Below are 70,497 nucleotides of genomic sequence, written 5' to 3'. Positions count from 1 at the left end.
TAAAGATGTGTTTTTTAAAGCCTGAAAAGATAAGTACATTGTGCTTTCTGATGTTTTTTTGTAATAAAATATATATAAACTAGAATTACCACCTCGCTGTTGGATGCCTCTGCACACCAGTACAGTTGCACTTACAGTTTACATCCATGTCTGAGAAAACATGGACGCTTCACACACATAAGATCTATACAATCAGCACAGTTTCAAGGTGGACACCAAAAATCAGTCACCGATTCAGTATCTGACCAAAGTCTCCCCTTCTGTTCCTGAGATATGAAGCTGAATAATGGCCAGAAAAGTGTTTTTGCAGAACATTATGATATCACAGTGAAGTTGACCTTTGACCTTTTGGATATAAAATGTCGTCACTTCATCATTTTATACTATTTCACATTTGTGTGTGAGATTTTGTCATAATTAGCACGTGTTTTGTGAGGTTACGGTGACCTTTGCCCATCAAATTCTTATTAGTTTGAGTACAAGTGGACGTTTGTGCCAAATTTGAGGAAATTCCATGCCATAGTGACCTTGGCCCTTGACCTACGACCACCAAATTCTCAGTTCATCCTGGAGTCCAAGTGGATGTTTGTGCCAAACTTTTAAAACGAACTCCCTCAAGGTGTATTTGAAGTATTGCATTCATGACAATGTAATGGATGGATATGCTGAAAACATAATGCCACAGATATCGCCGGTGCAGAGGCGTTTAAAAAACCAAGAAACCATAGACAAAAAGAGGCTGTAGAACGTGCATTAGAATCACCGTGTTTTAAGTTTCCTTCAGTATCACAGTAATCCAGTGATAGTTGTCTGTACATCCATGGGTTCACTGCAAACAGGAGCTGCTCACACATCATTCAGCTCACTGTGACATGAAATCTGATGTAGGATAAAGAAAACAGGCCGCAGGTCACAGCTTAATGACTCCATGGTAACACTACACTTCTGCTTACATGACCCAAAGTATTATGGGGCATCAGTTTCTTCTTCTGCAGATTAAAGATGATCTGATCTGTTTATAACAATCCTTTTAATGTCTGACTGACTCTATGTTACACCTGTGAGTTAAACCTTCACCTGCCCCTCCGACCCTCCCGTCCAATCAGACAGCGTCTCCTCCTCCTCCTCTCCCAGTAAACCGGTGACACAGAGGGTTGTAAGAAAAGTGTCCGTAAAGTTTTATTCAGTCTCAGTATGACCAGGGTGGATTACAGACCTGCTGAACTTGAAACAACTAAAATGTTGTGAGTTTCATAAATCATCTGTTTTTATTCTTCTCTTCTTTTTATTTCTCTTTTTTTTCATCACGTCTTCGTCTTGAATCAGAAATGGAAGCTTTGGTCACATAAGAGTGAAAAAACATTCGTATACAGTGCACTTTAAAAAAGAAACAACAAATCAAACGGAGCGACTGGTCGACGTTAAGGCAAACAGACTGAAGCTCCACGGCAACAAACAGCTGATTCAGAGAAAAATAAACAAAGCTACTGTTAGTGATGATGATGATGATGATGTTGATGATGATTAGCGTTCATTAGTTAACTAATACAAACATATACAAGGCTTTTTTTTTATTTAGTGACATTACACTTTAATAAGAACGGGAACCGAGAGCTGGACTCAAAACGCCGTCACACAGCAGCAGCACAGGAAGTTCACCGACACATTAAAAGCACCCCCGGACGTACACACACACACCGCCAAAATAAGACGACAAAAGAAGATGAAGACAGAGTGACACGCTGATGAGACAGACTGAACCATCTGCACTGTGAAACACCTCCATGTTTTTGTCTTTATGAGTCATGAAAGTCTTTTTTTCGTCTAATGAGTGAAAGATGATCAAATTAAAAGGTAAACTACACAGAACTGTCTCTACTGCCTGTGACAGGAGCAGCAGGGGAAGTGACAGCCGACACCAGATTCACTCTCATTCACTACATTGTACATGTGTTTTTCTGCACAGTGTCTGATTGTTGGAGCTTCCTCCTGGATACGTGCTTCTGGTCTCCGCCTCTTTATAAAGTCCTGACCTGACAATAAACTCTGTTCAGAGGGCGGAGTCTCTGCAGATAAACACAACACCACACTGAGGGCGGGTCATAAGTGATGACAGAGAGGGATTACTGCTGTATGAATTTAGTGTTTTTAGAAAAAATCCTGCAGAGTTTATCTTTAACTCCTGTGAGAATAATGTAACAGCTACTTAAGGAAAAGACGAGATCATTTTCTTCATCTTTCACTCATTTTCTACACATCAACACAAAATATCAACTTCTACTGAAGATCGCTGGATTCACCAAAGAAACAGGCGAGACGCCAAAACTCTTAATCACTAGAAAAAAAAATCAGTCATCATCAAAATTATGAGATATTAAGGGATAAATGAGTTGAAATTATGAGATAGTAACTCATAAGAGACCCATATGAGATACTAAGTCATAATTATGAGAAATTAGCTCTTAACTATTAGATAAATCAGTTATGAGATATTACGTTGTGATTTTGAGATATTAACTGATAACTATGAGATACTAACGCATACTTCTGAGATATCAACTCATAACTATGATATATTAACTCATAATTCTGAGATATTAACTCATAATTCCGAGATATTAACTCATAATTTTTGAGATATTAACTCATAATTCCGAGATATTAACTCATAATTTTTGAGATATTAACTCATAACAATGGGATGTTAATTCATAGCTATGAGATATTAACTCCTGACTATGAGATATTAACTCATAGCTATGAGATATTAACACGTCATCTCGACGAGACGAACTCATAACTATGAGATATTAACTCGTAATTATGAGATATTAACTTGTAATTATGAGATATTAACTCATAATTATGAGACATTAACTTGCAATTATGAGATATTAACTCATAGCTATGATATTAACTATCATAGTTATGAGATATTAACACATGAGATATTAACTCATAACTATGAGATTAACTCATGATTATGAGATATGAAATCACAATTATGAGACATTAAATCATAATTTTGAGATATTAACTCATAATCATAAGATATTAAGTCAGAATTATGAGATGAGAGCACAGATTTGTTTCTTAAGTGAATCCAGTGAGTTTCTGTAGATTTATATGAAACAGGTCCATATGTTCACACTTCTCTTTTTAGAAAAAAAAAAAAGACTTCTGTGACTCAACAAAAGACAAACAGTTTGTGAGATGGAGGCTGTTGCAGGGTGGAGACCAGCAGAGACAAACTGGAACCAGTTCCTGACTGGGATCAGCACCGTCTCCTCTGAGTGACCTTCATATGTTCCTGTTGTGCTTCAGAGGTCTGTGGATCAGACTGAGGGGGGTCAGGGGTTCAGGTCTCATCTGAGACCAACAGTCAGTGTGAGTCATGTGTTAGCTTTTGGCTAGCTGTAAATCTATTGATTGATTTTTATCTGTTTGTGTTCGTTGGAGAGAAACCGTTTGTTTAATCTGGAAAAGGAACACAGGACATTTTCTTTCCTCTGTTCGGTGATAATAAAGTTTTGTACGAGTGTCACTCAGGAGAGACAGAGGCTGACCACACTGGTTCTGCTGGACCAGTAGAACCAGTGCAGGTGCTTCAGGTCTGATACTGGACCAGTAGAACCGTTAGAACCAGTACAAGTGCTGCTGGAGAGAGAGAGGGAGAGGGAGTGGGTAAGGACAGGAGGAGGATGAAGAAGATGAAGAGGACGGTGTCTGGTTAGTGATGAAGACGACAGACTTCCTGTCACTCTCTCTCTCTCACTCTCTCTCTCTCTCTCTCTGGTCCAGAGTTCTCAGTGTCGTTCGTCCATCGGGGCTCCGCCCACAGCAGGCGTGTCCAGTTGGATGTGGGCGGGGTTGCACAGTTAAGTATTTCCTTTCAGGACGCCCAGACAGCTCTGCAGCAGCTGGAGGTTCCCCTGCAGGTGAGAGGAGCGGGGTCAGAGACACAGGTGACACTCTGGACATTAACATCATTAATTTACTTAACTTAAACTTTTCTGATCCAGTGAGTTTCAAAATGATAACCTCTCAGTTTGAATGTCTGAACATTAAATTGAGAAGGTAAGTAATGACATACAGTGTATCTGACACAACAGAAATAATGAAATGAAGCCTCATGAACCATCTTTATGTTCTGGGCCACCTGGATGGCACTCTCTGTTCAACAAAGGGTTAACAGCACACTGAGCTGTCATTGCTGAAGCCTTTTCTTTTAAAAACAGCACCATCCAGTGGGGTCAGGAAACAAAGAAATGATTCTCGAGGGTTCATTTGGCCATCACCACTGTTCAGACTGTAATATCTGTTACTAACTTCACCGGGTGATGCAGTGATCTGTTACCTTGGCGTGTTTAAGCTCCAGCTCTGCCAGCTCCACCAGGTTCTTCCTGAAAGCTGCCACTCGTCTCGTCTTGAAGTCTATGAGCTCTGTGTTCAGAACAGAATCCACTGTTAGACACTGCAGCACTCAGACTGTGTCACCTCCCTGAGGTGTGTTTTGTTGTATCTGGAGACATGAAACTAGTCTCACAGGTAAATAAGGACTCGGCTGACCTTGCTTGGCGGACTCAGAGATCTTTTCAAACTTGTGGCAGCAGAGCTGCTGGCTGGTCTCAGCCTGCAGGACGTCTCTGTTTTTGGCTCGAGCTTTATCCAGAGCCTTGTTGGCGTTCTCGTAGTCGACCAGAGCGCGGCTCCTCCGGTACAGCAAGTCCTGCAGACAGTCACACCACCACAACGTTTACTCACATTCATGTTCCTTTATCACAATGAACACACAGAAAACTATCAAATAAATGCTTTGTCTATTTTTGATGGAGCTGTGGCGCGCTGCACAGAACAGATTGATTTATCCTGCTGACAGGCACTGGATGTGAGATATAGACACAATATAATTATGAGGATCATGAGCAACAGGTGTGGCGCACAGGAAGTATACAGGAGAAAAGCGGACACACGGGAGAGCAAGACAACACAGCGACCATGAGAGCAAGCCCTCGACACTGCTATGCAGCGGAACCCACAGCCCAAACAACGGAGCAGGAACCGCCAAGGAAAACCGTGAGTATTTTTTAACCGTGTTTGCGGCGGGTACTGGAGGGGCCGGCTTTGGGGCCAGGCAGGGGGTGTAAATTGGGGCTGGTATGCCTCTGCGGTACTGGTTCTCATTTGTTCAGAGCAAGGGAGGGATGAGGAAGGCCGGGAGCTGCCACGGACAAGGGAAGAGTAGGCTATTCAGGACGCTACAGCCACTGGCGTTTCATGTGGGCGAGTGGCTCGACTGGAAAGAGGAACAGCAAAGGACTGGCAGAGGACCTCAGGATTTAATGGACGTTTTAGGCATCATCTGTTTGGTTTTTTTAAAAAATTATCCTGGTTTTACTGTAATAAATCTGTTAACATTTACGCTTTGTCTTGTTTTTTACTGTGCTCGCCCTGATTTTTAAATTACTTCTTAAACACTTTAAACTACTTTTAAATTGCTCTTAATTTATATTTACTTTTCTTTTTTTGGTATTCTAAAAGGGGTAATCTGTGGACTGTAAAGTGGCACCAGGCCACATTTCTGGCATTTTTAGTAACTGGAACACAGCCAGAAATCTTTGATCATGTCGTTCATAACTGGACTTTTAACAGATCACCTTTGTCTACTGAATAAAACGAGGTTGCAGCTGCACCCAGTGGAATTCTCTCTCCCGGCTCCCTTTCAGTCAAGATGGCAGAGAAGATAACAAAAGATGGGGATTTATTGATCTGGTATTGCTCTAACTTCAGCGGATCATAACATATCAGGTATGGAATTAATCTGCAGATGCTCTGGATCAAAATGAGACAAGCTTTTCTACGGATGTCAGTTTTTGAGCCATGACGAAGGCCAAAATGTGGCCAGTAACAGACTGTAAGAATTGTTCTTTTTAGTTGAGATGATTTCCTGAAAACTCACAGCCCTTACTGGCTGGTTAAGAGGAGTTACTTTTCTAAACTATAATTAATCACTGCAACCTTGAGAGGTCCTTGAGCATATAGTCATTCATGTACTAACAAAATATGAGGCTGACTGGTCCAGTAGTTTGAGAGATTAACTGCTGAAATACAGATACAAACACTCACACACACACACAACCAAACCCATGATAATAAGATGTAACAGTCAGACCTTTGCAGCCTGGGACTCTCTCAGGTAATATTTTAACAGGTCAGCCAGCTTCAGGTCTTCATCTGCCGCAACTCGAGCTTCAATTTTCTGAAACACAACAAAAGAAACCTTCACACGTCTGATCATGGTCAAAACAATCCATCATGGGCTTTCTTTATACACAATATGGCCAAAAGTTTGTGGACAGTCCTGTTCATGTGACCTGACAACAAACGTACCCTCGTTTTCTCGAAGAGCTCTGACACTTTCAGGAAAAACCTGAAACAGGTAAACAGGAAGAAGTGATGTCAGCATGTTGAGTGTGAGAAATAGACAAAAACAAACTGCTGTGCTGAATAAGTTTGTTTGTTCGTACTTGCAGAGGTCTGTGGAGTCCTGCGTTCCTAATGTGTAGAGAGACGAGGCGATTCTGTTGATGTCGTCTGCAGCGTCTGAACACAAACATCTGACTGTTAGTCCAAAAACACTGGCTCCTATATTTCCCATAATGCACCTGGATAGAGTCTTCCATTAGAGACTCCTGCTTTCAGTTACAAAATAAACTTGTTTCTTACTTTTGTGCGAGCGGATCATTCTGTCAGATTTGGCCGAAGCATCTTTCACTCTGTTGTGATATTCTAACAGAAACGTCTTCTCGTGTTCGAAGAAGTCGTCCACGTCCTGAAAAACAAACAATTAATATCTGACAGACATGAAACCATGAAACTCTGTAGGAGCTCTGAATACTGTCTGTCACCTTGACTCCGGCCACCAGGACGCCGTCAGCAGACTTCACCACATTCTTAAAGAAGTCCTCCAGCTTCTCCTTCTTGTTCTTCCCTCGCACACTCAGCTGTCAGAGAGAAGAGGTCAAAGGTCACACAACAACAACAACAACAACAACAACAACAACAACATGGAGCAGGAGCATTTCTATCTTCAGCTTCTGTTAAAATGGATCATCTCTCCTGTGGAGGACCACAAGGCTCCATCTTAGATCCTCTTTGGTTTGAAATGTAAGAGGATATGACATCATGTGCTGCTTTAACTTCCTGTCATATGGCTGATTATATTTGTCATCTCGTTTTTATTTCTAAATAAGCTCTCCAAACTGTCTTCACTTTGTCTGCCACCATAAAACTACTGTTCCACATGTTTACATGTACATATAATATGCACATATATTAAGTGCACTCACACAGGAGAGCAAATAAAAAAAAGTGTGCACACAATGTGTTGAACTACAAAAACATCCAACTCAACTGCTTTTAATTATAGTTTATGAAAGATAAGATGAGTTCTATTCAGGTGATAAAAGTGAGAGAGAGTCTGAACAGCGGTTTGTGTCTCCAGATTCACAAACATAACCGTGTGAATTTTACACTTAGACTCAGAAAACAGGAGCAGAGTGAGACCTCTCAGCTTTACAGAGCAGAGTCAGATCTTCATATTTTAAAGATGAATCATTTTTTATTACAGTTTACCTGCTCAGACTGCAGGGGTGTGACGTGTTCTATCAGATGACTGAGGCTACATCCACACTAATATGTTTTAAAACACATAACAATTACTACCTTTACACCTAGTGTCCACACTACTCGTTTTACATAGGACTGCCCCCTGATAGTCGACCAAACGTTAGTCGACCAGAAAGGTCATTAGTCAGCAAGATTTCATTGGTCGCAAAGTCGCAGAAAAAAACAAAAAACAAATATGAAATTCTATTAGGAGCTGAGCCTTGTCAAAATAAATCCAAACCTATATGACTGTACCATGTGGGAATTTAATTTGAAAGCAGTCAGACAGGAGTCAGGTTAATCTCCAGGGCTGGTACCTGCGGTTATTCCACAGGCTAGTTAATAACATGTCGGGCAGAAAATCCAAAGTGTGGGATCATTTTGAGAAGGTGAAGGACGAACCCAAGGTGATATGTAAACTCATCTTCATTGGTCGACTACAAACATGACGTATCATCTGAAACATGGAAGTAGCTACATGCCCATTAGCCCACAGCGTCATTAACAGGCGGCTCGCTCAGTGTGTGACGTGCACTTGTAGATAAAATATAGGCCTATATTAATGAAGGTTCATTAGTATGGTTTTGTATTTCTCTGTAATGTAGCACAGTGTTAATAATGTTACTGATACTATTCTTTCTCACACCTTCAACTCAAACCACCAAAATATATCATTTAATCATTACATTCATATCAGAAACATGCAGGAGACTAGTCCACTAATGGAACTAAATGATGACTACTAGTCGACTAGGAAAATTCTTAGCTGGGGGCAGCCCTGGGGACCTGCTGACCTTGTTTTAGTTTGAATATAATATTACAGGCTGTGAGCTGAGTGCGGCAACATGAAGGAGATCAAGTGTGGATGTGGCCTGAAGGTGTGTGAAGTGTCAGCAGTGACTCACGTCCTGGTTGTATTCCAGGAAGACATGGAAGTTGAGGTCTTTCCTGAGGACCGGATGAGCCGCCACACGACACAGGAAGACCTCATGCATGGCGACGGTCTTCTTAAAGATGGCCAGGTACTCTCTGAAAACACACAGCGGTCAGTGTGGTGAACAGTCAGTGTTAGTGAGTGAGTGAGTTAATTAGTGAGTTGGTTAGTGACTCACGCTTCCAGCTCCTGCTTCATCTTAGTGAACTCCTCCTTGGTCATGGATCCTTCTCCCTCCCCCAGCTTCTGCAGCTTCTCTCTGGACGCATCAAAGTCTGGTCTGGGAGGGGCTGGGGGGATCTAAACAACAACAAAAACAAGATCAACAATAAACAACAATCAGATGGTTACATAATTGTTGCATGAGTGTGTGTGTGTGTGTGGCTCTTACGATGTATCCTGCATACTCTTCATTCTCGACAAACGAGTCGTGCAGCCAGATGAACTCTTCGTGCTGTCGTACCACTGAGAACTCATTCTGCTTAAAGTTAGGGAGCGTGCTCTGTGGAAACAGGAAGTCCATCATCAAACATTCAAAAACCAATATGAGTATCGATCTGCTGTCTCAATCATTACGTCATGACCGTCGAGCTAAAGAAGAAAGAACTAAAGAAGAAATTTATTGTTTGTCCTTCTACACTTGTGAGGACCCTCACTGACTTAAAGCATTACCTGAGCTGAACCTTAAAGGACGAGTTCACCGTTTTTCATGTGTTGAAACAACAATGACTTTCATGAACACTGAAAGTGCAAAAATATATTCTAAAGTTCAAATGAAGCTTTTATGAGAAGTTAAACACATCACAGTCCTCATGGTGCAGAAATGTCCTCGCAAAGACAGGAACACACACGCTGTCTCACCTTGGTGTGGACGGTGAACTTGACCTTGTCTCTCTCACTCAGAGCGTCAGAGATGTCGACCTGCAGCGTGGCGTCCGTCTGCAGATCCACGTTCACTGCCCGCGGCTGCAAGACAGAGACCACATATCCCATAATGCACCACATCCACTGATCAGCAGACACAGCACCTTTGTCTAACACAGTCATTATAAATGTTTCTGTCCTGAACTTCATCATAATCCATACATTAATAATAAATAGATGCTTTTTGTGGGTGAATTGATCATTTAAATGTTTTAATAAACAGTTAAAGTTAACACATAAAACTACATTTTAAACACACCAAAGAGGAACGTATCACAACTTGTTCTGGTCTCATCAATCCATATTTATTCCAGCACCCTTTCTACTATACTGTCTCACTGTTTTCTAATCTCATTTTGTAGTGTTATACATACATAGACACGTTTTACACATATTTATTTCTGTACATAGTAGATAAGTGTTTGTTTCCCTTTCTCAGCTTGTTGTGCTGTTGTCAAAAATACAGATTTGAAACCGTTTCAATTGTCATTTTCCACCGTATCGATACACCAGTACCAGCTACTGTCCTCGCTCTTCCTTATTGTTTCTTGGAGTCATTCAGCTGTTCTCTGCTACTAACCAAGTAAAGTCACCATGTTATAGCCTTGTTATATCTATTTTAACATAAGCATTTTCAATTCTACGCCCTCAATGTCAATTATTCTCTATTTATATTTTCCAAGGTCTTGTATCAAAGCTAGAAATTCTATTGTCATGACAGCACTGGCTCTTTGACCTTGGTTTTAGCTTTATGTGTTACTTTAAGAGTACATTGAGGCGTTTGCTTGTCTGCGTTCACATATCTAAAGCTCCAGTGTGTAGGATTTAGGAGGATATTCCGGCAGAAATGGAATATAATAAGTATGTTTCCTTTAGTGTTTTATTACCTGAACAAGAGAATCATTGTGTTTTCGTTACCTCAGAATGAGCTGTTATCTACATAGGGAGCGGGTCCTTGTCTACGGAAATCGCCATGTTGGACTTTCATGATTTTACAGAAGCTCAGAAAAGACAAATCAAATACTGGCTCTAGAAAGGGACATTCACGTTTTTGCATCAGCCTCCACAGTTAGAAGCCCCTATGCGACAAGCAGCATCGAAAAAAACACTGATTTTATTTAGCATGAAACTGCTTTATTCAGTGTTTTAATAACCTGTTTGTTTTGGAGATGTGGAGACCTCTGTGGATAATTTGACTCCTGGTAAAAACCCACTGAACAATGAATACTGAAGGAATTCTAACCAGGAGAAGTTTCAGCTGGTTAAAATCTAGAATCATCACTGCTAGATGCCACTAAATCCCCCTTCATCTAACACACGTGACCTTTAAATAAAGCTGATTATGATTTTCCTCCCTGCTAACTACTGCTGTCTGTTGATAGATAGATAGATAGATAGATAGTTAGATAGATAGATAGACAGATAGTGTTTAATGTGTAATGACTGAATATTTGGTGACATGATTCAATGGGGACATTTCAGCAGAAGGTTAGTAGTTAGTAGAAGGTTTATAGTGTTACACTGCTCTAATCACAAAAGTAGATCAGGTTGATGAACAGCTGTCATTCATTTTCTTCTTCATGTGATAGAAAACTTCATATTTCAGTGTTCTAAACTGAAGGACATTCTCACTGCATTCTGACCAAACTGTCCTCACATGATCAATAATGACACTAATCTGTCCACAGAGCAGACTCCACACATCAAACTGGGACACAGCTGACCAGTCAAACCAGTGACAGACGGGTTTCACACAGAAGAGATGCCTCACTCTGTTCTGTTTCCCTCTGAACTCAACACATCTGACTTTAACTGATCTGGAGCGGATTATCCAATTAGCGTGTGTGTGTGTGTGTGTGTGTGTGTCATGTGACAGTCTGATGGTTAACCAGCACAGCAGCAGCAGAACAGATCATTAACAACATGTACATTACGTTAATGGTCTGAAACCGCCTGTTATCTGTTAGCCTGTGCTACACCTGTTAGCTCATTAGCTGCTGAAGCTAAGGGCCTACAGCTGTTTGGACTCTCAGCTGGTTGAACCAGTTTGACTCCAGCTGACACACAGCCCCGAGTCCATTAGCATCCAGCTTAACTACAACTGACAACACAGCCCGGAGCCCGTTAGCATCGAGCTAACGTTAGCCACCACGGCTAACCTACGCTAACCTGGCTAGTACACCGGAGCTAAGGCTAAGTAGCTACTTTAGCTGAACACAGAGCTGAGCCAGGACACACAGACAGGTGGACAGGGACATAAACAGACAGACAGACGGACAGACAGGTATACAGACAGGTACTCACTCCCCGGTCCTCCTCGGAGAGGAAGTCGGGTCCGTCGTCCAGCCCTTCCTGCTGCAGAGACACAGAGCACACAGCCGTTAGTTTACACCGACCGTGACACAACAACAACAACACCGACACAACCACCGGAGCACCGGCAGCTCACCGGAGCACCGGTGGCTCACCGGGACTCGTTAACGGGCTGATAAATGAGAGAATGAGGAGGGAGAGGAGAGAAGAGAGATAAACCCACCATCATGGCTGCAAACGGGTGGAGACAGGAAGTGGCGTGACGTCACGACGGCCAGGCTGATGTCATGAATCAAAATCACAACATGAAGGAGGACTGGATATTGATTTATTTTATTTTAATGTTTCTTTATTCTTTTATTTTACTTCATTTGCTTTATTTTATTTTGCTTTACTTGATTCTATATTATTTTACTTTATTTGCTTTATTTTATTTTATTGTATTTTACTTTATTCTGTTTTATTTTATTTTGCTTTACTTTATTCTATATTATTTGACTTTGTTTTACTTTATTCTATTTTATTTTACTTTACTTTGTTTTTATTGTATTCTTTTTTATTTTACTTTGTTTTTATGTACTTTATTTTATTTCAATTTATTTCACTCTATTTTTAGATTTATTTATTTTTTTAATATATTTTCATTTACTTTTTTTGGAACATATAAAACAGCTGCACGAGTACATAAAAATGAAACAATGCAGAAAAATGAACACATATGCAGACATATCAACATACAGACAATTGCACAAAGTAAAGACAAGCTATAAAGACAGAAAAAGATACACTATAATGAATAAATGTGAGTTGCACTCAGGAAGGTGGTGGGATAAAGCGTCGCTGTAATTTAATCTATAAATGGTTACCAAATTCTTTATCAGATTTATCAGAGGAGCTTTGTATGGTGAATCTGAATTTCCATTTCTCCAGTCTGAGATGTTGCAGAGTCCAGCTCAGTGGATGAGTTGTCCCCCAGTAAAGAAGGATGTTTTCCTCCACTGCTCCACCCTCAAAGACAGATGTTACATTTGTGTGTTAAATTTGAGAGAAATATATTCATTGAGTGCATAAAAGTGTCAGATCTTTAACTTAAACCTGTGAAAAAATGGGAGCAAAAACAAAATTGTTGCATTTAAACATGCTGTAATGCAGCCTCTTATAAAAAAGAAAAATATACCCTACAGTTTCTCCACCCTCAGGCCTGTGTCTCATCCACCTTTTCTGTCTGAAGTGAGTCTTTATTCAGTTAAAACATTTTGAGATGGCACCATGGTTTTTATGAAACGTGTCAGTGTAGTTTTAAACCACACCATGACACTGAAATAGCTCTTTGAAGAGTTTTTAATGATCTCCTGCTGTTCCCATGCTTTTAGACCTGACAGCTGCCTTTGACACTGTGGATCACACAATCCTGTTTCATGACTTAAACACTGTGTGGGTGTTAAAAGGTTATTCCCTAAAATGATCCAGTCATACCACACAGATCGGAGCTCCTTGGTTTACCAAGATCAATGCTCAGCTGCAGTGCTGCTTAGCTGTGAGGTGCCTCAAGGGTCTGACTGGTTATTAAAAAAGGTCAAGATTCATAGCAGCCAAAATCCAACCCACATGTAGTTCTATCAGTGACCAACAGGAGGAGACATAACTCTGTGATCAGCTGACTCACCTCAGGGACTCTGAGTCTCTGCAGTCTCATGAAGCATCCGATGTTTCTCTCTTTGTCTCCTCATGACTCATTAAATATGCTGAGATATGTTCTGCTTTGTTCACTTCGATTGAAAAAGGAAAAGTTAATAAAAAAGTATATGAAACATAATGAAACACAATGAAACATAATGAAACATAATGAAACACAATGAAACATACTGAAACACAAGGAAACACAATGAAACACAATGAAACATAATGAAACACAATGAAACACAGTGAAACATACTGAAACACAATGAAACAATGAAACATAGTGAAACGCAATGAAACATAATGAAACACAATGAAACATAATGAAACACAATGAAACACAATGAAACATACTGAAACACAATGAAACATAATGAAACATAATGAAACACAATGAAACATAATGAAACAATGAAACATAATGAAACACAATGAAACACAATGAAACATAATGAAACATACTGAAACACAATGAAACATAATGAAACATAATGAAACACAATGAAACATAATGAAACATAATGAAACATAATGAAACAATGAAACACAATGAAACATAATGAAACACAATGAAACATAATGAAACACAATGAAACATACTGAAACACAATGAAACATAATGAAACACAATGAAACATAATGAAACATGATGAAACATAATGAAACATAATGAAACATGATGAAACATGATGAAACATAATGAAACACAATGAAACATAATAAAACATGATGAAACATAATGAAACATGATGAAACATAATGACGACGTTTTGTTATGAAAGATCACAAAATGATATTTTATCAAAGACTGTGTTGCTGATGTGTAACTCTTTAGTTGTGCAGCTGGTCTGTAGTAGTTGGGTACTTATTGTTGTGTAGTGGTTGTGTAGTAATTATTATGTTGTTGTAGTAGTAGTGTAGTAATTGTTGTGTAGTAGGTGTGTAGTTGTTGTGCAGTGGTTGTGTTAAAATTGTTGTGTCATATTTGTGTAGTTATTGTTGTGTAGTAGCTGTGTAGTAATTGTTGTGTACTAGCTGTGTGGTAATTGTTGTGTAGAAGCTGTGTAGTAATTGTTGTGTAGTAGCTGTGTGGTAATTGTTGTGTAGTAGTTGTGTAGTAATTGTTGTGTAGTAGGTGTAGGTGTGTAGTAGGTGTATAGTAATAGTAGGTGTATAGTAATTGTTGCATGTAGTTGTTGTGCAGTGGTTGTGTTGAAATTGTTGTGTCATATTTGTGTAGTTATTGTTGTGTAGTAGCTGTGTAGTAGCTGTGTGGTAATTGTTGTGTAGTAGTTATGTAGTAATTGTTGTGTAGTAGGAGTGTAATTGTTGTGCAGTGGTTGTGTAGAAATTGTTGTGTAGTATTTGTGTAGTTATTGTTGTGTAGTAACTGTGTAGTGGCTGTGCAGTGGTTGTGTAGTAATTGTTGTGTAGTTATTGTTGTGTAGTAATTGTACAGTGGTAGTGTAGTAATTGTTGTGTAGCAGTTGTGTAGTTATTGTTGTGTAGTAGTTGTGCGGTGGTTGTGTAGTAATTGTTGTGTAGCAGTTGTGTGGTGGTTGTGTTGTTATTGTTGTGTAGTGGTTTTGTAGTTATTGTTGTGTAGCAGTTGTGCGGGGGTTGTGTAGTAATTTATGTGTAGCGGTTGTGTTGTTATTGTGGTGTAGCAGTTGTGTAGTTATTGTTGTGTGGTAGTTGTGCAGTGGTTGTGTAGTTATTGTTGTGTAGTGGTTTTGTAGTAATTGTTGTGTAGCAGTTGCGTAGTTATTCTTGTGTGGTAGGTGTGTAGTTATTCTTGTGTAATAGTTGTGCAGCTGGTCTGTAATAATTGTGTAATGGTAGTTGTGCAGTATTTGTGTAGTAGTCGTGTAGTTATTGTTGTGCAGTGGTTGTGTAGTTATTGTTGTGCAATGGTTGTGTAGTAATTGTTGTGTAGTATCAGTGTAGCAATTGTTGTGTAGTATCTGTGCAGCTGGTGTGTAGTGTCTATCAGTGTCTGTCAGTGTGTCCTTGTGTGGACGTGGTGACGTGGACTCACAAACATGTGGGTCCATTAATAGCAGCAGCAGCAGGATCAGATTCTGCAGCTGATCTCAGGCACTGAGTCTGTTTCTCTTTATTCTGCTGCAGGTCTGAACTTCACAAAGCTGCTGCTGCTCCCTGCTGCATCACTCTGAGACTCACTGAGGACGCTGCACACTCCAGGACCTTTTAAGGTCAGGAATTTACACCAGGCAGGAATCAGACAGGAAGTCAGGACTCAGACAGGAAGTCAGGACTCTGACAGGAAGTCAGGATTCAAACTCCTGGTTTAGTCATCTGTGTAGAAAGACTGCTGAACAAACCTGAGCTCATGTTGGGTCTGAAGGTGAATAACCTGAACCTGACCCACCTGAGAGCTTAAAACCTGTTTCCATGGAAACCACCAATGCTGCTGACAGTCTTTTGTTCACTTGTAAGATTAAACCTTTAACTATTGTATCCCCTTCATTACATATCATGCTCATATAAACATGATATACAGTGTACCATGTTTCATGTTGTGCTCAATGAAGCTTCCTGATGTTTCAAACATTCACGTCTGTTGCTTCATTTTACAAACAGTTACCTCAAAGTCTCGTTCAGGATGTTTGGAGACTTCATGTCTTCTGTTCAGAGTTTAAAGCTCAGTTCTGTTTATACAAAGAACAGTTTGATTTGTTCTGATGTATTTATAGACAGAACATCAGCTGATGGATTAACATCACAATGTTCTGACAAACAGACCTCTGTCCACATTTTGTTGCTTTAAACATTCTCCTGTGTGTGACAGCACACAGAACCTCACCTGGATGATGTGATTGTACGCTTTGTTTCTGACTTTAAATACAACAATACCCATGAGCCTCAGCTGCTGTCAGAGGTGTGAGTAAAGATACTCTGTAACAATTCATACTGATGGGTTAATCTTTAATGGGTTCTACTCAGGTTATATACATTCTAATAAGGCCATACTGGTTATAATGGGGTTTCACAAATGCAGTATTTGTTGACAAAGTTCTACTAATGTCAGAATGGTTCTACTGCCATTCCATGGGAGTCTTGCCGGTACTAATAGTACACTAAGGTCACATGGGTTCTAATGGGGTTTCACAAAAATGCTAGTTCTAACAAAGTTCTTCTGATGTCAAATGGTTCTAATGCCATTCCACTGCAGTTTTACTGATTTTAATGTGTTCTGTTCAAGGTACGTGGGTTCTGATGGGGTTCCACAAATATAGTATTTGTTGACAAAGCTCTACTGAAGTCAAAATGGTTCTAATGCCATTCCACTTAAGTCCTGCTGGTTCTACTCATGTTACAAGGGTTCTAATGGGGTTCCACAAAAATGCTAGTTCTACTAATGTTAATGTTAAAATGATTGCTAATGCCATTCCACTAGTCTTCCTAGGTCTAATGAGTTCTACTTGTTATGTGGGTTCCAATGGGGTTCCACAAATTTTGTTCATTAAGGTCTACTGATCTCTAAATGGTTCTAATGCCACTTCACTGGAGTCTTGCTAGTTCTAATGTGTACACTAGTTACATGGGTTCTAATGGGGTTCCACAAAATTACTAGTTCTAACAAAGTTCTACAGATGTTAAAGTGATGCGAACACCATTCCATGGGAGTCTTGCTGGTTCTAATGGGCTCTACCCAATTTATGTGGGTTCTAATGGGGTTCCACAAAATTACAACATATTTTGACAAAGTTCTACTGATGTCAAAATGGTTCAAATGCCATCCCACTGCATTTTGACTAAGTTCTACGGATGTCAGAGTCGTTCTAATTCCATTCCACTCAACTCTGAGTCTAATGAGTTCTACAGGAGTTATGTGGACTTTAATGGGGTTTCATAAATATTATTTTTGTTGACAAAGGTCGCCTGATGTGAAATGGTTCTAATGCCATTCCACTGAATCCTGCTGGCTCTAATGAGTACATTAAATTTATGTGGGTTCTAATGGAGTTCCACAAAAATATTAGTTCTGACAAAGTTCTACTGATGTCAAAATGGTTCTAATTCCATTACACTTGAGTCTTGCTGGTTCTGAGTTCTACCCATGTTACGTGAGTACTGATGGGGTTCCACAAAAATACTTGTTTTAACTGAGTTCTACTCATGACAAAATGGTTCTAATGCTATTCCACTGGTTTTAATGGTTTCTACTCATGTTATGTGAGTTTCATAAAAATACTAGTTCTACCCAAGTTCTACTTGTGTTGAAATGGTTCTACTGCCTATCCACTGGAGTTGTGTTGGTTCTAATAAATACACTGAAGATATACAGGTTCAAATTTGGTTCCACAAAAATACTTGATCTACCAAATCAAAATGGATCTAACTGGGTTCTACAGGAGTTGTGCTGGTTCTTATAGGCTTCTACTGAGTTCATACTGGTACTAGAGGGTTCATTCAGGTTTTAAAGGGATGCTGTTTGTAATGGTTCTAATGGATTTCAGGTGAAGTCATACTGGGTATAATGGGTTCTACTGGAGCCTGTACCAACTCTAATGGATTCACTGGTTCTAATTAGGTTCTACTGGGTTTTTATTGGTTCTAATACAGTTCTATTGTGATTACTTTGGTTCATACCGGTATTATTGTTCCACTAAGCCACAGTAGACCTATCAAGGTTCTGCTGAAGGTTTTCACCTGTTCTAGTTACATCAGATAATTGTTGTGTTCTAGTGAGCATTTTCACTCGCTGGTCATCTGAACCTGACTCATCAATGCAGACAGAACATAGAACCTGACTGACACCTGTTCCCGAGGAAGGACCTGCGGGTGGAAACGTTCTGTGATTGGTGGAAGCAGAGAGGAGGCGGGAGGCGTCAGAACTGCCACAGGCTTTTATTGCAAAGTGGCTTCCTGTGATCTCAGAAACAACGTTCCACTTTAAGGCTCCAGATGTCGTCGTGTTCTTGTAGTTGTTGTTGTGGGGTCGTCTCTCACTGCTGGGGTCAAATCTGCTTCCTGTAGTGTTTCTTTACAAAATAAAAGTGTACTCTAACTAAGTGGTGTGACGGTTACATTCAAACTGAAAGTAAGGCGACGACCAAACAGCTAGAATGAGACTGAGGTAAACAAATGAAGCTGTAGTGTGTCAACACAAAGTGCTGCGTCATAACCTTCTTCTTCTTCTTCTCTTCTGAATGCATAGTCTAACCATGAGTGTGCCTGGTGGGAACATACTGGAGAAGAAACAACACTTTACAATAATAAATAAAGTCATATGTAAAAAGCATCATGACCCGTGTGCTGCAGGAGGCGGAGCTTCGCGGCGCGCAGCTCGCCTCTGACACGTGTGGCTGCTTCCTTCACATCGACTTTTTGGCAAAACTCTGGCTGTGAGCGAGAGACAACCATCCTGGGGTTTGGTAGTGTGTCATTTCCGTTTTTTTTTTCTGCCAGGTGAACAGAAGTCATGTGGCAACAAACTGGGAGGGGTTTGCATATCATTATGTTAATGAGATCTCCTTCATGTTGGAAAAAAGCAAAAAGAACAAAAAGAAAACAAAGAGGCCTAAAGACGCTAACTCCTTCAGGACATGAGACAGACAGAGCAAGCTGCTGAGTGAAGCGGCGGTGTTCAGGTGGGGTCAGGTGCTTCGGTCCGGATGGCACGGCGGTTGGCTTGGCTCCGCTCGGCTCGCTGCCGTTACATCACAGCGGCTTGCCCTCCAGAGACACCACCACGTTCCCGCCCAGCTTCTCGGCCAGCGTGGTGCGGTCCTCGATGTCGTCCAGCCCGTTCACCTGCCACTCGTGTTTGATACCTGAGGAGAAGAAACCTGAGGTCAATGAGGGGTTGATGAGGCCAGACACACACACACACACAGAATGAGCTGGACACAGAACCTGACAGATGTTCCAGGTGTGTCAGACATCTGCCGCCATGAATAGATTTTCTATTTATAGAGCTGGACGGTTCATTGGGTGCACTGCTGGAATATATAAACTGTTATTTATAGCACCACACTGTCAAAGTGCAGAGTGCACTCAGGGCAGAGACAGAGCAGCAGAACATGAGGTGCATTGAAAGTTACACTGAACAGTTGATTCTGCTGGTCTAAAAGTTTGCATTGACTCGCAGCAGCTGCTCCTCTCATCCATCGATCTGATCTACTGATCAATAGATCAGTTGTACACCCCGCCAGTCACAAAACTGCTGCTGAGGATTAAGAAGTCATGGACAGCTCAGCCTGCGCTGCGTTTACGGATCCACAAAGCTTTCCGCGTTTAGAAATAGGACACAGAATGACACAAATTGACGCACAGGTATTCGGGCAGAGAGAGCAGGAGGAGGGTGGCACACAAAGACAGTCCTTCAGCGCTGCATCTAATGGCAGCAACAGCTGATCAGTTGTTGCACCCTCCGCTTCAATCACATCTCATTCTGTGGGAAACACCTGATCTCATAATATTAGTCTTCAAACACGAGACTGAATCACAACTATTTTTGCACTCTTCACTTTCCCCTGAAATGTCATCGCAAAAAACTGCCTAAAACATCGGCACTTGCACCGCAGGCTGCAACAATAAAAAAACAGAAAATCCTGGAGGCACTGATCTGTTACTTATTCAGCCTCTCTCTCAAAATCAATGCCAACTGAATTTTGATAGATGTTCGAACGATGCCTGGACAGAGACGGACAGAGATGGTCCTCGTCATCGACACAACCCTTTCTGTTGCTGTCGTAGTGGAGCACAAAACTGCAGGCACATCTTCACGCTCCACCGTGACGGTTTAGTATGCATACATGAACCCTTACAGCCCCGATATTGAATGATCTGTAATCTAAAATCATTAGTGGCATGATGACCTCTGACCCCAGCAGGTCACATGATGACTCACCTGTAAACTTCTTTTTGATGGCATCTTTAGAGCTGGCGTAAATCATCTTACTCTTCAGCGAAGCGCCCTCTGGAGCCCTGAAACATACAACAGGAAGTGACTGCTTCACATGTGTCTGCATCATAGACTTTATGTAAAGATGGACGACATGACAGATCCCTCAGAGTGTAGTCAAAACACTTCCATCTCCCCCAGTAGTCATAAACCCAAAAATCTTTTCCCAAAGATGGTTTCTGTCATTTCAAGTAGTTCTTACCACTGATGTTTGTTCAGGTGTTTATTGTGATACGTTTGGTTTTAGTTAGTTAATTGATGGATCACTGTGAAGCAGAATTCACAGTGTTGGATTATTCATCCAATAACAGGGAACGACAGCTGGGCTGAGACTGTGGTGAGACAGGTTAGTTAGGTGGTTCAGGAGGTTGAGCAGGTCGTCAGCAGTTTGATCCCCAGCGACTCAGGTCTACATGTTGACGCGTTCTGAACCACAAGTGTGTGTGGCACTTTGTGCAGCAGCCTCGGCCAACACTGTGGGAATGTGTGTGTTGATGGGTGACTGTGAAAAATACTGTTAAAGCATTCTGAATGGTCAGAAGACTAGACATGTGCAATACAAGTGCAAGTCCAAGGTGTGATGTCATGATTGACAGCTGTGTGTGCCTGTCATTGTGCTCATGGTCAGTGGTGCTGCTTGTGATCAGTCAAATGGGTGTATGGGTGGGAACGTGACCCTCTACAAAGTCTGCTCTTGTCACAGAGAGGCTGCTAACTACTGTGCATATCTAGAGCCAGGGTTTTGTCTCGTCTGGGCTACTGCAGAAACATTGTGGTGCAACATGGCATTCTCAGTCGAAAAGGACCTGCTCCCTACGTAGATATAAAATGCTCATTCTACGGTAATGAATAAACCAAAGATTCTTATTTTCAGGTGATTATACACCAGCGAAAACATGCTTATTATGTCATATTCCATTTCTGCCAATATATCCCCCTGAATCTTACACACTGGACCTTTAAGATGATGATAGTGTAAGAGCCTAAACTGTGCCACTGTCTGTGGCTTTGGTGAAATTCATATTTAATACAACTGTTGTCATTACAGGTGGGCTATTACTGCATGACCTAATAACACAACAGGCTGGATATGAGCATGGCTATTCAGACCGTAGTAGCAGACACAGCTCTCCTTACAGACTGCACGCCATGTTTCCTCTGCTTTACATTTTCCCTGAGTTTTTTCAAGACCAAGGAGGCAAAGGCCTGTGGCGGGGGGCATCTTGACAGCTGTACTTTTAGATACGGTCCCCCCTCTATTAAATATGAAAGGAGGCCCCCACACGCTTGAGCTTTACACTGCTGGCTTGTATAATCAGAACAGACATGTCCTGTGATTTTCAGCCTTCTATGATTATATTTACCCTTTACAGCAGGCACATCCTGACAGCTGAGAATATTACTGTCAGGTACTGTCCCCCCTCTATTAAATATGAAAGGAGGCTGCTGAAAATCACAGGACGTCTGTCCTGAAATGTGTGTTTCTCCTCTATAATACACATTCTACATCTCGGAGGCGACGTCTTTCCACATACGGGCTTCCTTCGCCTTTCAAACAGGGCAGAGCTCTGTGGGAAACAGTAGGAGAGACAAAGCCCGAGGGGGAACCGGGATCTGACACAATACTGGAGGGAGAAGCAGGTCCGTGGAGCTGGATGAAAAAACAAGCGCGCTGCACCGAATGCGCGCTGCTACAGTGTTGCTTTGGGTTGTGAGCGCGCATGACACGCGTCTACATTGAAAGTAATGGGTTTATGCGCGCAAAAGATGCTACATCTGAACACCCCCCATGCACACACACACACACACACACACACACACACACACACTCGCTTTAACCAAGGCGGCGGCCAAAATCATCCAGGCGGCCCGCTTTTGTCTTAGATAGGCAGGGAAAACCCTGATTACATTAACTTCACAGCTATATTTAGTTGCTTTAGATCAGTATTTTGTACTGAAAACATCTGATAATATTTACATACAGTAGTATTGTAATAGTTGAGACTACCCAGAGTAGAGCTTCACACTGACACCTTCAAAGTGCTGCTTACACGTACACATGTATACTTTCAATAAATTAGTATCAATGTTCCAAAAAAAAATAAATAAATGGGGACAAATAGATTTACTGCCAATTTGAGCACTTTTACTTTGGTAAGATTGTGAATGCAGGACTTTTATTTGTAAGGGAGTGTTTTTACTTTGTTGTAACACTACTGTTACTTAAAGGGGATAACAACCTAAATTAAGAATTCAACTATGGTATTTCCATGGCCTTGGAAAGCTGTATCAATATTTGCGAACATGAGCTACTCCCTCTTGAAGCCAGAAACCAGACATGGAAGTCTCAAACTTGTGATGTCATAGGGTATAAAGTCTGGAGCTGCTCCACAGACGATGAATGGGAGCCTGATTTTGTTTTTAATACCCATATGGGCTTTATTCTATTGTAGTATTGGGAGGGAGTTGTTCATGTTTGCTAATATTTTTGGACTGTGTCAGATCATAGGAATAACATGTATGAAGTCTGACAATGGGCGTGTTGCGGGTATTAGTCTATACACATCAGATAATCAGCAGTTTCACTGTTAAATATGAAACCAAAATATATCAGTGTGCAATTTCTCAACTCTTATATTGACAGAGTCATCAGCTAGCTTATATACAACAGCAGCATAAGTGAAATTCCTGAAATTCCACCACTGGGTGAGAGGGTTAACTTCAAATATTGATCCAGATCAATGAAGCCTTACATAGCTTGGTACCCAAGTACAATATCTCCCACCTCTTGAATGTATATATTAATTCAACATACAATGAACACAACTGTTCATATTTCTTATGTTACTCTGATTCTATTGTTGTTTTATTCAACTTATGTATATGTGTAAGAGTGTATTGTAGTTACATTTTCACACTTAAGTCTCAGCACAGTGACGATATATATTTTATTTTAATATTTTAGTTTTCATATCTCAAATACTAGCGTTAGACACAGTAGCATAATGCACATTTTATTTTTATTCTGATGCACGTTTCATTTCATTTCAATGAAGTATTTCTAATTTCTGATTCTGACATCTCTGAGCTCGTCTGCCCCCTTTCCAACCCAAGATCTCTCAGATCAGTTGCTCCTGGGAGTCCTGCGATCGAGACTAAGGGGGAAGGGCCATCATGCTTTCGCAGTGGCTGCCCCAGAGCTTTGAATCAGTTTTCCTTTTTCAATTAAGTGCTCCCCCTCTGTAGACACGTTAAAATCTAAGCTGAAGACCCATGTGTTTTCTAGAGCCTTTGATTGTCCTTTAAGTTTTTGTTTTACCTTTTATATCTTATTTTCAGATCTTAATATTCTCTGCTTGGTTTGTAAATGTAATAAATTTGATTTGATTCGATTAGTGAACAGAGGTTAAACGCAGAGGATGTGGCATGCTGTACCAGAAGATGAAGACCAGGTCCTCCTTCTTGGACTCCTTGGTCTCGTAGGTGGCGTCATACAGCCCGTATCTGCAGTCGTTGAGGGGGAGGAGCTTCACAAAGCAGGCGTAGGGGTCGTCAACTGTCTCGCCGATGTCGCCCACCAGGATCTGCTTCCCCTCCTCGACGATGATCTTGCTTCTGTCGTCGCTCAGACAGAACAGCACCGCCTTCTTCCTCTTCTTCACCTCGTCCTGGGTCGAACTCTTCCTCACCTTCATGTCGTTGAACACTCTGATGACCTCATCGTTCACTGTCACACCTGACGCCTGCGGACGACACATGGGATTGGTTCAAATGAGACATCAGAAACCTACGAAGTACGTTTACTACAGTACTTAGGTGCTTATTCAAAGTACTTGTACTTTACTTGAGTACTTTAGTTACTTTAAAGATTCAGGTTATTCATAAAAAATATAATTAATAATATATAATGATGTATTATTGTGAATAAAACTACCCAGCGGTATATTAAGTCATTAAAATGCTGCAATATTTAAGTGATGAACACATGAATGCATCAGTAATATCATATATTATGCTGCATAATGAGTACTTTTACTTTTGGTACTTTTAAATATATTTAGTATTTCTATGCCAGCTTTAAATCAAATGACTTTTCAATGGATTTCACTGTTGCAGATACATTTCCAGTGCTGGAATAAAAATCGGTGTAAACTGTGGGGCTGTTTGTGGTCAGTCAGTGTGCAGTGGATCTCGGGGGACGTTCTAGTCTCCAGATTTAGCTACAGAGTGAGCACTCCTTGCTTTCAGGCTGCTCTCTGGTTTAGGCAGCTGCTGACCCAGACCCAGGGTGAGTCTGAGGGCTTTGGCCAGTCAGGCTTTGAGAAAACATAATATCTGCTTTCTGCTTGGACGCAGTAAATCTGCAGCTCACAGCAACTTAATACGATACAGTCTCTGGGTTTTGTTTATCTAGTGTCAGCAAAAAAATTCAATCTGTTGTGAGCCTAGTTAGCCTGAATTACCTCATAGGGCTAATTTGGCTGGTTTATTTTATCACATGAACGTCACTGTAGCCCTAAACGTCCCGCTGAACTGACTTCAAACACTCTATGGGGAAAAAAGAAACAAATATTCAAATATTCATGTTGAGCAGCCAAATCTGATCCGACTGACATTAGTCTGATTCAGGAGCAGCCGTAGTGAAGTGATCATAAACTCACTTTGAGGTGTTTGACCTCACAAACACATGTGACACAGTGATGTGTGAGTTTTACAGAATGTCCCTTTAGGCTGCAGCTTTAGATCAGCTGACTCATGATAACATCTGATCAGCTGATCAGTCTGCACCACTCTGATCATTGTTATCAGTGTCAGATAATCATGTAAGTCTTTACATTTAAGTACTTATATCTTTGTTTTATACTCATAGAATCAATCAGCTGATTGATATCAGTACATATCAAAGGAGAGGCGTCCTGCAGAGGGTGCTGACAGCTCCACTGACCCACTAATGTGCTCACTGTTACTGCTTTTCACTGTTTTACAAACTAAACCACTGATTAACTTACTAATTAAATCAATCAGCAGAAAGGAGCCTCTGTGAGTGACATCACTGATGAGGTCACACTCATCTGATAATTGAAACAACCTTTCAATCAATAATCATTATGAGATTCAGTGAGTACTCTCATACAGGAAACACTTTAATAATCAATACCCACTGATTTCATTATTGATCGATCCTTTAGGCTATTAAACAGTAGAATTTATTAAGTGATGCATTCAAGTGACTTTTAATTAAACCAACAGTGAAAATATTTCCTTTACTGTCATATTAAATAATTAACTTATAAAAGGCACTGATTTTATTAAACATATAAAACAAATTTTATTATTAGAGCTGAAACTATCACAGGCAGGTCTCAGACACGTTTCAGAATAATCTTTAACTAAATTTAAGATTAATCTTTATTTTGTTGAATCACCTGAGAAATTAAAGGTAAGTAGTAAATGTATTTGTTCATGAGCAGCAGAGCTTTTAAGTTGTCTGTATGAACATGCTTATTAGAGTGAGTTTGGTTTATCTTCATGTTGTCAACAGGTAAGTGAAGGTAGAGAGTAAAAATATGTTCAGAGGAACGTTTAACGATTTAAATGTGGACTTTCACTCAGAAAAGTTTGACTCATTTAAAAATAAATGAGTAAATAAGATAAATACATATAATATAATAATAAATACATAATTACATAAATTGAAGACAGAAATTACATAATATGTTTGTGGAAATTAAAACCGCACAAATTTAAATTTGAACTCTTTACTGACTTTAAGGCCTGAGATTTATAACACTGAATATAAGAGATTTCAAGACTTGTTACAGAGCTGCAGAAAACATGTTATAAATCAATTTAATGATTAATCTATCACAGAAAATTGGTTTGGATTTAATCAGATCATTGATTCATGAGGAGCAGCTCTTCCTGGTTTAATTCATAATAAATTCAATATAATCTTCACCACTTTCACACATCAAACTGATCAACCAGCCAATTGATCAATAATGAAAATAATAACACATTATGTTGGTTAATATAAAGGCTGCCATGTTTCAATATGTTAATCAATTATTAATAATAAACATGAATCAACTCTGTTTCCAGTAACTAAACTACACACTGGTTGTTCTCTGCTAGTTGAACTGGTAACTGACACTGGTTAGCTGCTGCTACTGGTTAGTGTTACTGGTCAGTCAGTGTAACTGGTGGTCAGCCTGCAGGCCTTCAGACAGACAGACAGACAGACTGCAGAGTCATTGCTGGCTGGCTGTGTGTCCGTCTGTCTAACTGACTGCGCTAACTAACCGGGACTAAACCCAGCTTCCTGAACCCGGTCCTTCAGCTGAACCGGTTTAGTCTGCTTCGTGGGGTCCAGCCAGTCCGGTTCAGCCCGGGTTGGTGAGTCTGTACCAGCTGGGTGCGGGCCGGTCAGCCCAGCGGGACCACAGCGGGAATAAGATGGCCGCCCCGGGCCACACGGCCTGGGGGCAGGCCCGGCCCGGCCCGGCCCGGAATACTGACCGTTACACGAATAAAACCAGAAAACTCTCCGTTAACGTCACCAGATTAAAGCCCGTTATTAAGAGACGTTTCTGTGTGACGTAAAGACCGAATAACCGTCGGAATAGCGGGCAGAGCAGCTAACTAACGGGAGCGGCAGCCATGCTAGCTAACATCACGCTATAGCCGCGGAACCGCATAACGGTCCACCGGAGACCTGCCGCAACCGCAGTGGACACCGACGGGCGGCTCTAAACCACACGAGACCCGCGGGGAGTGTGTTTTTAAGGTCCTTACCATGTTGTCCCGGGGTTTGTCCGCGTTGCTTCGCCGTCAGATCGGGGTTTCTCCGGGGTGAAAGGTAGCGGGGAATGTGGCCGTCCGACCGGAGGAGGAGGAGGAGGAGGGGGGAGGGAGGAGGGGGAGAAGGAGAGAGGAGGGGCCACACAGGGATCAGACCTGCGACACTCACAGCACAGAGACCGCTTTACATCCGCTGCCAGCTCCTCACAGCGAAATAAATACACTTTATATGTACCTGCTGTACTACTACTACATTTACTACCACTACTGCTACTGTTACTACAACTATCACACCCACTACTGTTACTGCTACCAGCAGTGCAAGAAGTAACGTTACTGAGATCCTTTCGGTGACTTAAATAAAAGTAGAAATACCATGTTCTAAAAACACTCCATTATAAGTAAGAGTCCTAAATTCAAAATGGTATCTAAGTAAAAGCACATAAGTATTATCAGCTAAATATCCAAATAAACAACTCTTAATGCAGAGTGGCTCCTTTAAAGGGTTATTTTATTATAAGATATTTACATATTTCAGTTCATCAGTGTATGATATAAATGTCTTTAATTTTTATAAAAGTCCTCCGCTTTGTGTTTTTATTATGTTCTAAATTTTGAGGGGGACGTCCAGTCCTCTGTTTTCTTGGGATCATTTTCACCTCCATATTTGGCTTTGCAAGTAATGCATACTGTCCCAGCAGTCCAAATGTGTACCCACCATCTTCTTGGGATTTCCATTTATTTATTTATTTATTTTTTGTTTGTTTGTTTTGGGCCAGCTATGTTTTTTTTTATTTTACTTTATTTTTTATTCATTTATTTATTTTGGCTGGCTATGTTTTTTTTATTTTGCTTTATTGTTTATTTATTTATTTATCTATTTATTTATTTTGGCCAGCTATGGTTTTTTATTTTACTTTATTGTTTATTTATTTTGGCTAGCTGTGGGGTTTTTTTATTTTACTTTATTATTTATTTATTTATATTTTATTCATTTATTTATTTATTTTGGCTGGCTGTGGGTTTTTTTATTTTACTTTATTATTTATTTATTTATATTTTATTCATTTATCTATTTATTTTGGCTGGCTGTGGGTTTTTTTATTCTACTTTATTTTATTTCTTGTTTTATTTATCTATTTGTTTATTCTGGTAGGGTATGTTTTTTATTTTACTTTATTATTTATTTATTAATCTATCCATTTATTTATTTTGGTTGGCTATGTTTGTTTGTTTTACAATTTATGACAGACATATAAAGAAAACTCAACTCCATTTGAATGACTTGTACAGTTGTCCCAGATTGTCAGTAACACACTGTGCTACTTTAACAATACACTGTTAGCAACTGAGACAGTGTCCGAATCACTTTTTAAAAAATAAATGAAAACAAAAGATTAATGATTTTTTTGAAAACTGATTCACCATTACATCCCATAACAAATATACAATGATTACAAACTATCTATCATTTAAAAACATTGTTAAACCTTAACAATATTTATCCAAGAACATCCGTCTGACATGTACTTGTCACATACATCCACAGTTGCACAGTCTGTTATAACACTAGTGTGGTGACCATAGAGAGCATGCAGACAGTCTTTCAATCATATGTGATTGGAGATTCTCCATATAGTTAATAAAAGGTTGTCATCATTTATAGAAAACATGTGTTACTCCTTTGGGAGATCTGACTTCCACCTCACTGCAGTACATTTTTTGGCAACAGCCAATAGGATTTCTGTGAGCCTGATAGGATAGCTATGACTGATATTAGAAATTAAAAGGCATACCTCGGGATCCATTGGGTAAGTGACTCCATGGATTGTGGATAAAGCATCGCAGCTCCTCTGCCAAAAGCCTTTTAGTTAACACCACTGACAGAAGAGGTGAGGGAAGTCTGATGAAGAAAGCTGAACTGAATTAATCTGTATCTTGAGTTTAGAGTACAAGTAACATACATAGGTATCTCCACAGTGCAGGATCAATCACTAAATGATCTGATCTTGTTTTGTTAAACCCTGGGCTGCATCTCCCCATGAAATGTGCTTTATAAATTAATGTAGTATTATTATATGATGATGATGTGTGTGTGCAAAGCAGACCATCAGACAGCAGCTGGTTATAAAAGTCCATTTATTTTTTACATGAGAACAACAAACAGCATCAGGAAGCGCCTATCAGTCATAAATAAAGAAAACGCACAACTAAATAAATATGCAGCGACTCCAGTGTAGTGTACAGCTGCACACACACACGCACACACCCATACAACCACACGCTCACACACGCACTCTGACTGAGCTGCAGCAGTCACACTAACACCACAGAAGAAGGAGTCAAACAAAAACAGCCTAAAGCGGGAAAACAGTAGTCAAAAATACAAAAACTACAAATCCACAGAGGCCCCAGGCTCAGGCTTTTAAAGGGACAGTTCCACATGTTTTACTTTCTACATTGTCTCACACCTTGTGCTCCAGTCTCAATGCTAAGCTAAGCTAAGCTAAGGTCATCCTGAGACATGAGTGACAGACGAGAGGAGGTTGTGAACCGTCCCTTTAAGGCTCATTAACAGCTGGAGATGATTTTGTTTTGGTGAACGCATCACGTGCACATATTTTAATTTTAGGTTTGATATTTAGCCTGAAACCGTGTTGCCATGGTGATGCTCTGTGTCAGTAAAAACCAGCTGCACTGTTAGAAAATATCTTTTTATTCAAATCAATTTTTTTTTGTCCCTGAGCGAAAAACAAACGGCCTGATGGGAGTTTTTTTTTTAAATTGTCAGTGCAAAGCTGAACTCTGTTTAGTGGTTTTTACTTTTCTAACTGAGTAGACTCTACTGTCTCTGTCTCTACTGTCTCTACTGTCCTACAGCACCACAGGAATGTCTGCTACATGTCCGTCTGTCCACAAACACAAACAGGAAGTTAATGCCCTGAACGTCAGCAGGTCGCAGGAAACACACTCCACAACTTTTCTACAGTTTCATGAACTCACAGTGAAACTTTAACACAGGGTTTGGTTTTTAAAGGATGAAGCGCCAGGTCATGTGATCATGTGATGATGTCATCAGGTGAGAGGAAATAAGGGTCCATCTCAGGTGAGCTCAGATTCCAGACTGTAACTTTATTTGGTCTGACAGACCAGGTGAGCTCAGAGTCTAAGAAGGTGTTTTAATTTTGGACTTCATGACCTTTGAACTCTGCAGTCACGTCGCTGATGAAACATTTTGATTGTCAGCTGGTTCTGACCGACAGGTGGCGGGGGTCAAAGGTCATGAAGGAGCATCGGGAGGGAACATGCCTCGTCCCTGGACCAATCAGCAGAGTGGACGGCGTTGAGGTCAGAGGGGTGCGTTTGGTTCAGTGTCGGGAGCGTTTGGCGGGCGGGGCCGGGCTGCGCTCTGATAGACCGAGCTTGCTGAGCTCTGATTGGAAGAACTGCTGCAGGCGATGTCCCGCCTTCGCCTCGTTAGTGTGACGAGGATTATACTGAAGACAGTTGGAGAACATCAGGTCCACGTCAGCGATGAACTCAGCTGCAAAGAGACACAGAGAGAGAGACAGGAAGAGAGACACAGAGAGACTTAATTATTTCTTCCTTGACAGAAAATAAAAATCTATTTTCAGTTTTTATTGAAACAGGAAGCTGTGTGAAGCAACTTTTTTCTTAATCACATCTTGATTGGACGTAAGTGTGTGTGTGTGTGTGTGTGTGTGTGTGTGTGTGCGTGTCCTCACCTGCTGTCTGATATTCACAGTTGTTGACTTTCTCTCTGATGGTGCTGAGAGCGATCGGCTTCTTGATGATGTCATAGTAGTCAGGGACCTACAGACAGACAGGTGAGATACAGACAGGTAGATACTGTCAGTGTGTGTTCATGGATCTGACTGACAGACCAATCAGCTCCTCAGCTCACAATATATCCAAGAAGAAAGAAGGACAAGGAGAAGGAGAAGAAGAAGGAGGTGGAGATGGAGGAGAAGGAGAAGGAGAAGAAGAAGGAGGTGGAGATGGAGGAGAAGAAGAAGAAGAAGAAGAAAAAGTAGAAGAAGGAGGAGAACAAGGAGGTGGAGATGGAGGAGGAGGAGGAGGAGAAGAAGGAGGAGGAGGAGAAGAAGAAGTAGAAGGAGGAGGAGAAGAAGTAGAAGGAGGAGGAGAAGAAGTAGAAGGAGGAGGAGGAGGAGGAGAAGAAGTAGAAGGAGGAGGAGGAGGAGGAGAAGAAGTAGAAGGAGGAGGAGGAGGAGGAGAAGAAGTAGAAGGAGGAGGAGGAGGAGGAGGAGGAGAAGAAGTAGAAGGAGGAGGAGGAGGAGAAGAAGTAGAAGGAGGAGGAGGAGGAGGAGGAGGAGAAGAAGTAGAAGGAGGAGGAGGAGGAGGAGAAGAAGTAGAAGGAGGAGGAGGAGGAGGAGAAGAAGTAGAAGGAGGAGGAGGAGGAGGAGAAGAAGAAGAAGAAGAAGAAGAAGAAGAAGAAGAAGAAGAAGAAGAAGAAGAAGAAGAAGAAGGAGGAGAAGAAGTAGTGACACTGTACCCGTGTATCCAGGTGTGTGTATATCTGTGTGTTCTTGTGTATCCAGGTGTGTGTATATCTGTGTGTACCTGTGTATCCAGGTGTGTGTATATCTGTGTGTACCTGTGTATCCAGGTGTGTGTATATCTGTGTGTTCTTGTGTATCCAGGTGTGTGTATATCTGTGTGTACCTGTGTATCCAGGTGTGTGTATATCTGTGTGTACCTGTGTATCCAGGTGTGTACATATCAACAGTGTACCTGAGTCCTGGACACCAGCTTCATGAAGGGCCAGCTGTCTTCATGTCTGACGAGCTCCACGGTCAGCTGCTCGCAGGCGGAAAACTCGTGGACGCCATGGTTCCTACCGGAGGATCGTCGGCTGGATGATGACGAGGAGGATGATGATGATGATGATGAAGGGGGGAGGATGGGTTTGGAAGGTTTAGGAGGAGGAGCCACATCTGGGGGAGGAGCAAAGGGAGAGGTTAGAGATGATATTTACCTGTCGGCAGGTGTTAACTGTTGACTGACTGGTTGTTTACCTGTTAGTGGTCTCTTGCGGGCCTCGCTCTGACCAGGTGAAGTTTTGGTGTTGCCGTTTGGTGCCAGGATCTCTTGGCCCAGACGGGCGCTGCTTCGACTCCCAGAGCGGGCTAGAGCTTTACCTGCAGACGTGCTGGCCTTGGCTGTGGGGGGTGTGGTCTTCTTACCTGAGGACCTGTGACGTGACAGAATTAGTGACCCTGGATCACAGCCACAGCAAACTGAGATCAGAGATAAAACGGATACTGACTTGGATGCTGATGAGTTTTTCCCTGTGGAGGCGGCGGCGCTGTTCTTGGGTGTGGTTTGTTGACTCTTGCCTTTAGGAGGCGGGGCCTGTTGACCTTTGGGCGTGGTCGGTTGACTCTTGCCTTTAGAGGGCGGGGCCATGCTCTTCTTGGCGCTGCAGAGACAAAGAGAGAAGACGCTGCTGTTTGAGACAGATCTCAGTGGTGACAAACAAGGCTGAAATATTCGCACACTTACGTCACCACTTCTTCTTCTTCTTCCTCCTCCTCCTCCTCTTCCTCCTCCTCCTCTGACTCGTCTTCTTCCTCTGACTCCTCCTCTTCCTCTTCTGAATCCTCCTCCTCATCTTCCTGTTCTTCCTCCTCTCCATCCTCCTCCTCCTCTTCGTCGATAGAAGAGCGCTGACGGGACGGGAGGCGGCTGGATCTCTGTTTGGGTCGACAGTCTGGACAGAACCAGTCGCCCTCTGGAACCGACTGAAACAAACAGACGTGTTTAGTGTTAGCACGATGCTAACACAGACCTAGCTACAGCTATTGATTATTTTAGTAAACAAGTATTCTATCAATCAGTCCATTGATTAATCAAGTGATCAGATAAGAGATACTTTTGGTCAGCGGAGCCTCACAAGGTCGGTATACTCAGTGTACCTTGAGACGAGGCCTCAGACAGTGGGTGTGGTGTCCTCTGTCGCAGCCATCACACAGCAGCATGTTGTCGGCGTCTCCTTTGCGTCTGCAGATGCGACAGCGAGCGTTGAGGATGGAGCGAGACCACAGGACACTTCGCTCCAGACTGGACAGGTGGACAAACACCTGGACACACACATCAGCGTGTTAATCCAACAGATGATGTGAACTTTACAAACTGATCACAGGTCAGAGACATCGTCATATTTAGGATGTGTATGATGACTTATAGATGAGTGTATGACACAATAATAAATGAAGTGTGTATGTTTTTCTGACCTGAGACAGACTTGAACAGGACTGCAGAGACTCCCTCCATCGCTCCAACACTGTCTTAATGACACGACCGCTGTCACTGCCATCTGACAGACAGACAGAGACAGACAGACATTACAGCGAGTTTACAGCTCATGGTGAGATCAGAACTGAATATGATTCAACTGACAGAAATACAAACAAAGACTCAAACAACAGTACCATCACTGGCCTGGTCCTCATCTTTCTTCTTGTTCTTCTTTGTCTTCTGGTCTTTCTTTGAGTCTTCGTCACCTGTTTGGGGGGAGGAGCCAGGTGTTATTGAAACCAGACAGGTATATATACACAGACCTTGTGATAAGTCATTGCTAACTACATTTCCATTAGCTTCCACTAGCATCTAGCTGACAGATGACTGCAAACTTCTCGTGTGTGTTATGGTCTGTTCATTCAGAGACGCTGTATACGAGCTCAGCTTCAGTCAGTTTAATCTGCCTTCTCCTTGTGACACCCTGTTCCACACTCATGGACGCTTCTAGAGTCGCTGACACATCCATATCTGTTAATTTATGCAGCAAAGTTAACTTAGTACCAACACGTGCAGAGGATGTAGCTGAGTGGGAACCTGCAAGAAGGTCTACCAACTCCACTGTTTCACTGGTGCTCGCCATAGTGTGACTCACTCATAGCCAATCAGCTTGCTAACAGTGTACAGCTAAAAGTTTTCCAGGCGAAACTTTGTGTGCAGCTGCATGCACCGGATCGTGACGGTTCAACACTTTAACAGCTCTGGCTCCAGACTCACCCAGCGGAGCTTTGAGGAAGCGCCTCTCGATGCCTTGCTCGATGTGACCGAGGGCCTGAGCCAGGATTCGTATTGAGCTGCTGACCACCTGAGGAGTCCCACTGCCGCTGCACGCCGCCACACTGTCACACTTCAGCTCCTGCAGTCTGTCACACATGCACACACACACACACACACACACACACACACACACAAATGTAATACATATACTGTACATATGAACATAGATGGTGTACAACACACAGACAGTGACACACTGAAGAAGAAGACAAACAGGAATTCTCGTTCTTCAGTTAACAGACAGCGCCCTCTAGCTGCAGGAAGTGTGAACTAGTTCAAAATAGAGTAGAGTGATGTGGACAAATACATTTTAAACTTAAAACCTTTTTTAATCTTTTAATTTTTTACAGCAGAACAAAAATCAGATGAGTCAGCAGGCGGCTCTTATTTCTCTGTACATATTAAAAAGGATTAAAAGATTAAATAAGCAGATTTGAAACTTGATCCTGATTGGATGAAAAATAAAAACACAAACTCTATTTCCCAGAACCTTTTTGCTGACGTAATACTGGATCAAAACCAGAAAACCTGCTGAACACAACTGCAGACTGACTGCTATTAACTCTACCTGTCTCTGGCTCTTAGCTGGGCAGGTGAGTCCACCTCCATGGCTTCCACTCGTCCGTTCATCCCTCCGTTCTCTTTGCCGTCAGAACACAGCAGCTCGTAGTTTCCTGCCTGCAGTGCAGAGCGCCACACCTGTCTGTCCATCACCTGAGAAAAGAGACAGAGAGACAAGTGAGTGTGAGATTACCTGCTGTGTGTGTGTGTGTGTGTGTGTATGTGTGTGTGTGTATGTGTGTGTGTGTGTGTGTACCTTCAGAGTTCCCAGAGTTCCCTGGTGGATTCTGTCCTCAATGTCCAGCAGCAGGTCTCTAAGTCTCCCCTCCATCAGAGTCTCAGCTGCAGCAGTGCATTCTGGGACAGATCGGGATGACTCCGGGTCATCTGGACAAACAGAACAAGTGAGTGTTTACATGTGGTTTACCTGTGTTTATTTACCTGTGTAGTCACATCTCTGTATATTTAACTGTACATACTTACCTTTATATATTTATCCGTGTATATTTACATAAATATTTTCAACTGTGTATATCTACCTGTGTATATCTACCTGTGTATATTTACCTGTGTAGCTGTATTTCTTTCTGTCACAATTCTGCAGCAGCTGTGTCAGTCTGTCTCTCTCCTGCAGCAGCGCCTCCTTCAGGCTGCTCTCTCTGTGACCTCGAGGGTTCAGAGCCTCGATCAGCTGATCCACCTCTTCCATCGAGGAGTAAAACGACCACTGGTTGGGACGTTTGACTGGCAGCCCACAGGTCTGGAGGGGGGCGGGGCTTGAGCCGGCGCTGTTCAGGAGGAAGGTTTGATCGTTATTAGAAACGTCTCCCTGACACACCGGAGCTCCTCATGTTTAACAAACTGAGTGACTCACCTTCCCTCGGCGGGCTCCTCCTTCACCCCCTCCTCATCCTCCACCTTGGTTGTGGCGTCCTGTGCAGGGCGTGGCTGCAGCATGTCCTCCGTCAGGCCGAAGCAGTCGTCCTCTACGAACAGGGTGGAGGCTGAGGGGAGCAGCCAGTATCTGCGGTACAGACGGTCTCTGCCCAGAGGCAGCAGGCAGGTGCAGGCCGCCGCCTTCTGGATCCTCTCCTGCAGCTCTCGAACCTGCGGGACGAACAAGGCGCTCAGATCACTCTGATTTTATGAAATATAACTCCACACCAACTCAGTTGTGACCCACTGCTCTGATTAATTAATGCAATGCTAATGTAAAACAAACTGGAGGCAACAGTTCAGTAACGGCACAATAATCATGTCACATATCATCTCTGAGCATCATTATCTGTTGAATACAAAGACATGAACAATGATGTACCTTCTCCTGTTCTTTCTCCTGCTCCTCTGCAGTCAGGCTGGTGGGGGGGCAGGACAGAGGTTTGGGGTCAGAGGTTGTCTGTTTGTCTTTCTGGTTACCTTTAGCTGGAGGAGAGAGGAGACACTCATGACTCAGCAGAAAGGAGGAGACAGTCGTGACTCAGGAGAAAAGAAGAGACACTTATGACTTTGAGGAAAGGAGGAGAGACTGAAAAGAGCTCAGTTGAGATTTAATGTTTTTTTTTGCCTTACCTTTTGTCTTCTTATCATTGGACGAAGAGTTTTGTTCCTCGTCTTCCTCAGTGCGTTGCTGTACAGGAGTCTCACTGCAGGCAAAGACAACACGTCAACAATGCTTCAGTTTCCTTCAAATTTTTAGTGGATTGACTTTTCAGAATAAGAGCATTTCTCAGCTCCTGGTTAAAATCATGTTGACACATTATCGAACTGCTGTCAGTTTCTCCACCTGTTCGTTGGGATTCCTCCCTTCGCTTCCTGCTCCTTCAGTCTCTCCTCCTGCTCCTTCAGTCTCTCCTCCTTCTCCTTCAGCCTCTGCTCCTGCTCCCTCAGCCTCTCCTCTTTACGAAGACGGACCCTGAAGAAAAGTCAAGGAAGAGGAGTTTAAACTTTTTCAATTCATTTGATTCTTAAGGGTTTTTGTCCTTAAAGAACAAACAGGTGTGTACAGTGTGTACCTGTGTGTAAAGTGTGTACCTGTGTGTACCTGTGTGTAAAGTGTGTACCTGTGTGCGGCCTCCTCTCTGTCTCGGCGGTGCTGTTCAGCTCTGATCTCTCTCAGTTCCTGTCTGGCGGCTCTCTGCTCCTCCACACAGTCTTCGATCACGTCTCTGCTGGACGCCAACGTCAGCAGCTTCCCCACCAGTGCCTGCAGGATCTTCAGCTTCTCCCCTGATCACATCAATAACTGATCAATAACTGATCGATATTTATCTAAGTCAATCATCACAGTGTGACTGATTACTTACCTGGCGCCAGGTCGTACACTGAGGTGCACGTCAGCCTCTTGAGCAGTGCCGGCTCGGCCACACGCAGCTCAACACACGGGTCGTCCATCAGTGTGAACCCGCCCTGCTTCTGGTAACGGAACTTAGCGTTGCTGTGGTAACAGTCAGCGCCAGACGCCAGGATGTGCAGCCGCAGGATCTCCGACAATGTGCAGCTGTCCAGGTCCAGTTGCTTCAGACTGCAGCCCTGATGCAGCTGGGACCAGGCAGCAGCCAATGCGGCGACAGCACTGAGAGCTGACTGTGTTGCATCAGAGTCATCGTCCAGAGCCTCCGACAGGTCTGCACCTACACGAGTAAAAAAATACACACATTATATACACAACACACAAACACACAGTCATTGTCAAGAGCCTCTGACAGGTCTGCACATAGACAACGATTTCACACACACATTATATACACATTTTGTGTTTGTGTCTGACCTTCAGCCTGCTCTTTAGCCAAGTCCTCCTGCTCCTCGTCCAGAGCCTGAAAGATGGCCGACAGGAAGAAGAACAGCAGCTCACACAGAGGACCTTCAGGATCAGAACCCACCAGAGCCTCCTCGAGAACCTCTGTGAACAGAGAACATCTGTTAGAACCAACACAAGATCTGTTACAGGGCACTAGGCTGCCCCAAAATGGTTGCATATGCCACCATATCCTGCGAGTGTGGGACTAAAACTTTCATATGGTCACATGGATGCGAGGGCATGACGCAGACTAAAGTGACACAGTGAAAGCTGACTCATGTACAAACGGGTCTAACATGTGTTAATGCACACTGATGGGTCTGCCTTACAAACATCTGGTGTATGAAACATCTGCATCGTCACTGCGCTGCATTTTTCTAAATTACGATCATCTAGTCACATGTCTCACTGTGCCCAGTCGTCGTCTCATCCTCTACTTGCAGTTCTCGTACTCACAACCTACGACTGAAGTCACATCCAGTGATGACGATCAGACAAACATCAGAACATCACCAGCAGAAACAGCAGCTTCAGTGTGGTCTTAATGTGTTTATTACAACTTCAGTAACATTGTCTCGCTCAGCGGAGCAGCAGCTCCAGTCTCCACAGCAACCAACGGAACATCTGTGAGAACCTCTGAACATCTGCTAGAAACAACGTAACGTCTGCTTGAACCTAAGCAACATCTGTGTGAAGCAACAAAACATCTGCTAAAACCAACACAGCATCTGTTAGAACCAACTTAACTTCTGCTTAAAGCAACGTCAGCAACAAAGTCAACATCTGCGTGAACCAGCTAAACATCTGCTAGAACCAACTCAACATCTCCTAGAACCAACTTAACTTCTACTTAAACTAACACATATCTGCTTTAACCAACTCAACGTCTGCTAGAACCACTGAACCTTTGCTAGAACCTAAGCAACATCTACCAGAACAAAATCAACATCTGTGTTAACCAACTAAACATCTGCTAGAACTGACGTAACATCTATTAGAACCAACTTATTATTTGCTTAAAGCAACTCAGCATCTGCTAGAACCAATGCAACATCTGAAAGGACCAACACAACATTTTCTAGAACCCCATACCATCTGCTAAGACCAACTGGATTTCTGTTACAACCAATGCAACTTCTGTGAGACCAACTCAACATTTGTAAGAACCAACACAACATCTATCAGAACCAACGCAACATCTGCTAGAACCAAGGCAACATCTATCAGAACCAACTCAACGTCTGCTAGAATCAACGCAACATCTGCTAGAACCAACGCAACATCTATTAGAACCAACTCAACGTCTGCTAGAATCAACACAACATCTGCTAGAACCAACGCAACATCTGCTAGAATCAACGCAACATCTGCTAGAACCAACAAAACATCTGCTAGAACCAACGCAACATCTGCTAGTACCAGCTCAACATCTGCTAGAACCAACAAAATATCTGCTAGAACCAACTCCACATATGCTAGAATCAACGCAACATCTATCAGAACCAACTCAACATCTGCTAGACTAAACGCAACATCTATTAGAACCAACTCCACATATGCTAGAACCAACAAAACATCTATTAGAACCAACGCAACATCTGCTAGAACCAACAAAACATCTGCTAGAACCAACACAACATCTGCTAGAACCAACACAACATCTGCTAGTACCAGCTCAACATCTGCTAGAACCAACAAAACATCTGCTAGAACCAACTCCACATATGCTAGACTCAACGCAACATCTATCAGAACCAACTCAACATCTGCTAGAACCAACAAAACATCTGCTAGAACAAACTCAACACTGATAGAACCAACAAAACATCTGCTAGAACCAACTCAACATCTGCTAGACTAAACACAACATCTATCAGAACCAACTCAACATCTGCTAGAACAAACTCAACACTGATAGAACCAACAAAACATCTGCTAGAACAAACTCAACACTGATAGAACCAACGCAACATCTGCTAGTACCAGCTCAACATCTGCTAGAACCAACAAAATATCTGCTAGAACCAACTCCACATATGCTAGAATCAACGCAACATCTATCAGAACCAACTCAACATCTGCTAGACTAAACGCAACATCTATTAGAACCAACTCCACATATGCTAGAACCAACAAAACATCTATTAGAACCAACGCAACATCTGCTAGAACCAACAAAACATCTGCTAGAACCAACACAACATCTGCTAGAACCAACACAACATCTGCTAGTACCAGCTCAACATCTGCTAGAACCAACAAAACATCTGCTAGAACCAACTCCACATATGCTAGACTCAACGCAACATCTATCAGAACCAACTCAACATCTGCTAGAACCAACAAAACATCTGCTAGAACAAACTCAACACTGATAGAACCAACAAAACATCTGCTAGAACCAACTCAACATCTGCTAGACTAAACACAACATCTATCAGAACCAACTCAACATCTGCTAGAACAAACTCAACACTGATAGAACCAACAAAACATCTGCTAGAACAAACTCAACACTGATAGAACCAACAAAACATCTGCTAGAACCATCAAAACATCTGCTAGAACAAACTCAACACTGATAGAACCAACAAAACATCTGCTAGAACCAACTCAACATCTCCTAGACTAAACACAACATCTATCAGAACCAACAAAACATCTGCTAGAACAAACTCAACACTGATAGAACCAACAAAACATCTGCTAGAACCAACTCAACATCTGCTAGACTAAACACAACATCTATCAGAACCAACTCATCTGCTAGAATCAACAAAACATTTTCTCAACCCCTCACAACATCTGCTTAAACAAACCTTTGTGAGACCCAACTTAACATTTGGAGGAACCAATGCAACATCTGCTAAAACTAATGCAAGGTCTGCTAGAACCTAAGACATGTCTGCCAGAACAAAGTCAATGTCTGCTAGAACTAACTTAACATCTGTGTGAACCAACTCAACATCAGCTTGAAGCAACATGTCTGCTAAAACCAAGGAAACATTTCCTAGAACCCTCACAATATCTGGTAGAACCAACTCAACATCTTTTAGAACTAATGTTAAAACCGTCAGAATCTCTGAAACATTTGTTAGAGTCCACTCAACCTGTAGAACTTCCACTACATCAGTCAGCACAGAAACAGCACCACAGACTGGGAGCAGAACCCTGTGCAGAACCTCAGGGTCCTAATCCAGTTCTGATAGAGTGTTCTCACCCAGAGAGACTCCATCGGGAAACTCGTCCTTCAGGCCAAAGATCTCGCCAAAGGCCTGCAGGAACTCCAGAACCATCAGTGCTTCACCAAAGAGCTCGGCTGGGAGACGAGTCCTCACTGGAACCGGACTGGGCAGATCCTGGTGGAACCAACACACACAAACACTCGTCCATCAGAGATCATTCAATTCAATATAACCTTTATTCACACACAGAGACAGAAACAGAGACTGTGGTGCGTTCACTGACCTTCAAGTCTTCACACTCCATGTCTTCTCTGGGTTTGTTCCACAGTTTCAGTCGCTCAGCGTATTTCTTCTTCTCCTCCTTCAGCTTTTCTCGCTCCTGAAAATTACGACAAACGTATCATTATTAAATATTATTATTATTATTATTATTGTTGTTGTTGTTGGAGCTGAAATTATGATTTTGGTATCAACTTATTTAGATGAGTTATGCATAAATATTAAGAAATATATGGAGTATAAACAGTATTAGAGTTGTGTCAGTCAGTAATTCTAAATGTCTAGAGAAAGAATTCAGTGAGTTATGTTTGACAAGAATGAAGCAAATGCATCGTTTTAAAGTTGCCTTTTTTTATTCATTAATATTAATATAACGGTGATAAAACCTCACCCTGTCCTTCTCCAGCTTCCTGCGCTCCTTCTCCTCCCTCCTCTTCTGTTTCTCCTCCTCAAATCTCCTCCTCTGCTCCTCTTTCAGCTTCTCTTTGTCCTCCCTCTCCCTCCTCTTGGCCTCCTGCGCCTCCTCCTTCTCCTTCTTCAGCCGAGCTTTGTCCCGAGCTGCGGCTGCCATGTCCTCCCTCTGCTGCAGCAGCTTCAGCTTCTCCTCCGCCGCTTTCAGCAGCGACGAGTTCGCCTAAAAAACCCACATCACACACACACTTAGTATACTTATAATACTCACTCTACTTATACTACTTGAACTCCTTATTCTACATTTATATTACTAATCAATATTAACTACAAACACTTATATATCTATCTCCTCCGCACACAGCCATCAGACTCACCTGTCCAGGTGAGCCCCGGCCTCCACCTTTAGAGGGGGGGCTGAAGGGGAACAGGGGGGGCTCATCAGGGAAGAACTGAGAGAAGGTTTGTTCCGACAGCCGGTACTTCTTCTCTGTGGAGGGCTGACACACAGGAAGTAATCATTAGCACACAGGAAGTCTTTGTCAACACATTACAGTTTCATCAGTCTAATAATTTTACTCAGACTGAGATTTAATGTTTCACAATGAGTAAAACAGAAACCACAGATTATTTTGTACGACCTCTGGTGAGGCACAGGACAGACTAAAACAACATACATCTTCATCTTCCTCTGACATCATTATCCTATAGTGTTTAGCATTTCCTGTATCACCTCTTGGAGATTAAAATAGGAGCAGGTTCCTGTTTGACTGTCAAGTGCACAAGAAGTCCCGTAACAAGCTGGAATTAACTGTCACTATAGAGACAGAAGGTTGGTCTGGGTTAGCACTGCCGGAATATCAGCTGTTCATACTATGGACTGACACATCACAGTGTAAACCTCGCTCAGTATGTGTTACATGATGTGTGATGCTGTTCTCACCTTTACTGTGACGGTCCCAAAGCGAAGTTCACAGTGTTGTTTAAACAGCAGCTTCAGTTTCTCTCTGGACACACTCGTCTTCCTGCGACTGGACAGACACAACATGAGCATTAAACATCAGCAGAGACAGTTTCCTCATAGGCATTTCACATGAAACACTTAATGTTCACATAAAACTTTGCATGTTTAAATTAAACTGCACACATTCGAAATAAACTCTACATGTTCACATGAAACACAGAACATGCTGATGATGTGTTTAAGGTTGTTTTCTTTCTGGAAACTTCGGGATCACACTAAGTCTTAGATGAAATTATTCCTGACTCGCTTTTTCTGTTTGAACAAACTAAATATTCAAATTGTAATGACCTGGTGGTCCAGCAGAGGGCGCTCTTAACAGTCACTATCAGCTTCACCTATTGATCGATCAGTAAACTAAGCTTATAAATTGAAATAACTTCTTTTTGTCTCTTTAATTGTTTTATTATTGATGGCTGGCCACCCCTACTCTGCGTGTCTGTCAGACAGGTAACACAGAGACAGACAGTATGGATGATGTCATAGTGTCTCACCTGATCTGATTGGCTTTCACAATGAAGGGCTCATTGTGTTCTTTCTTCATCAGCCTCACTGTGTATTTGAACACAGACGGACTCAGAGCCTTTGTCTTCTTCCTGTGGACACACAAACAAACAAACACAAACACACACACACACACACACACACACACACACATTAAAGGAGTCCTACACGGAGGTATTTCACAACATCGTCAGACTCACGATGGAAAGTTTTTAACAAAGGATCAAAGTCTATGCAGCGGAATCAGAGATATCGTCTGTTTTCGTTCCACTCATTCATCTCCCTTGTCAAAGCCTGCTGCCTACATTACCCACAGTGCACCTCTCCCTCTGACAGCTGTGGTGTGTTATCCAGACCTACAGAGGTCTCACTTTTGTCTTCACACCTTCAGATTTTATTTATTTTCTAATTTGTAGTCTTAAATCATCATGGAGTTAAGTGACATCACTTGAGGACATATATCGTCTTCACACAGTTCCTTTGAGACTTAAGCCTGATTTATGGTCCTGCGGCGTACCTACGACGTACCTACGTCGTACCTACGTCGTTGCCGTGACGCCGTCGTGAACCCTTCGAACTTCTCCGTCACTCCATTTCGTCGCGGTGCAATTCACCACCAGAGCGGTCGGAGGCTGTGTTCCTTTCCTGAATGGTTATTGTCGTCTCTAGTTGATTCTTTGTTTAGCTTCCGGCTTTTCCGGTCACAGAGAAATGAGCGCGGAGCATGGACAGACGGCTCCTTCCATATCCGTATTGAACGTTGAGCATAAATGGGCCTTAATACTGTAACATCTACATCGCAACAGAAGATGTTTAAAGATGGCGGGGATGGCGCAATCTGGAAATACGGAACCGGAAATGCGTTGCTACCAAGCAAACCAATCACAACCCCCTCAGTCTGCGCTGGGTCTGCCTCGCCTCGACGTGTAGTTACATTTTTGGGGAGGTGCACGTCAGGCTACGCCGGGGGCGAGCCTTCTGCGTAGCCACGTACACTACAACGTAGCGACGTCGTTGATTTAATGCAGGACCATAAATCAGGCAACTGCAACAATTCATTTTTAACAGACAGAAAAATAATCTACTACTATTTCTTTTGATAATAATAACAATAGATCTGACACACCCTTCCTTTGCATACAATGACCTCTGACCATAAGACCCAGATGACCTTTGACCTACTGACCCATTGACTTGTGCAGTGGGACTCTGGAAGGGTTTGCTGTCGTCGTCGCTGTCGCTGATCACGATGGTGTCACGGTCAGCTGGTTTGGCGTGGCCGTTGGCAGTTGGCGTTCCGTTGGCGCTGGAGTGAGGAGAGTGAACCTGCAGGATCTCACACGTGTGTCTAGCATGCACACACACACACACACAGAGAGAGAGAGAGAGAGAGAGAGAGAGAGAGAGGGAGGGGATGACATCACCTCACTTGTACTCAGGTGCTCTCCTGACAGAACTGAGGGTTGTTTCCATAGATTTTAATAATACCAAGACACCGGATGGCAAAATGGCTGCTGTTCATTCCAATGGAGTTGCTCACCTGGCATGTTCACCAAAAAAGTTTTCTAGCTTCCTGGTTTTACTTCTGCGGTATGTGGCCAACTGAATATGTGCAGTAATGTTTCTCCTGCTGGCCCCGCCCATGAGTTCCCACCCAGCTCACAGACTTTATCTAAATCACTTTTCTTGGCTTAAGGAAGGTTTTACAGATATAAAACCTGCATAGATCAAACATTCACAATAGAAAGAGTCATAAGTGACCTTGTTTGTAGTTCAAGGTGTCCTGTCAGCAGTTTTACAGACGTCTCTTTCACAATAGTGGTCTATGGGGAAACTGCTTTTTAGGCTGCAGGGGATTTTTTCGTTGCAATACCACCAGTGGCTGCGAGTGGAGGATTATTAATGTGCACCTCCTCCTGTACTGCCTTAATATGCACATTCAGCACATCCAATGCATCAAAACATTGTTTTCTAGTTGGAGCCACGCCTCGTTTTCAAACTGTATGGTTTGACTAGAATGAACAATGACAGCAATATAGTCCACGATGAGCAGCGCTAAAATCAACCTGCGTAGTTGTCCCTCCATTGTGACATTAGAAAGTGTCACATTTATCTTGCAAGTGTACTCTTCTTCAACGTTTGCTTTACTTCCTGGATTTTTCCCACATGAAAATTCTGAACAATCAAGAGCAGCTTTCTCACACAAGGCATTTGATCTGGTCCTCTTGTAAATGCTGCCGTGAGAACACGAACCAACTCTAGGCAATTATACAACTTTGTGACAAAAACAGTCCCTGATTCAGACCAAAGGAGACCACTCTAGGGCTGAAAGCACCCTAAATCTGAAAACTGAATTTGAACTTTGAACGAGCTCTTGTGCAATGTGAATGTGCACAGTCTTGCTCCTCAGCCCCCCTCAGTACCTGGCTCCATTGCGTCCTGTGACCTCCACCGTCTCTCCAGGGAAGAAGCGGTCTTTGACGAAGGCGTAGACATCCTCACAGACCTCTGACAGTCTGCAGCGGCGGCTCAGAGCAGCCAGGTGGAGCAGAGGGACCAGCAAAGACGGAGGGAAGCTCTGCAGGCTCTGCTTCGCCCGCCGCTCACTCTCCACTGCCTCCAGGTAGGTGAGGCCCGCCCTGCCCGTCAGAGCACAGCTCCACACCAGACTGTTGCACAGGATGGTCCGCTCGAAGAACTCACTGAGGAGACGGAACAGAGTGAGACCTCCTGTCACACAAATCTGATGATTTCATGTGATTCAATAAAAACATCACACTGACTTCAACACAAGAACTTTAAATAGAATCTTAAAGTGGTGAGTTTAAGAGGTCTGTGTCACAGACATCACAGTGGCAACAACACAGCTGTAAATAATGAAATTAATCAGGTGTCTCGTATCATGCATGTTGGCTCACTGTCACTCTTACTGGGGCACTTGAACAGAACAGAGCCATCGTTAGTGTCATTATGAACTAGGGTTGCAATGGTATCAGATTTTCACAGTATGATAACCATCTCAGAAAATATATTGTAGTTTCACAGGAAATTAAAATGGAAGGGTTATTTTCTATTGCATGAACATTTTATTACTATACTTGAAACTTAAAACCATTTTGACAATGAAAGTTTGTGTAACAAGTCTTCCTTTTGAAAATAATTAAAATAAAGTTGAGATTTTCTGTCCAATCGCAATTTTTTCCCGATATTGTATGTTAGGAAATGTACACGGTATCATAACCGACAACTTTAATATCACTGCATACCTTAAAACCGGTATATCATTTACCTCCCAGTTAGACCCCCTTCCTACCCACCTAGTTAAAATCTGTCTACCTTCCCTGTCCTTGCGAATAACTGACATTACACACTCCTCCCTTACCTCTGGTCTTGTTCCGTCATCTCTCAAAACAGCTGCTATAACTCCACTTCTCAAGAAACCTGGTGCAGATCCTAACAATTTGAAAAACTTATGGCCTATTTCTAACTTACTCTTCCTTTCCAAAATACTCGAAAGAACGGTTGCTGCTCAGATACATGCCCACTTGTCAAATAACAATCTGTATGAACAATTTCAATCTGGTTTCCGCTCCTCCCACAGTACAGAGACAGCCTTGATTAAAATTTACCAATGACCTGTTGATGGCAGCCAACTCTTGGTGTCCTAACCATCGTGACTCTTCTCGACCTGAGTGTGGCCCTCGATACCATCTCACATCCCATTTTGTTAGAAAGCTTCCATCGGCATCACTGGCACTTCCCTCACCTGGTTTCACTCTTATCTCTCTGGCCGCACTCAGTATGTACACCTCAAAAATTACAGTTCCCAAGCTTCTCCTGTCAAAGCGGTGTTCCCCAGGGCTCTGTCTTAGGCCCTCTACTATTTATAATCTATCTGTTACCTCTTGGTCTGATTTTCAGGAAATTTGCCATTCACTTCCATTGCTACGCGGATGACACCCAGCTCTATCTTTCCACCAAGCCAACTTCCAATCTCCCGCCCCAAATTAAATCTTGGTTTTTACACAACCTTTTCAAACTCAACAGTGATAAAACTGAGGTACTCCTTGTTGGCACAAAGTCCATTCTGGCCAAACAGTTTCTCTCTCACCATTGACAACTCCACAGTCCTTCCCTCCCCTCAGGTTACGAGTCCGGGTGTCATCCTTGACAGCACACTCTCCTTCCATGCACACATTAACCATGTTACCCGGTCTGCCTATTTTCATCTACGCAATATCAACCGTCTTCGGCTGTCTCTCTCACCTCACTGCACTGCTGTTCTCATTCACGCTCTGGTCACATCCCGTCTTGATTATTGCAATTCTATCCTCTCTGGTCTCCCACAAAAACGCTTTAAATAAAATGCCTTATTATTATTATTATTATTATTATTATTATTATTATTATTATCCCTATTATGAACACTTGTGCTTTTCTTACTGTGACCAGTCAACATGTCTGCTGGAGGAAAGATCCATCAGCAGCTACATGAACACAGAAGTCACTGATACATAGTCTGGACAGATATTGGCATCAGATCAACAGTTAAGAGTTCACATCAAGATTTTAAATTGTTCTTAAGTACTTTTCATATCATATGTCATCATGTTGTGTCATGCATCATACTTGTTATACAGCTTATTAAGGATGCACGATAATATCGGTGCATCATTGGTATCGGCCAATATCAGCTTTAAAATCAGAATGGGCCAACAAGCTTTTTCTTATTTCGCACAATGAATGAATATTACATACATTAAAGTATTGTATTTCATGTCTTCATCTGCTGGTGGGCTGTCATAAGAGTATGTATACATAATATGATGTTAATTCCACTACAGAAGAGACTTGATAATGACTAAAATTAGGTGGTAAAAAAGTGGATATATCGATACAGTTATCAGCCAAATACATTGTTATATATCAGGCATATCTGATATTTTTTTAAAATGACGTATTATATGAGTAGGTGTGTGTCCCAGTGATACATCTGGATAACAATCAATATATAATGATAAATACAGATTTATTATGGATATAGTATTTATGGTGCAGGTTTGGTCAGGTACGATTTGGAAATAACAGGAAAATATTTTTGATCCTGTTTCTTATTTAAAATTTTGCCCGGTATGTCTCGGTTACATAAGTTTTTCTTCTATCAGAATTTCAGCCTCCCAGCAGCACAAATCTGTTGCTCAGCAAAGATGGGAGAACCAGTGGCAATATTACTTGTATAAAAATCAGGCTTCAGATAACATATTAATGACATGTTATGACACTTGTTTCATGGCACTTGAGGATTACATCACCCAGCATACTGACACAACACTACTTCAATCTGTTAAAACAATATTTATAACTTGGATTCATTTTAATGAAAAACACTTTTGATTCATTTGATCGGTGGACCCTTACAGACTAGAGGAATATGAATAACTTACTTACTGGGTATTCGAGGAACAAATATTCACAGGACACATGTTCTGACTTTATGACAACTTCAGAGGAAGGGAGTCACCACTTGTCATTTCAACATGCCGGTAAATGTGAATGACTCATGGTTTTAATAAAATGAAATGAACCAAGCTAGTGATGTGTAGCATCTCTATATACTGTTAACGTTTGAACATTTAGCGTATATTTGTATGTGTGATCTAAACAGCTAACTTGGAAGGGACTAAGGGAGTAAATTAGCAGTTCTGCTAACTCTGGCATATTTACATCTGTATCTCATACTGATGTTTATTAATGTGCATTGTCCCTTCTAAATAAAGGTTTAAATAAATAAATAAATAAATAAATAATGCTAGCTCAAGTGGGTAGCCCAACAATCCAATTTTATACATCCAAACATAACTTCTATAATATATATATTTGCTAGTATGTAATAAATCTAAATGTTGGGGATTACAAAGAGGCTACATCCGAATATATAATCTTTCCAGTAAAAAGTCTGTATGTAGCCTAGTGTAGAAAATTCATTGTGTTGCTTTACATCTTTCTGTCATGCAGGAATGGTTTCTTTATCTCTATAATCCAGTTCAAAACATTTGTTAGAAAAGTTATCAAAAAGTAACCAAATGTAATAAACTACATTAATTTGATAAAGTAAATAAAGTAGTAACATTCGATTTTTAACAAGGGAACTAGTAATTTGTAACCTATTACATTACAATTTTTTTTATATGTATAATTATATAATATTTTTTTCACATTACCATAATTCATGTTTCCTGTCTGATGTCAAACTGTCCAACATCACCTGTGTAGTGTGTCTAATTGAACCTGAGCAGGTGTACTTGACAGTCCAAACTTTATTGACACAGTGTCTGGTGACAGCGGGCCTTGTTGCCTTGTTGCTGTTCACTCAGCTAACGGTTAGCTAACACAGCTAGCAGCTTTAGCTAAGTCAGCTAGCTAACTTGGGCTAACATTACACCTGTCCTCGCCCGACACCATCTACCTGTCCGAGCCAGTTTTCCGCCTCTGCACAGACACTTTGACGTGTTTGTCAGCTGACACAACTTTTGTTAATCATTGTGAATAAAGTTTATTTATCTGAAGTTTATCTCGTCTGGAAGTTTGCCAACCGACCAACTGTCAGTCAGAGTTGACTCCAGCGGGACCAACGGGTGTTTAAAGCGGCCCACAGGTGAGACAGGTGAGTGTGAGAGACTCACTCGTAGCTCCTGAAGATCTCGTGTGTGATCTTGCAGAGGAAGACCTCCTCGTCCGGCCGCAGGTCCGCCGGAGGTCTCTGCCGGATGAAGGCTCGTCTGTGGAGAAGCGGCATCTCGCAGCAGCTCCGCGTCCGCCGGCAGCACTTTGAAAAAAAAGGAGGGAAACCGGGTCACAAAGACCGAACCGGACACACAAACTGCCGCTAAACAAACCAAACTCCGGTCCCGGTGCAGAACCGGAGTCCTGACCGGAAAGTAACGGAGGGGAAACCGAGCAGAAGCGGAGAGGAGGAGAGCGGGTCTTTTGTTCAGAGAGTCGGTGATAATCTGCCCACATGGAAGTGTGCTCCTCACCGTCTGAGATGACTCTACCGTTTCTACTGTTAAACAATAGAAACACACATTCTACTCCCGCTCCCTGTCGGTAGAACACAGTAGAAACTCGTCTCTGACGGACTTTACCGAGTTGTGTAAAGATGAAGAGATAATCCGCGGTCCAAAGTGAGGAAGAAGAAGTCCCGGGCTGAAGCTGAAAGCTGCTTCACTGGCGGCTTGTTGACCAAGTTTGCATCTACTTCATGGACCCTCACAGAGCTCGGAAACTTCAGAGTTCCGGTCAGATCCTCTGATACACAGAGAAATCAATCAAAATGAACGGATCGGTAAATCTAATCGATGTTATACAAGTTTATAAATGAGTTTGAAGACATCATATTGTCAGAGATAATACTACTACATATACTACTAACAATAATAATAATAATAATAATAATATAAACAGACATGAGTTCAGATAAATAGAGGAAGTGAAAATATATGAGAACAAGAAGAAGTGAAAGTAGAAACCATACAATGATGATAATGATAATTGTAAAAATAGTAAAACTAATGGTTGATCAGCCCAATATTCTCTCGATTAAGTGAGTCACTGATCATTCGTCCTATAAAACAGAGTTCAAGGTGACGTCCTAAATTAATTTAAATACATTTTTTGCATGTTTAAGAAACGATTTAAACTATGAATCAGTCACTAAAATAGATGCTGATTAATCTATTCAATTGTTGCAGCTTTAAATAAATAAAATAATAATAATACATGAGAACGAAGAGAGAGTGAAAGTAGAAGTAGAAACCGTAACATAATGATAATAATATTAATAATGATCATTGCAATAATAATGATGATAATGATGATGACAGTAATAATAAAAAGGCTGCAACCAACAGTAACTTAAAAATACATTAATTAGCCCAATATTTTTAAATCAGTTATTAAAATAGCTGCTCAATCTATTCAGTTTTCTCATCTTAAAAAACAATATTAATATTAATAATAATTATGACAATAATAATAATGTAAACAGACATAAGTTCAGATAAATAGAGGTAGTAAAAATATATGAGAACGAGAAGAGAATTAAAGTAAAAGTAGAACCATACAATAATGATAACAATAATAATAATGATGATTGTAATAACAGTAATGAGCAGAAAAGGCTGCAACTGATAGAATAATTTGAAAAAAAAAGTCATTTAATCAGCCCAATATTTTCTCAATTCAGTTGCTGCAGTTTTAAAAAAAAAATAAATAATAATTATAAGAAGAAGAATAAGATAAAAAGAAATAAGTTCAGATAAATAGAGGAAGTACATATAAATTTGAGAAGAAGATAAAAGTTAAAGTAGAACCATACAATAATAATAATAGCAATGATACTAATGATAATTACAATAATAATGTTGTAATATTAGAAAGGCTGCAACTGTCAGTAACTTTAAATATTAATTGATTAATCAGCCCAATTCCTCTATTAATTGAGTCACTGATCTATGATCTATTTGTCCTATAAAATAGAGTTAAAGGTGATGTCTTCAATAAATTCTGGTTAATTTGATACAAAACAAATAAACTACAATATGAATATTTTTCTTACATGTTTGAGAAACGATTTAAACTATAAATCAGTTTTTAAAATAGCTACTGATTAATCTATTCAGTTGTCACAGCTTTAAAATTAAATAATAATAATAATGATAATAATAATAATAATAATAAATTGATTAATCAGCCCAATATTTCCTCTATTAATTAAGTCATTGATTATTTGTCCTATAAAATAGAGTCCAAGGTGACCTCCTAAATAAATTCTGGTTTCTTTAATACAGAACAAATACGCTGAATTTTATTTTATTTTATTTTTTTACATGTTTAGGAAACTAAGGATCTTAGATTTAAACTAAGAAGCAGTCATCAAAATAGCTACTTAATAATCTACTGTTTGTCACAGCTTTAAAAATTAAATAACAACAACAACAATAATAATAATAATAATGATGATGATAAAGGTAATGATTCCTAATTGTTCACTTTTATTTTAGAGTAGATTAAAACCATTTAAGTCATTAGAATAAAACAGTTTCCCACCTCTGGACACTTCAGTAGGCTCTTGACGACATTAATCACATCAATGGTCATACTGGGAATCACACAGACCAGTTTCACTTTCATTGTCTGAATAACTGATGATGGTTCTGGAATATAAAAACATGTTGCCTCGTGTGTGTGTGTGTGTGTGTGTGTGTGTGTGTGTGTGTGTGTGTGTGTGTGTGTGTGTGTGTGTGATGTTGTATTTCCGAGCTGAGGTTTGTCACCTGAACGCACCGTGCCGAGTGAGTAAGGGGGCGGGGCTCCGCTGTCCTCCTCAGCGTCGGTTGGTCAGACGTCCTGCCGCTCCTCCGCCGTCAGCCAATAGTTGCCGTGGAAACGGTTCCGCTGGAGGACCGTGGTGACAAAATGGAGCGGTGACGTCAGATGAGTGAACGGCAGGAAGGGGTGACGAATGACGTGATGACGCAGAGTTAGTCACACACACACACACACACACACACACACACACACACACACACACAGTGGGGAAGGAAATACTCATATTTTTACAAAGTAAAAGTACTAATATTACAAGTACATGCACTTGTATAACTTGAGTATTGTTGCTGAGCGTGTCCATCCCTTTATGACCACAGTGTACCCATCTTCTGATGGCTACTTCCAGCAGGATAACACACCATGTCACAAAGCTCACATCATCTCAAACATGACAATGAGTTCACTGTACTCCAATGGCCTCCACAGTCACCAGATCTCAGTCCAATAGAGCACCTTTGGGATGTGCTGGAACGGGAGATTCTCATCATGGATGTGCAGCCGACAAATCTGCAGCAACTGTGTGATGTCATCATGTCAATATGGACCAAAATCTCTGAGGAATGTTTCCAGCACCTTGTTGAATCTATGACACCAAGAATTAAAAAGGAGGTCCAACCTGGTACTAGCAGGGTGTACCTAATAAAGTGGCTGGTGAATGGGATCATCAGTCAGATAATACAACATTAGACAGATAACGGTTTGTGTAACATCAAAAAACTCACACAAAATTCTGAGTTTTTTATGTTAATGTTTAATAATACAAAGAAATTAACAGATGTACAAACACAGCATAAATGTGTATATGTATAACATATACTTGCTGTCTGTCTCCGTCACAGAGACCATCATACATGATTTAAAGCTTCAGAAACAAAGGACGTGAGAACCACACCAGCTGTTCTACAGTACACGGTGACATCACAGGAGTTAAATAAAGGTTCTCTAGTCATCAGAGTCTGTTTCTACTCTGTTTACATGTTGATTGTTAATGATTGGACAGTGCTTCAGATGTCTCCTAGCAACAGAAACAAGTCTTTACTTGCTCAGACATTTCTCAAGTATTAATGGCGCAACCTCATTTAGTGAATCACCAGTTAGTTACTGAGAACTGGGAAAGGAAGGGCGTTATGAAGAGCTGCTGTGACTCCAGTCCAGAACCAAGTTCAGAATCTAGTCCAGAGCTGGGATATGTGGAACTCTTGTTCTGTAAGGCCCCATCTACATGTGTATGGATGGTTTTCAAAACCAGTCCCCGAAGTCTGGATGAATTCGATGGCATTATCCACTCAAAACAGTACATTTACCATGTTAGCTGGATAGCAATTTATCCACATTAGCAAGCAAGCTAACATTAGCTAACATTAGTCACCTAAAACAACAATATCACAACATATTTCACATTGGTGATTCCTGTAACGTTAGGATTTCTTTGAGCACCATGGAGGAATTGACATTATGATATGGGGCACTGAATTTGATTAGAAACAAATGAGACCAGAATAAGCTAACGTTAGCGCACCCTATGGTCTTTCCCCTCACTCCCTGATGCTCAAAGAAGTTATTTCCCCAGTAAGAGAGCAGATGGACCTTAGCCATTATAGCAACTCAAACTCAGCCAGTGCAAACCCCAGCCCCAGGGTTCATGGTGGGGTCCAATCTGTGTAAAGGCAGCAACAGAAAGTTTGCTAATCCAGTGAGGACTTGGGGCAGGTCAGGATAAAACCCCTGGCATTCGGTCTTGCTTTGGCTGAACTGACGTTGCTACAGGAGGCTAACTGAAGGTCCACCAGGCTGCTGATCGTTTGTTGATGAACTCCATTTCTTAGCTAACATTAGCTAGTTTTGCACACTGTTAGCGCTGTAGTGGGGCTGAAGAGAGGCAAGACACTCGGGAATGAGCATGAAATTCATCCTGAGTCCATAGAAATCAGTCCACAGGCTGTAAGAGGCAACTGAGAAGGTCAGCCGCTGGCAATAATTAGACCTAGCAGTGCTAACAAAACAAACAATCCAGCAGTCCTCCATTGTTCTTTCCCGAGCATGCTCACGACATAAAGCAACAACGAAATGACATCATCGTTTCCCAAATTCTTCTTTTTACATCCACACAGAAACTCAATATCCAGAGTTTAGAAAAATATCTGTGTTTGTCGACAGGACCTGAGGACTCTGGTTGAGAACAGTTGAAGGAATCAAACAGCCTCAGACCAGTCCAGTTCAGTTCAGTCCTTTAAACCAGTTCTGAACCAGTTCAGGGATCAGAGGACCCTGTACAGGTGGATCTGTCTGAGAGCATCATGGTCTGTGTCTCTGCCCAGGTAAACATCATAGTCCACAGGAAGTTCCTCCACCCAGCCAGGCTGCAGCGCCTCCTGCTGGACACAAACAGGAAGTGGTGAAATAATGAGAGACTGTGTGTGTGTGTGTGTGTGTGTGTGTGTGTGTGTGTGTGTTACCTGCAGAGTGTTGAGACTCTCCTGCAGACTGGGGACTGTGACCAGCAGAGATCCTTTCTTCCTAAAGTTCTCTATGATGAACCTCCACGCTCTGAACACACACACACACACACACACACACACACACACACACACACATTCAATATGCCAGAAAAAGATTCCGTATGCCCCGACACCACGTCACATGCAGTGTGCCAAAAGCACCAGGATGTTCTTCTACATTCGGTCATATTTTGCAGCGTGTAATCCAGCATGCTCTTCTGGCTATTTTGACCCACAGTCCTCTGCACAGCTGTCAATCAGCTGTGCAGAAGCCTCAATGACAGATGACAGCGTATACTGTATACTGAGTGTATCCTGACCTGACTTGTTCGCTGGGCTCCATAAAGAACTCAAAGACATTGTTCATGATGAGAACATCTGCATTCTGCAGCAGAACATTCTGCAGGCAGACGTCAGTGTGGAGAACCTGCAGGAAAACACACTCATCAGAAACTGCTTCTACTGAGTGTGTGTGTGTGTGTGTGTGTGTGTGTATACCTGGAGTCGGTCCATCATGTTGTATTTCTGCACAATGTTTTTCTGCAGATTCACAAACTCCTCACTGATTTCCAGACCAATCAGATGAGAGGCTGAGCTGAACACGTAACCCTGAAAACACACACACAGATATATTAACAAATTGTGACATGCATGTTATCTATGTAGCATGTTCTCCTGTTGTCTACTGACCCCGTAGAGAACAGCTCCCAGTCTGGAGCCCACGTCCACCAGCACCCGACCGCTCAGGTCTGGAAGAACGTTCTCAAACAGGAACTGAAGCTCTGATATGGAGAACGAATGAGAGATGAAGTCTGCAAGAGAGAAAGAAGATGAAGAACAGATGGACGTCATGTGTTAGATCATGAAGATGAAGTTGATGAAGGTGTTCTGACCCAGAGGAGCGGTTCTGTAGGATCCACAGGTGAGACAGTACGAGCGACTCATGGTTCCCTCCTCGCAGAGGGAGTCCACCTGATCTTCATCATACAGGAAACTGTCCACGTGGACCGTCGGCTGGGAACACTGCTGCATCTGAAACATTGTAACCATCATCATCATCACCATCATCACCATCACTAACATCGACATCCTGTTAGCAGTAGTATTGCAGTACCTTGGTGTATGCAGTGCTCTCAGAGGGGAACATGGCGTCTGGAGGCAGACTGGCTCTCAGCTCCTCTGAGATGTTCTGCAGAATCACTTTGTTGTTGTTGGACAGAAACTCATCCAACTCGTCTGCAGGAAGAACAACAGGTCAAATGTATGGAGGCCCAAAGTATCTCATATTAAAGTAATAAATAATTATATTAATAATTGTTTGAAAATGTTTATGCTGATGTCATCCCTGAAAAATAAATAAATAGATCAAATGTTTTTGTTACTCAAAGCGCCCGCATCACTGCAGACACTGCGCCCAACCGCAGATCCATCTCACGCTCCATTCTGCCCTCACTCGTGAACAAGACCCCGAGACACTTGAACTCCCTCACTTGAGGCAGTAACTCTGTCCCAACCCAGAGGGGCAATCACCATTATCCGGCACAGAACCATGACCTCAGACTTGGAGGTGCTGACTCTCATCCCGACTGCCTCACACTCGGCTGCAAACTGTCCCAGGTCATGCTGGAGGTTACAGTGTGATGGAGCTAACAGAACCACATCATCTGCAAAGAGCAGAGATGCAATTCTAAGGTCACTAAACTGGACCCCTTCCTCCCCTCGACTGCACCTTGAGATCCTGTCCATGAAAATCACAAACAGGATTGGTGACAAGGGACAATCCTGGCAGAGGCAAACACCCACTGAGAACATGTTTGACTGAGCTCTCACTACAAGGACCGGATGTACCCCTGTACACTGCTCGACAATGTCCCCAGTCCAGGTTGTGAAATTCATGCAGGTTAATATAGTAATTTACAGAGGCGCACTGCAAAATCACAGTACTGTATGGAGTTTAACTGTGAGGTTATACTTAAAGGCCCAGTGTGTAAAATGGGTTGAAAACAGTGACATCAGTGGTCAAATTCTAGATTGCAGGGCTCACTCACTCACCCCTCCCGTCGGGTAAATGACGGCGGCCTCGTAGGGACAAAAAGCCTTGCGCACAAGTTTTTCAGGAGTAGGTCTATCTAGCGACGAGGTGAATATTTATTTAGAAATCTAAACCATGTTACGATATTGTAATGAATCCCTCACGAGCAGGAGACCAGAGGAGCGTTCGGGGAAAAAGGCCAGTTTATTTGAGCACTCCAGAAACTCCGGTAACACTCCAGGGGGTAAAAGACTCCCAAACGTCCCAAACTCTGACTCTTCTAGCGTAACAGACACACTTTACACACACACTCGTTTACCATACCAAGTGGGGACCCCCCTCCCCTCTCTGCTCCACCAATCTCCAGCCCGCACACTGACTGACAGCCTAGTCTGTAAACAGAGCTCAGCTGTTTATTTAGCCTAGCAATATCTCCGGACTATAGTAGCTGCAATGGACGACTTTGAACACGATTTTGAAGAGTTTCTTGTAGCGGACACAGACCCAGAGCCATACCTGTTTGAGCCAGACCATACAGATGAGGAACTCCATGTGTTTGATGCTGAGCGAGCGAGAAGAGAGGCTGAATGCACAGAATGGGATTCGGTGCTGCCATTGTTGGGGAGATATATCACCAGGAGGAAAAGCGCCGCAGAGAGTGCATCACAAGGAGTGAAGTTGCGTCTTCTTTTCCTCGCAGATGACGGTTCGGGTTCATTCTCTCCTGTTGCGTGGTAAGTGTGGTCCATTCGCAAACTTTATAACTAAAAAAAACTTTTCACTACTCTCTATCGACGAACTACCAACACTCTCTGCTGTTTCCTCCTCCTTCTTCCTTCCTTCCTTCCGCTGTCTTCGTTGGTTCATTTATACACGCGAAACGCGTTCTCTGGCTGGATTGTCCGCTCGGTCTGCCGTACATACATGGCGGCGCAAGATGGCGACCTCTCTAAAGCAAGGCCCTTTCTATATATATATATATATATATATATATATATATATATATATATATATATATATATATATATATATATATATATATATATGTATATATATATTTATAAAAAGCATAATTGTAAGGCTACGAAAACCAAACAAATTTTATTTTATAGCGATTATACACTTGTATAAACATATTAATGGGTAGAATATTCAGATTCAGATTTGACAATAAACCATGCCAAATATTACACACTGGCCCTTTAAATACAATAACTTAACAGGAGCATGCTGCTAAATCACAGCAATGTGCAGGCATAACTACTGTGAGATCACAGTATGCAGCTGTAATTTCACAACAATTTACTGTAAAAATGAACAGTAATTTACTGTGACAATAATGCAACCAGTAGCCAGTAATTTACTGTAAATGTAGAGTCAGATATTTTATATTATTCCCCAGAGAGAGCACTTTTACTTTTGCTAAGTATATTTTGTTGATAATACTTTTGTGGACTACTTTTACTGCAGTAACAGAACTTTTACCTGCTCTGTACGTTAAGTCTTTTTTAGAGAAACTTGAATCGGTTTTAGCTTGTTTTAAAGAATCACCTCATAATAATAAACTTATAAATAAATCACAATAAGCGGATATGTTTGATGAGTCCAGAGAGAAGCAATGTGTCTGTGAGTTGTGAAGGTGAGGGGCAGCTGTCTCCAGAGGGAGGCTGCAGCAGCAGGTGTGTTAGTTACCTGAGGTCCGGAGCCACCTCAGCACAGTGTTCAGCTCACTCGGCTTCACTTTGCTCAGCAGCTTCATCACTTCACACTTTGCTTCAGAAAAATTCATCTTGAAACACGAAATGTTTTCCTGCTCCGTGTGCAGCTCTCACAACGTGTCTGCGCTTTAAGGTGGAACCTGGAGACTCACGTGTCTCACGTCTTATTGGCCATCATTAAACAACATCTATGAAAAACTGATTCACCTGTTCGGATGACGACACCTTTGAAACGTGACGTCAACACAGGTGTGACTGTTGGAGACGTTTAGGTTAAAGATCACACTTTTCTCCATGTTAATTCCTCAGACCACCTTAAGACATAAACAGACCCCGGAAGCTGTTGTGTTTTGTTTTGTTTTTTTGAAAAACTTTATTGAGTTAAACATGTACACAGTTCATATTTTAAGTTATTTAAAACTGTTGTGGAAATTGTGAATTGTGCAAATAGTGCAAAGAAATAAATAGTGTTTGGATTTACATGGACCAGGTGATTATGTGCATGTGTCTATGTAGAGCATGTAGGATTTATACAGACAGTAACAGATGATATGTACAGTAAAATTATGATACACAACATTGACGGTTTTACTTCGAGTGCTCTTGACTACACATAACACTTACCAAAATAAGAGCAAAAATAGGAAAACATTGGTGGTCCAGTGTAATTTGAATCCGTAATTCATTTGTAATTTAAAAACAAAACAAACAACCAAAAAAACACAAAAACACACCAAAATACCAAGGTTCTCTCTCTTTTTTTTTTGTTTAAAACCAAAAACGAAAAATGAGAAATTGTTGCTGAATCGAAACAAATAAACAAAATAAAATAAAATAAAATAAAAAATGTAAGCTTCTAAGTGATTAGAAAGGATTTATCTATTTATTTATTTATTTATTTACTTATTTTTCAGCTTTATGTTGATTTCCTGCCAAGCTACGCCTTTATCCTTCAGTCCAGTAGGTGGCTGTAATGCACCTAAAGGTTGGTTTTCCAACCGCCATTTTGACTCAATAAGGAGAAGAAGAAGAAGTGACGTTATTGTTTCCGGGTCAGTTTGGATTAGATGACGTTCCGCTGGGAGAGTTTCGGTGTTGTGCAGCTGCTGTTTGATTAAACACACCGACAGTCGGTAAGTCGGTTATGAATCTTCTTTAACGTAACGTGTTTGTGATCCTCACACACTTTAAAGTGTCTCACAGGCTCCGTGTGGACTCTGAGTGCAGCTAACACACGGCTAACATACAGCTAACACACGGCTAACACTGCCAACTGCTAACATCCACTCTGCCGACGGTAACTGCTAACGGCTAACTGCTAACTGTTAAGCTAACGTTAGCACCGAGAGACGCTGTAAACAGCTGACATGTTGTTGATAAACTGATAGACGATCGATTAATGTTAATATCGATATGATAGCGTTATTAGAAAGGACATGGGTCGACATGATAATTAAGTTTGAACATGATTGTGGTCTCATCGATTAAAAAGCTGAAACTTAACCTTTGCATCTGTCGAGTGTTTAAGATCAACAACTCGATCAGTGTGTGAACTGATTTTGATGAAACACTGAATTTATCATCGTTGGTATTTTTATTAATCCTTTCCAATAAGTGTGAGGAGAAAAATCTGATCATTGTCCAACAGCAAAATCAGGCCGTCTCTGACGTGTCAGGGATTTACAACATAACAAACAGCAACAGCTAAATCAAAAAGATAATTAATAATGTTCACGGTTCATGTTGTTATATTAATGTCATGTCTCTCAAAGACAGAGTTAACATGGAACAGCACATTAAAGTTTTGAAAGGAGAGGACTACTCTACGTCTGTTACATCATTCACCACTGATTGTATCAGCTGTTTACCTTTATTAATGCACTGATCTTTTTCCAGAGGGAGATTTATGGACTCAATCTGTGACTGAAACCAATCTGTCTTTTCATTTCAGATGAATCTGTCAACCATTCTTATTTTCCAGGCCTGGAAAAGTCATTGAATTTATTTGTGTGTAATACAGTGTACAGTGTGTTACAGTAATCTACCGTTGTTAACCCTCCAGGTAATGTAACAGAACATCAAATGTATTTTCTGTAGCTGTTGATGTAAAGTGACGTGTCAATGTGTGAAGCTTTGTTTACCATCACGTATGTTTTTTTATTTTCTCCCCGCGTTCTGTCTCTCTCCTCGTGTATGCCAGCTAGCTGATGTCATGTTTGGATAGAGGTTGAATTTGATATGTTTGAAAAATGCTGGACAAGTAGGGCAAGAAAAAAAAATGTTAGCAAGAGGCCTTGAAAAGCCATGGAAAAGTTTTGTCCATGAAAATTTGTCAAAGATCTTTAGTTTACAGAATAAATACTCACAGAATTTAGAATCAGGGTAAAAATGGACTTAACATACAATTTGAGTAGTTTCTGATTATTTTCTGTTGGTGGCTGCAAACTTATCAAGGACCCTGAATATTTCTACATGCAATCCAGGAATGTAAACTGGTCAGCACAGAGTTGTGGGTCATGTAGGGAAGTGGTTGGGTATGACAGTACCTAAATCACCAAAGCTTTCCCTTAACGGGCATCAAACAGAATTGCGGAATGCACCAACATATGACCTTGTTGTGATAAATGTAGGGGTCGTCACAGCTACTCGAGTGATCCTCAGATTCTGGAAGAGTACATCACCTCCAGATTTTGAAAGGTGGAAGGAATCTGTGTGAGAAATTGTGTCATATGAACACAATAAAGTTGAAAGCTTTAAGGGGTCATGGGCAGACATAGTTGTTTGTAGTATTTCTGTTGAACAGTAACAAAGACGTGTTTAGTTGTACTGCTGTGGTTGCTAAATTACTATCATGTGTAAAAGAAAGTGTAGCTGCCAGGTGCCTGTGGATATGTTGTGTTCCAATAACAGTACTGTCGGTTTGTTCAGATATGACTGAATAGATAAATAAAAATTTGAATTATTAAAAATCAGGGACCCTGCAGATCCAAGTTTTATAAGACAGTCTTAAAAATGCTAAGACTTGCTGGATTTACAAATCATTTTATATCTGACATTGCATTGTGAAATCCCCAAATAATTGGAAACATTTCTATACGTATCGTTTTAATGTACTGAATGCCTCTCACATAAACGTCACACAGATCAGGACAGTGGAAACAACAACACTCATGTAGCTTGCCGACAAATGGGAGGTATTTCTCAGTTCTGTTGGACCCTTGTCTGTGCCACGGGACACGCCATGTTTTTTGTTGCTATAAACATTTGGCCAAAATTGTCCTTGACCCACCAAAACTGATGTTGGTGCATGTTTTTTTCCCTTCAGTTTTGGTTATTATAAAACGAGTCCTAAATTTCTTTCTAAGTGACAATAAGAAGCAGTAAACTGAAGAAACCCTGAAAAAAGTTATTATCAGTAGAGTGGATAATTATTTTTCTGTTGATCCACTTATTGATTTACTGCCATCAGTGTTCTGTTGTTGAGCCACGCTCACATGACTGAGCTCCATCTTTTCACCAGCACAGAGATGATAACACGGTCATTAATGTAGTACACACACACACACACACACACACACACACACAGGATACACTCGACTGAAATCTATCAGTTTCATCACTCTTCCAAACTCTGTGACACGTGAATACATGAAACATACTGTCAGAAATGCAGAGTTACACCAACAGACATGTTTATTTGTTTGTTGTTTATTTACTTGTGACAGTGACATGTCACAAGTGAGAGTTACTTTAACTTTTTTTACCTGAAGCATCAGTCCCGTTGCTATGGTTACCCACAGTGAACAGGGGTCAACCTGTAGACCTGCTGTTCCTAAACATGTCATGTTGTGTTCAAAGACCTCTGTGAGTGTGGACCTTGTAGATCGGTTGACTCTTCTTCCCTCCTTTGTACAGGAAGTGGGTGTCTGCAGCGTGCGAGACCTTCACCTGTCAGCTGACCTGCTGACTCACTGAGCACGCTCAGTAGGGGGGTTCCCCTCCACAAGCACACAGGGAGATCTCTGTTGTAACACACACACGGTAAGCTCCATCAGCTGTCTCTCACACTAATGTTTAAATGTTATTGATGATGTGGACATGAAGTTATTGATTATGTAAAGAGCTTTATCACATTTATTCTTTTAGCTTATGTATTTATTATTAATGGTTAGTAAACTTGTTTTTATGTATCAGTTAATAATCTGTGAATCTGGTTTCTGAGGATGCAAGATGACATCACCGAAGCTGTGTCTTCTGTCAGCCTTTCATCATGTGACATCATGTTTGTTTGTGTGTCTCAGGAGTAGTTCAGACCGCCACCATGGTGTTAGCTGACTTGGGGAGGAAGATCACCTCGGCGCTGAGGTCACTCAGCAACGCCACCATCATCAATGAAGAGGTAACGTGATGAGGTCATGTGACCTGAAGACATCTGATTACTAACTAGCGATAGTCCTATTTCAGTCTGAGGACCCACTCTGAGTCCTGAGGGCTGGGAGATCTGGGTCCTATGGGCATGATCTGAGTCCAGAGGACCATACCTGATTCTAGAGGACCCTATTAAGTCCAGAGGACCCGATCTGAGTCCCAGGGATCCAATACAAGTCTTGTGGACCCGATCTTAGTCCTGAGGACCTGTTTTGAGTCCCGTGGACCCAGTCTGAGTCCTTAGGACCTGATCTGAGCCCCAAGGGCCAAATCTGGGCCGAATTAAGTCCCAAGGAATCGATTGAGTCCAGAGGATATGATCAAAGTTCTGTGGACCCGATACGCATCCCGTGGATCCGATCTGAGTACTTAGGACCTGATCTGAGCCCTGAGGGCCAAATCTGGGCCGAATTAAGTCCCAAGGAATCGATTGAGTCCAGAGGATCTGATTTGAGTTCTGTGGACCCGATACGCGTCCCGTGGATCCGATCTTAGTCCAAGGACCTGATCTGAGTCCCGAGGACCCATTCTGGGTCTTTAGGGCTCGATCTAAATCCTGAGGACCCGAGCTGAGTCCTGAGGACCTGATCTCCGTCCCAAGGTCTCAATCTAAGTCCAGAGAACCTGATCTGAGTCCCTAGGGCCTGATCATATGTGATCTAATGTTAGAAACCAGCCTGTAGACGGTCACCTGTCTGTGTTCCAGGTGTTGAATGCCATGTTGAAGGAGGTGTGTGCGGCTCTGCTGGAGGCCGATGTCAACATCAAACTGGTCAAACAGCTGAGAGAGAACGTCAAGTGAGTATCAAACACCTGAGTCCAGAATCCTGGACTACGAAGCAGGATCTGAGGTTAATGAGGTGACTTCAGGATTAACCCTCTGTTTTCAGAACTATGAAGCTGGTTCACTTTGTCACGTCACACATGAAAATAAATAAATGAAGGATTGATCATGATGCTGAATATTGATAATCTCTGTTTTTGTCCCTGCAGGTCTGCCATAGATCTGGAGGAGATGGCCTCAGGTCTGAACAAGAGGAGGATGATCCAGCACGCCGTCTTCAAGGAGCTTGTCAAGGTCAGACCGTCAGGCCTGGAAAAGTCCTGGAAGAGTCAGGGAGCTGAAAATATTTTGACACAATGTCAAATATTATATAAAGCCTCACTTTTCAACTTTTCATTTCTGTGAACTAGAAGTTACTGAGGATCAACCACTGTGTGTGTGTACTGTGTGTATTTTCAGCTGGTGGACCCCGGTGTGAAGGCCTGGACTCCAACGAAAGGAAAGAACAATGTCATCATGTTTGTTGGTCTGCAGGGCAGCGGCAAAACTACAACCTGCTCTAAGGTGATATCACACACCTGAAAAATAGCCCCGCCCCCTCTGTAGATAAAACCCACTCACTGTGCTGGTCTAGGTTGTGTTGTAGTTTGATTCAGGGTCCCCCCTTCTGTCTGTAGTCACACTGATTGCTTTGTTTCCTGCAGCTGGCCTATTATTACCAGAGGAAAGGCTGGAAGACCTGCCTGATCTGTGCCGACACCTTCAGAGCTGGTACGCATCCTTCACTCACCTGACGCCACCTGACGTACACTCACTGTAACCGTTTCAGTCGTCAGTGTTTTAAATGTTTCCTCCTCTCTCCTCTCAGGTGCCTTCGATCAGCTGAAACAGAACGCCACCAAAGCCAGAATCCCGTTCTACGGCAGGTGAGTCATTCAGGTGTCGCCCCCTGCTGACTGTTAACCCTGCGTGGCACACCTGTGAGTCACACCTGTGTGTTGTGTTCAGTTACACAGAGATGGACCCGGTGGTGATCGCTGCGGAGGGCGTGGAGAAGTTCAAAGCTGAGAACTTTGAGATCATCATCGTGGACACGAGCGGACGACACAAACAGGAAGACTCGCTGTTCGAGGAGATGTTGCAAGTCTCCAACGCTGTGGTGAGTCCCTGAACGCCTCGCCGCAGGCCTGTGGTCGGTGTCTGATCTTACTGCAGGGCTGTGAAGTGCTCTGTGGTCGGTACCTGCAGTGGTGCATTGTCTCAAGTGTGTGTGTCTCTCTCTCCCTGTGTTTCCATAGCAACCAGACAACATTGTGTACGTGATGGATGCATCGATCGGTCAAGCCTGCGAGTCTCAAGCAAAGGCCTTCAAAGACAAAGTGGACGTGGCGTCAGTGATCGTCACCAAACTGGACGGGCACGCCAAAGGAGGAGGAGCTCTAAGCGCGTAAGACCTCATGATGTCAGAGCCTGTGTAATGTCACAGTGACCTTCTGCCTGCTGACGCTGTTCTTCTTCTTTTCCTGTTTCCTGTCAGTGTGGCAGCCACCAGGAGTCCCATCATCTTCATCGGAACAGGAGAACACATCGACGACTTCGAGCCGTTTAAGACTCAGCCATTCATCAGCAAGCTGCTCGGTAATGAACTTCTTACAGTGTGGTCATGTACTGACACTTTTTACAGCGTGGTGATGTATTGACTAGGAAGGGCCATGAGTACTAGAGTACTCGAGTACTCGTTTGGACGTCACAATTGATACAGAGTAATCGCCACCCAACCTCCCACATGTCAACATGACAGGGCTAACTGTTAGCATCACACGGCTAACATTACCTAATGGTTATTGATGGGTTAAATGACAAAGTCCAGCCATTTCAAGTGTTGATGTGAGTTTGTACGGACTGTTAGATGGCTTGGTGTCTGATGTTACCTGCCGCTGCTGTGTTAGCTAACGTTGATGCTAACCGGGCAGACATTGAACTGACCGTGAGGAGACTCCAGACTCTGGAGATGATCCTAAAGTGCTTCTTCTAAGCTGTAACCAACAACATAAGCAGCAACAGAAAGTTACGTCAGTTACTATTCTTACGTTAGATTATTTTCTCTATTATAATTCAATGTGATTTCAAGAATATGAAATGATTTAAGAGGCGCACTGACACCTTGTGGTGACTGTCGGTAGTGACCAGTACGTTTTCATGATTCAGTTTGAAATCAGACGACTCAACAAAACATAAAAAAAGTCACTGCACCGCCTTATTTACACAACCACAACATTGCTACAACATCACTGAGCTGCCATGAACATGTTGTCTTGAGTGTTTCCATGGAAACCTCCACTAACTCCTCCTCTTCCTGTCAGGGATGGGAGACATCGAGGGTCTGATCGACAGAGTGAACGAGCTGAAACTGGACGACAACGAGGAGCTGATCGACAAACTGAAACACGGTAACAAACAACACGGCATCAGTCTTCATACTGTTGTGACATCACTGACACCTGTAGAGTCAGATGACACGTAGAACACAGAGTATAGAGAACAGATTAACACTCAGTAAATTACACTTAAAACATGCAGTTCATTTTGGGTATGATGAGTGACCTTTGACCTCTGATCCCAGGTCAGTTCACCCTCAGAGACATGTACGAGCAGTTCCAGAACATCATGAAGATGGGACCCTTCGGACAGATCATGGTAAACACTGCTCACACCTGAGAGTCACATGACCTGGATTTAAGCAGTAACTGACTCTGTCTGTCTGTCTGTCTGTGATGCGTTCAGGGGATGATTCCTGGTTTCGGTACAGACTTCATGAGTAAAGGAAATGAACAAGAATCAATGGCCAGACTGAAAAAACTGATGACGATCATGGACAGCATGAACGACCAGGGTAACACACACACACAAAGAATTTAAGTTTTTAATTATAGCTAAATAATTCCTACATAAGACGCTAATTTTAGTGGTTCATTTTTTTTCTCTGTGTGTCTCCTCAGAACTGGACAGTAAAGATGGAGCAAAGCTGTTCAGTAAGCAGCCCAACAGGATCCAGAGAGTCGCTCGGGGGTCTGGAGTCGCCACCAGAGACGTCCAGGAGCTGCTGACTCAGTACACCAAGTTCGCCCAGATGGTGAAGAAGATGGGCGGCATCAAGGGACTCTTTAAAGGTAGAGACAGAGCAGCCGAGGGGAGGATGAGGGGGCGCCGTGGGGGACCGTCGGGGACTGAGCAGTCTGGGGGTTGAACCTGTGTCTGATGTTTATTTGGCGTTTTCCAGGAGGAGATATGTCGAAGAACGTGAACCCGTCTCAGATGGCTAAACTGAACCAGCAGATGGCCAAAATGATGGACCCCCGAGTCCTGCACCACATGGGTGAGTCCTGGTTTACCTGTCCAGACCACCTGTCTGTCACACTTGCAGGATCTTACTATGACACGACTTCATTCAGTCGGACAGGAAGTTCACATCAATTAAAGTTTAGTAATATAAAAAAATGGAGCCTGACAGACGGCTGGTGAATAACAATTAACATAATGACGTGTGTTTTGTTTTTAAGGTGGTATGGCAGGCCTTCAGTCAATGATGCGTCAGTTTCAGCAGGGAGCGGCCGGCAACATGAAAGGCATGATGGGATTCAACAACATGTGACCGCCGACCAACAAGCTGCCTTAAAACATACAAACTACAACTTAAAGCTCCGCCCCCTGACAGGTACAGGTGGAGAGGGGCGGGGCTCGGAGAGTGAGAGAGAGAGAGAGAGAGAGCAGGAAACATTGAGAGACAAAATAAAAGCAGGATGTTTGAATTTTCGTTCTGTCGTCTGCTGCTTTTAGAAAAACACCAGAAGAAGAGTAGCGATGATTTAAAGGAGCAGTTTTCTTCCAACTGAAACTTGTTGGGACTGCTCCTTTAAATGATGGAGAGGAGGACAAGCTGGGTGTTTTTGGGCCTCGTTAATTTAATTCTGTATAAGATGTTTGTGTATAAGATTTAAACAGAGCAGAGAGTCCGTCCTGATTGGACGAGGAGATGCCACACGATGATGATGATGATGATAACATTAGGTAGTGACAGTATTTTTGTCATATAATAAACATTTGTATTGCACCATTTTAAACCTGCGGTGTTTTTATTTCATTTCATTTCATTTTGATGGGTTGACTTAAAAAAAAGTTACGACAATTATAATCATATAATTATAACTAATCGTATGTCATATCTATGCACAAACACACAACCTTTTTAAACCAGATCAGAGTGGGTATGTTGAGGATATTTACCTTCATAGGTTTTTGAACAGAAACGGAAAAAAAACAGTTCACATTAAAAGACTTAAGTCAGAAATTACTGTGACAGATTGAATTAAATGTTTAATTTTGACCTAAAAAAATCTAATATTGACTTAAAACGTTATTTAAATCACCATCACGTAAGAGTACGGATTTAATTTAAGTTGTTTTTTTAATTAATTTTTTTTATTCAGAATTCAAGTATTTATTGGTTTGAAAGGCTTGGTACATGACATACAGTACAGGCCAAAAGTTTGGACACACCTTCTCATTCAATGCGTTTTCTTTATTTTCATGACTATTTACATTGTAGATTCTCACTGAAGGCATCAAAACTATGAATGAACACATGTGGAGTTATGTACTTAACAAAAAAAGGTGAAATAACTGAAAACATGTTTTATATTCTAGTTTCTTCAAAATAGCCACCCTTTGCTCTGATTACTGCTTTGCACACTCTTGGCATTCTCTCCATGAGCTTCAAGAGGTAGTCACCTGAAATGGTTTTCCAACAGTCTTGAAGGAGTTCCCAGAGGTGTTTAGCACTTGTTGGCCCCTTTGCCTTCACTCTGCGGTCCAGCTCACCCCAAACCATCTGGATTGGGTTCAGGTCCGGTGACTGTGGAGGCCAGGTCATCTGCCGCAGCACTCCATCACTCTCCTTCTTGGTCAAATAGCCCTTACACAGCCTGGAGGTGTGTTTGGGGTCATTGTCCTGTTGAAAAATAAATGATCGTCCAACTAAACGCAAACCGGATGGGATGGCATGTCGTTCAGTGTGCCTTCAATTTTGAATAAATCCCCAACAGTGTCACCAGCAAAACACCCCCACACCATCACACCTCCTCCTCCATGCTTCACAGTGGGAACCAGGCATGTGGAATCCATCCGTTCACCTTTTCTGCGTCTCACAAAGACACGGCGGTTGGAACCAAAGATCTCAAATTTGGACTCATCAGACCAAAGCACAGATTTCCACTGGTCTAATGTCCATTCCTTGTGTTTCTTGGCCCAAACAAATCTCTTCTGCTTGTTGCCTCTCCTTAGCAGTGGTTTCCTAGCAGCTATTTGACCATGAAGGCCTGATTGGCGCAGTCTCCTCTTAACAGTTGTTCTAGAGATGGGTCTGCTGCTAGAACTCTGTGTGGCATTCATCTGGTCTCTGATCTGAGCTGCTGTTAACTTGCGATTTCTGAGGCTGGTGACTCGGATGAACTTATCCTCAGAAGCAGAAGTGACTCTTGGTCTTCCTTTCCTGGGTCGGTCCTCATGTGTGCCAGTTTCGTTGTAGCGCTTGATGGTTTTTGCGACTCCACTTGGGGACACATTTAAAGTTTTTGCAATTTTCCGGACTGACTGACCTTCATTTCTTAAAGTAATGATGGCCACTCGTTTTTCTTTAGTTAGCTGATTGGTTCTTGCCATAATATGAATTTTAACAGTTGTCCAATAGGGCTGTCGGCTGTGTATTAACCTGACTTCTGCACAACACAACTGATGGTCCCAACCCCATTGATAAAGCAAGAAATTCCACTAATTAACCCTGATAAGGCACACCTGTGAAGTGGAAACCATTTCAGGTGACTACCTCTTGAAGCTCATGGAGAGAATGCCAAGAGTGTGCAAAGCAGTAATCAGAGCAAAGGGTGGCTATTTTGAAGAAACTAGAATATAAAACATGTTTTCAGTTATTTCACCTTTTTTTGTTAAGTACATAACTCCACATGTGTTCATTCATAGTTTTGATGCCTTCAGTGAGAATCTACAATGTAAATAGTCATGAAAATAAAGAAAACGCATTGAATGAGAAGGTGTGTCCAAACTTTTGGCCTGTACTGTATATATATTACTTTCTGGGCATACAAGAATACAAGGTATGTATTTTTTCCAATATGGAGGCTGACTCCAGTACATAAAGAAAAATTAAAGTTTAGAAGGAAAGAGAAGAAGACAAGCTAATAAACAAAAACATGGCACACACATGTCCTCATACATCACTCTACAGTGTCACATAGTCATGTAGGCTTATCTTCCATTTTGATTTGAGTCCACACCCGGTCCCAGGGAGACACTCTGTCTCCTGATCGCCACTTTTTCTACTGAGCATACATTTAAAAGATGCTATTTCCACCACTGCTTTAAAAGTTTAGGTGTTTGGGGTTAGCACTGTGGGTGAGTCTCCACCAAAGATCCTATGTTGATATGATGAATCACTCTGTCGTGGAA

General features: G+C 42.0%; 5 protein-coding genes across 8 annotated transcripts; 1 reads left to right on the top strand and 4 right to left on the bottom strand.

The window, feature by feature from the left end:
• Positions 1–1,154: 1,154 nt before the first annotated feature.
• Positions 1,155–12,121, bottom strand: snx6 (sorting nexin 6). The gene is made up of 14 exons (XM_033643172.2): positions 12,063–12,121; positions 11,831–11,881; positions 9,464–9,568; positions 8,994–9,104; positions 8,781–8,902; positions 8,574–8,697; positions 6,909–7,004; positions 6,727–6,832; positions 6,528–6,603; positions 6,391–6,430; positions 6,173–6,259; positions 4,570–4,729; positions 4,358–4,443; positions 1,155–3,932 (listed from the first exon to the last, which is right to left on the bottom strand). The coding sequence occupies exons 1-14, from the start codon at positions 12,066–12,068 to the stop codon at positions 3,879–3,881; spliced, it is 1,224 nt and encodes a 407-aa protein (XP_033499063.1). The 5' UTR covers positions 12,069–12,121; the 3' UTR covers positions 1,155–3,878.
• A 6,254-nt stretch (positions 12,122–18,375) lies between these two features.
• On the bottom strand, positions 18,376–27,386 carry cfl2 (cofilin 2 (muscle)). Its single transcript, XM_033643371.2, has 4 exons — positions 27,249–27,386; positions 23,889–24,196; positions 20,400–20,476; positions 18,376–19,320 (listed from the first exon to the last, which is right to left on the bottom strand). The coding sequence occupies exons 1-4, from the start codon at positions 27,249–27,251 to the stop codon at positions 19,208–19,210; spliced, it is 501 nt and encodes a 166-aa protein (XP_033499262.1). The 5' UTR covers positions 27,252–27,386; the 3' UTR covers positions 18,376–19,207.
• A 1,990-nt stretch (positions 27,387–29,376) lies between these two features.
• On the bottom strand, positions 29,377–50,411 carry baz1a (bromodomain adjacent to zinc finger domain, 1A). Of its 2 annotated transcripts, XM_078175333.1 has the most exons (30): positions 50,274–50,411; positions 49,812–49,954; positions 45,552–45,830; positions 44,315–44,476; positions 43,119–43,220; positions 42,547–42,634; positions 41,981–42,103; positions 41,584–41,826; positions 41,197–41,292; positions 40,949–41,087; positions 37,699–37,830; positions 37,235–37,561; positions 36,992–37,157; positions 36,715–36,843; positions 36,501–36,574; positions 36,250–36,353; positions 35,806–36,038; positions 35,499–35,719; positions 35,188–35,318; positions 34,939–35,084; positions 34,311–34,456; positions 33,728–33,799; positions 33,530–33,612; positions 33,212–33,376; positions 32,799–33,037; positions 32,563–32,715; positions 32,312–32,487; positions 32,028–32,230; positions 31,001–31,088; positions 29,377–30,798 (listed from the first exon to the last, which is right to left on the bottom strand). In XM_078175333.1, exons 2-30 carry the CDS (start codon positions 49,922–49,924, stop codon positions 30,623–30,625), a joined length of 4,509 nt encoding a protein of 1,502 aa, XP_078031459.1. In that variant the 5' UTR covers positions 49,925–49,954; positions 50,274–50,411; the 3' UTR covers positions 29,377–30,622. The 2 variants fall into 2 exon arrangements, with proteins under 2 accessions (XP_078031459.1, XP_078031460.1); XM_078175334.1 differs by having other exon boundaries at positions 49,812–50,373.
• Positions 50,412–53,231: 2,820 nt separating this feature from the next.
• Positions 53,232–58,907, bottom strand: LOC117266819 (uncharacterized). Of its 2 annotated transcripts, none has more exons than XM_033642190.2 (8): positions 58,741–58,907; positions 56,131–56,252; positions 55,910–56,048; positions 55,707–55,828; positions 55,515–55,625; positions 55,337–55,443; positions 54,975–55,065; positions 53,232–54,893 (listed from the first exon to the last, which is right to left on the bottom strand). In XM_033642190.2, exons 1-8 carry the CDS (start codon positions 58,835–58,837, stop codon positions 54,777–54,779), a joined length of 906 nt encoding a protein of 301 aa, XP_033498081.1. In that variant the 5' UTR covers positions 58,838–58,907; the 3' UTR covers positions 53,232–54,776. The 2 variants fall into 2 exon arrangements, with proteins under 2 accessions (XP_033498081.1, XP_033498082.1); XM_033642191.2 differs by having other exon boundaries at positions 53,232–54,890; positions 58,741–58,906.
• Positions 58,908–59,790: 883 nt separating this feature from the next.
• On the top strand, positions 59,791–68,099 carry srp54 (signal recognition particle 54). 2 transcript variants are annotated; one of them, XM_033643481.2, is made up of 18 exons: positions 59,808–59,899; positions 60,718–60,828; positions 62,682–62,807; positions 63,068–63,165; positions 63,901–63,992; positions 64,188–64,272; positions 64,438–64,542; positions 64,683–64,749; positions 64,847–64,904; positions 64,987–65,137; positions 65,277–65,425; positions 65,516–65,616; positions 66,342–66,428; positions 66,602–66,675; positions 66,763–66,871; positions 66,978–67,148; positions 67,259–67,354; positions 67,539–68,099. In XM_033643481.2, the coding sequence occupies exons 4-18, from the start codon at positions 63,088–63,090 to the stop codon at positions 67,628–67,630; spliced, it is 1,515 nt and encodes a 504-aa protein (XP_033499372.1). In that variant the 5' UTR covers positions 59,808–59,899; positions 60,718–60,828; positions 62,682–62,807; positions 63,068–63,087; the 3' UTR covers positions 67,631–68,099. The 2 variants fall into 2 exon arrangements, with proteins under 2 accessions (XP_033499370.1, XP_033499372.1); XM_033643479.2 differs by lacking the exon at positions 60,718–60,828 and having other exon boundaries at positions 59,791–59,899.
• Positions 68,100–70,497: the final 2,398 nt, after the last annotated feature.

Source organism: Epinephelus lanceolatus, chromosome 15, assembly GCF_041903045.1.
Source record: "Epinephelus lanceolatus isolate andai-2023 chromosome 15, ASM4190304v1, whole genome shotgun sequence".
NCBI classification, from domain to species: Eukaryota; Metazoa; Chordata; class Actinopteri; order Perciformes; family Serranidae; genus Epinephelus; species Epinephelus lanceolatus.
This window is presented reverse-complemented; position numbering and strand designations above follow the sequence as displayed.

Excerpts from the sequence above, each read along its gene's own strand:
- baz1a (XM_078175333.1), bottom strand. The coding sequence starts at position 49,924 with ATGCCGCTTCTCCACAGACGAGCCTTCATCCGGCAGAGACCTCCGGCG. Across the intron at positions 42,104-42,546 it reads TTGGGACCGTCACAGTAAAG|CCCTCCACAGAGAAGAAGTA; the intron begins GTGAGAACAGCA and ends CCTGTGTGTCAG. Across the intron at positions 32,488-32,562 it reads AAAAACTCATCAGCATCCAA|GTCCTCAGGTAAGAAGACCA; the intron begins GTCAGTATCCGT and ends GTCACGTCACAG.
- snx6 (XM_033643172.2), bottom strand. Across the intron at positions 8,698-8,780 it reads ATGAAGCAGGAGCTGGAAGC|AGAGTACCTGGCCATCTTTA; the intron begins GTGAGTCACTAA and ends GTGTGTTTTCAG. Across the intron at positions 4,730-6,172 it reads GAGAGTCCCAGGCTGCAAAG|GACTTGCTGTACCGGAGGAG; the intron begins GTCTGACTGTTA and ends GACTGTCTGCAG.
- cfl2 (XM_033643371.2), bottom strand. Across the intron at positions 20,477-23,888 it reads GACCTGGTCTTCATCTTCTG|GGCTCCAGAGGGCGCTTCGC; the intron begins GTACAGCATGCC and ends TGTATGTTTCAG. Across the intron at positions 19,321-20,399 it reads CATCAAAAAGAAGTTTACAG|GTATCAAACACGAGTGGCAG; the intron begins GTGAGTCATCAT and ends TCTTCTCCTCAG.
- srp54 (XM_033643479.2), top strand. The coding sequence starts at position 63,088 with ATGGTGTTAGCTGACTTGGGGAGGAAGATCACCTCGGCGCTGAGGTCA. Across the intron at positions 63,166-63,900 it reads CCACCATCATCAATGAAGAG|GTGTTGAATGCCATGTTGAA; the intron begins GTAACGTGATGA and ends TCTGTGTTCCAG. Across the intron at positions 65,138-65,276 it reads TGCAAGTCTCCAACGCTGTG|CAACCAGACAACATTGTGTA; the intron begins GTGAGTCCCTGA and ends GTGTTTCCATAG.
- LOC117266819 (XM_033642190.2), bottom strand. The coding sequence starts at position 58,837 with ATGAATTTTTCTGAAGCAAAGTGTGAAGTGATGAAGCTGCTGAGCAAA. Across the intron at positions 55,829-55,909 it reads CTACAGAACCGCTCCTCTGG|ACTTCATCTCTCATTCGTTC; the intron begins GTCAGAACACCT and ends TCTCTCTTGCAG. Across the intron at positions 55,626-55,706 it reads TGGGAGCTGTTCTCTACGGG|GGTTACGTGTTCAGCTCAGC; the intron begins GTCAGTAGACAA and ends GTGTGTTTTCAG.